At 43.1% G+C, this 72,089-nt stretch overlaps 1 protein-coding gene across 1 annotated transcript; it reads right to left on the bottom strand.

Moving 5' to 3' along the window:
* Positions 1 to 32,238: 32,238 nt before the first annotated feature.
* On the bottom strand, positions 32,239 to 69,984 carry AHDC1 (AT-hook DNA binding motif containing 1). The gene is made up of 5 exons (XM_053454471.1): positions 69,510 to 69,984; positions 41,476 to 41,608; positions 39,976 to 40,013; positions 34,935 to 39,781; positions 32,239 to 32,768 (listed from the first exon to the last, which is right to left on the bottom strand). Exons 1-4 carry the CDS (start codon positions 69,574 to 69,576, stop codon positions 34,986 to 34,988), a joined length of 5,034 nt encoding a protein of 1,677 aa, XP_053310446.1. The 5' UTR covers positions 69,577 to 69,984; the 3' UTR covers positions 32,239 to 32,768; positions 34,935 to 34,985.
* Between the last annotated feature and the right edge of the window lie 2,105 nt (positions 69,985 to 72,089).

Raw genomic sequence — 72,089 nt, 5'->3', positions numbered from 1 at the left:
TCCAGTGAGCGGTAGTTGTGTGGATAAAAATGCCTTGTTGATGTCAGAGGTCAGAGGAGAATGGGCAGACTGGTTCGAGATGACAGAACAGCGACGCTCAGATGGCAGGGTCAGTCTTTGACGTAAACAACATGAAAGCATGGATTCATACTGCCTTGTATCAATGGTTCAGGCTTTTGGTGATGGTGTAAGGGTGTGTGGAACATTTTCTTAGCAGACTTTGGTCCCCTTATTACCAATTGAAAATTGTTTAAACACAATAGCCTACCCGAGTATTGTTGCTGACCATGTCCATCCTTTTATGACCACATTGTACCCATCTTCTGAAGACTACTTTCAGCAGGATAATGCACCATGTCACAAAGCTTACCTTATCTCAAACTGGTCACTTAATGACCAATGACGTGCCTGACTGTAGCAGCGGCATCTACCCTTGATCGCTGTAGCGCGGTAGGCCAAAACCGTGGCTTAAAGTTCCAGCAAGTTCCAGGTGTTGCCCAGACAGCATAATGTTGCATACCTGTGGAGGGGAGGGAGGTGAAGCCTGCCTCCACCATCAACTATCCACTAATAATGTTCACACTCTCTGGCAACCAATCTAGTGAGGAGCTTATTCAGCACAGGGGAGGAGTAGATACATGCAGCACTATAACAACCCCTCAGACTGTGACCACCTTACTCCAGTGTTCTAGAACGTTGGTTCCTGTATGTCTTTGGATTTCAGATTCCTGTTCTTCTCTGCTCGCCTTGCTACCTCTATTGGATTCTCCGTTACTTGACCTTTGGCTTTCCTATTGGACTACCCCGCTTGTCTGTTTCCTGACCCTAGGTTGCACTAGCTTTTTTTCGGATCGCCACCGGCCCCTGACCTATTGGACTGTTCCTGACATTGTTTTGGACTATCCTCTGCTTTTACGCTCCAAACCCAATCCTGACAGCCCAGAACCCAGATTGCATTCACAGGACTTGCCCAGCACCCAGATTTCTCGCTATTTACCTCTACACTTTCTGTGTATCTACCCTCTTTTCTTAATCACTTATCTTGCTGAAGTCCTGCGGTGGGAGGGAGAGGCCTCTGTTTTACTGCTCCGTCACAGTGCGCACGTCTTCAGTGACCGTTTGGTGAGCCTCTCTCACCTTCGCTCCCTGCGGCCAGGGCTCTCTGCTCACCGTGCACCTGTCTCGGCTTGGCCATGCACACAAGAATTCAGCCACTCAGCTATTGTAAACACTAAAGTGTATATAATGACTGGAGTGTATTGCATGGGCAAATCTCTCCCTGTTATTTACTTTTGTAGTAGGAAATTTTGTGACACAACAATAAAAAAAATAACGCTTATAAGTAAAATATAGAAAGATAATCATCTTGAATTGACAGTGCCATTTAAGGTACAATTATGCATCGCACATAAAATTAGAGTTTCTACATTGCTTATGCTCAGGTTAGCATCCTTGTAAAAGGTGTGCAAGGGGATCAATCCACATGCAGAATTGCCTTAGCAATAGTATACCGTATTTGCTCGATTATAAGACGACCCCGATTATAAGACGACCCCCCAAAATCAAAATATTAATTTAGGAAAAAAACAAAAAGCCTGAATATAAGACGACCCTATAGGAAAAAAGTTTTACCAGTAAATATTAATTCATGTAAATTATTTTTTCATGTTTAATAAAAGCTATGATTGAGAAAAATATATTTTTTAAATTTCCTTTTATTTGCCAACCTGCCCCCCCCAGTTATGCCACTCTGCCCCCAGAAATGCTTTATACCCCCCCTATTTGCCACTCTGCCCCATGATATGCCTTATACCCCTATATGCCACTCTGGCATATAGGGGGTTAAAAGGCATATCATGGGGCTGAGTGGCATATAGGGGGTTAAAATGCATTTCTGGAGGTATATAGGCATATCATGGGGCTGAGTGGCATATAGGGGGTTAAAATGCATTTCTGGAGGTCCAGAAATGCATTTTAACCCCCTATATGCCACTCAGCCCCATGATATGCCTTTTAACCCAGCATGTACTGGCTGCCTTGGCTTGATAGGAGTGTGATTGCTGTTAGCAGTTTGATATATATATCAAACTGCTAACAGCAATCACACTCCTATCAAGCCAAGGCAGCCAGTACATGCTGGAACCTGGGGATGATAGTAGTGGGATTACAGCCTCCCTATGCCATGCTACAACCCCCACCCCCCTTACACATCCATGCTATCACACACAAACACATTTAAATACTCATTCATTCCATTAATCACACATACTTCACACATTAAACACACATTAATCACACATACTTACCCAAAAACCCTCCCCCACCCCCTTACCTGAACTGCAGATCTCTCACTCGAAGACTTCTGCAGGGGACCGGCTGTAGAGCAACTTCTCTGGCCCCGCCCCCAGAGGAGGGAGGGGGAGATAGAGCTCTGTGAGGACGCTGCAAGCTTCCTGTCCTCCTGCTTCTAACAGAAGAGACGCTGCTCGCGACCGGTAAGCAGCATGGCCCCAGCAGACATTTTTTGGGGGGTCTGAGAAGACGACCCCGATTATAAGACGAGGGGTATTTTTCAGAGCATTTGCTCTGGAAAAAACCTCGTCTTATAATCGAGCAAATACGGTACTTATATAATAATGTGCCATGCGGAACTTAGTTGTAAGCAGTGCATTCACACTAAGAGAAGTCAGGGAAAACAAGGCACAGACAGAGAAATGAAGAAATGAAGTCTCTATTATTCGTTAAGAAAAATTGTTGCGATAGTTCCACTTCGTTTGCCACCTAGGATAAACTTGAGAGTGTTGGGTCAACGAGAAGTCGTTATACTGCATTTTCCAGATTGACTTTATCCTTTCCATACCATATTTTTTTTTATTTAAGACTAAATAACCTGTATAAAAATAGTAACGTTTGTCCATAATTAAGTTATATTTAATTAAATTGTGAGGCTGGGATGTCATAGGAAGAGTCTGTGACTTCCAATTTCAAGCGAGTAGGGATTTTGCTACTATTAAAATGTGTCTGTAAAAATACAAAGGAGAGCAATTTTGGGTGATAGAGGTAAGGAAGGAACCGTTTTCTTTATTTATCAAGGCGAAGGTGTTTTCATAGTACTCTGAGAGAGATGGACAAAACCACCAACTGTGGATTATTTTGCTTTCAATTCTGCATCATAAGTTAGGTGTACCTGGATAGATCTGGGCTAGACATCTGGGAACTAGGTGCCAATGTGATTTGAGCAATGGGAACAGGAAGCAGTTAGTTGTTTTCCAAAGTCTGTTTAATAGGTGATCAAATTTTGAGGACAAGTCATAAAGCAATATAACATTGTAACACGGAGGCTGGTAGGCAGAGTTGTATTATCCTGTGTGCCGGAGAGGTCACGTTTACTAGCCTGTTTGGTTTAGACAACAGCAGATGACAGACTCGGAGATATTTATAGAAGCCTCTATTTTTATCTATTATTATTGTTCTATATAGCGCCATCAAATTCCGTAATGCTGTACACATAACAAGTAGTATGTAACATAACAAATTGACTTACAGACACAGCAGGTGAGGAGGGCCCTGCTCAAACAAGCCTACAATCTATAGGGATTTAGGGTGTATTACGCAATAGGTAAAAGGTAAAAGTGCCATTGTAAGGGATGGACCAGCCACACTAGTGTAAGTATTGCATTAGAGGGACTAGGAGAGGTGAGCTAAGGGAATATGGGGGTGTTCATGTGCAATATTATAAGCGTCCTTAAAGAAGTGGGTCTTGAGGTTTTGTTTGAAGGAATAAAGGGAGGGGGAGAGATGGATAGACCGGGGGAGGGCATTCCAGAGGATAGGGGCAGCCCTGGAGAAATCTTGTAAGTGGGCATGAGAGCTAAATATCAGAGGAGAGGATAGAGGGAGATCATTGGATGAGCGGAGAGATCGGTTAGGAGTGTATTTAGAGATGAGCGAGGAGATGTAGGGAGGGGAACCGCTGCGAAGGGCTTTAAAAGTAAGAGTGAGGATTTTGAAATGAATCCTGAAGAGCACAGGCAGCCAGTGAAGAGACTGACAGAGGGGAGAGACGTTAGTAAAGCAATGGGAGAGGAAGATGAGTCTGGCAGCAGCATTCATGGTGGATTGTAGAGGGGTGAGACGGTTAAGAGGGAGACCAGCTAAGACAGAGTTACAGTAATCAAGACGGGAGATAATCAGGGCATGGACAAGAGCCTTAGTGGCATGCTGTGTTAGGAAGGGACGGATGCGGGCAATGTTTTTAAGATGGAAACGACTGAATGTGGGGGGTGAACAAAAGGTCCGAGTCAAGGGTGACACGAAGACAGCGTGCATGAGTAGACGGGGAGATGGTGGTACCAAGATGATCGACTTCCTCAAATCTTCTAAATGTCTTAAGGTACCTTTTTTGACTAAGAAATCTATTGTGATGCCTGCGTCAGACAATTTTTGTAAATTATAGATGGAATTATAAGATACAAAGTGCGCAACGAAGCGGCAGGCGTAAGTTGTTGGAGCACTACAGTTTGTTTCCGTATGTTAATAGAAACACTTGTTCTTGACATCATCTTAGTAGTAAAAATAAAGATGCCCGTCGTGGCCATAGCAGGTCACAGGCTCTATGCATCAAGGAATATTTGATGTCTACCAATGCAACTGTTCCTGGTGAAGAGTGTAATAAAAAGGATTGGGACATGACAGCAGCTATTTGATAGTGATGTAACTTATTTTTGGTAGATTTAGCCATCTGTTTGCGATTCTGGTTGGTCTGCAGGTGTGAATAAAACTAAATATAAAATACTTTTCGATCTTCAATCAAAGGAATGCCACTTTTTGAGGACAGCAATTTAGGCCTCCAAAAATCCTAAAGGTAAAGCTTGAGTTTTTGATTAATTATTTAATTGTATGGTTAGATAGCTGGCTATATTCTTGTAAAGTGGCAATAAGAGGAGGGAGGGAATTTTGCAGATTAGTTAGAACTGTCAGTTCTAAAAACCCCACCTTTACCTCAATTGAAAATGCAAACTGGTATCCTCAAATCTGTGGATGACTTCTGATAATTATGGCTAGGGGTTCCAAAGCTAATACAAAGTGTTGGTAACAGGGGACAACCTTGCCTAGTGCCATTTGTTATTGCAAATAACTAAGATAGGTAGCCTGCATTGGAGACCTTGGCTAAAAGATGGGAGTATAGTGCCATAATGGCATTTATGTAAAATAATGGGAGAGTATATTTTTGTAAAATGGCCTCAAGAAATCCCTGGTGCAAGCAGTAGAACACTTTCTCAATGTTATGTGCTAATAAAAGGCATGGGGACTGAGCTGAGTGGGCATGACACATTTCTATGGACTATCTACCCTGAACAAAACCTATTTGGTCAAAGTGTATTAATGATGGGAGAATATCTTGTATTCTGGATCTAAGATTTTTATAAACTCTTTTTATTGAGAGAGGATGTATGAAATACACATTGTACATACGAAAGCCAAGGTTGATTCAACCAACATAGTGACAGTAACTGAGGGTAAGTAATTACCAATATTCACAATATTAGTGACTTTATTATTATTAAATTAAGTTTGATTTAAGGACGGGAGGGTCGCGAAAGGAGGCTGCCCATCGCTCGACATAGTACAATAAAGTTCGTATCGTAAAAACATAACTAGTACATAAGGATCCTAAGATTTTTGCATGTATTTTATATCTATGTTAAGCAGTGATATTGGGAGAGTTTGTTGGCAGTTCCTGAGGCTTTGAAATTGTGGAAATGTGAGCAGAAAAATTTTTTGGTTTTGCACTGCATGGAATAAAGAAGGAGGTGAGATTAGGCACCATGAGCTCAGAGAATTAAAAAAAAAACTATTTTGAGCAGCCATCTCGACCCAGGGCTTAATGGAAATGTGTAAGTCATTAATTGCCTTTTGGACTTCTAATTCTGAAAGTTTTGCTTTTAAGGATTCACTGTGTGAGTTTGAGATCTGAGTAAGTTTTATTTTACTTAGGAAAGTATTAATCTCCTCTGTTCTTGGTTGGTGGGAGGAATTATCCAATTTAAGGTTATATAGATTTAAATAATACTCTGCAAAGACATGTGTGGTGTTTTCACCAGACTGAGAATAGATATAGAAAATTGCTGATTTGGCTTCATATTTGCTTTCTTCTTTGGTTCCTTTTCCTTGCATGTAGGACATCCACTTTATTTCCTTTTGTTTAAAAGTTCTGCTTTCATTTTTTGGGAATCCTTTCTGTTTGTTGTTTGTCTTCTATCTCTAGTTTAATGAGCTTGATTTGTTTGCTACGCACTCTTATTATACATAGCTTGGTTTGCTTGTCTAGGAGTTGCAGTTGTCGAGCCTGAAGGGTCCTGGATTCTTCTCTTTATTTTTTCTGGTGCGATGCATGGGCTATAAAGTGACCCCTGACAACAGCTTTCTGCGCCTCCTAGAGAGTCTGCACCAAGGTTCTAGGTAAGCCATTCAACTTAATATAGTCTTTCAGCTTAGTTTTCCAGAAATCCTGTGTAGAGGTTAAAGTTAGAAGGTGATCATTCATTTTCCAGTTCCCTGTGTGTGGGAATTGAAGGAAGTGATGAATCCTCGAGTAGGAATTGTGCACCTACGAAAAAAGGTATAATCTCTTTTCAGTGGATTTGGTACATGCCAAATGTCATATAATCCAAATTCAGAGATAGTTTGCGCAAAGAGTTTGCTCTGGGTTAAAAATGACTAAGTATTTGCCTGTTGGTTGTGGTGAGGTGTCGAGAGATGGATTTGCTATGACATTAAAGTCTCCACAAATTATCAGAGAACCTTTCATGTGGCTTTCTGCATTGGATATGATTTTCCACAGTGTGGGAATTGGAGTTTGTAGCATAAATGTTGATTATGTTGTGATGTGTATTGTTAGGATAAATCAGAATTTTATTGTAATTTTCCAAATAATGCAGGGAAGGGGTACAGAAAGGAAAAAGGGGAGGGGGGGGAGGGAAAAAGAATCCATATAGGCAATACACAGTGCGCCAACGCGCTACAAAAAAAAAAAGGCAATAACAGAATACATGGACATATCACGCGCAAGAACACACGGAGTGCCCATACAGCAAAGGAACCACAGTCCGGAAACACAATGCGGAAGAACCATCCCGTGCTCCTAGCTGGACATAGCAAATACATGGGGATCATGAACATTTGCGGAGAACATACGAGAATGCGGAGTGAACAGCTCGACACGCAAACAGAATGTTTGGCAGAGCACTAATCATGGGATACCACAGAATCCCCCTACCAGAATTGGCCCCACGCCGGAGTGGAACCAGGAAAGCACTACTAATATAGAGCTCATACGAAAGGGAGTGTATGCAACATATGATACCAATGGAAAGTATCCCAGTATACGCCAGTCATCAAGCCAGGAATGGTAAGGCACTGAGAGGTGGGAAAGGCCATGCTGTGACATTTAAATGTAGTAGCGTAGGTGTAACGTCAGGATAAATTGGAAGCGCATAGCGAGCCCTACCAACAGGCAACGCAAGAGCTCTCGGAAGAGCCGGACCCCAAGGGGTCACATGCTAGAGGGAGGCGCAGAGCAGACCAGAAGGAAAAGGCAAGGAGGGAAAAGAAAAAGGGTAGAGAGGAACCGGAAGGGAGGGGCCAAAGGAGGGAGGGACAGGGCGCAGGCGGGGAGAGGAAACTGAGAGGACCAGAAAGGAAGAGTAGAAGAGGAAAAAAGAAAGGGGGGGAAAAAAAAAAAAAAAAAAAAACTACAACGCAAGGACAAAGAAAGACAGAAGAAGAAAGAGGAGAAAAGAAGACAGCAAAGACGTACAGTACATAAATCACTCCAACAAGGGATGAATAACAGGGTCACTCACGAAAGACAGCCAATAGAACCACGTGGCCTGATACCGTTCCATGCTCCCAGAAGCAATATAATGAAGTTCATCCAGGGCCCGGATCCGCTCCACCCTGAGCACCCACTCGGCGAACGTGGGGGGGGGCAGGACAGCCCCAGTGTAAAGGGATTAAAGCCTTAGCAGCCACCAACAAATGGCAAAGTACCGATTTCCGAAAGCACTTGACGGATTGGGGCATATGGAAAAGAAGGAAGCACTCCGGAGTAAGAGGGGGAACCGAGTCCGTGAAGCGTGGAATGGATAGCAGTCCAGAAAGGGACAATACTCGGACACTCCCACCAGATGTGGAGGAGGGAACCCGGGGTGGCGTTACACCGCCAACAACGGTTAGGAACATCGGGGCGGTAGGTAGAGAGTAGTGCAGGAGGACGATACCAGAGGGCCAGCAACTTATACGACATCTCCTGATCTCTGGCACTCCTGGAACAACGGTAATTGAGAATACATATCCTCTCCCACTGGGGCCGCGTGAAGGTGAGTCGCAGCTCTGACTCCCAGCGACCCATAAACGCCGGTGGCACGGGGTTAAAAGCGTCGAGGAGAAGGCCGTACAGACGGGAGACACCATGAGCCAATAAGGAGGGCGCCACACAGAGATCCTCAAACACAGTGAGGGCACGAGAAAGATTGTGTTGTCGGGGTAGAGAGCAACAGAAACTGCGAAGTTGCGCATACTTAAAAACATCGGAAAAAGAGGGAGGCGAAGAAGGGGAGAGCTGGCTCAGGGGCTTAAGGCCCGCAGGCGACCAATAAGAGCGGATACTGCCAGTCCGGTCAGAGGGAAGGGCAGGGAAAAGGAACTGCCCCTGGCCGGGTGGGAAATCGGGGTTGTCCCTGACAGCGGTCAGAGGGGAGGGGATAGTGGAAAGTCGGGTGTGCCGGAGCACGGAATGCCAGACGTCCAACGTGGCCCGTATAAATGGGTGAGGCGTGGCCAGAGACCGGGCCGCCGGAATCGACAACCAGGGCAGCACACCAGCAGGGGATCCCAAGAGGCCAGACTCAACAGCCACCCACTGCTTATGACTAGGGCCATGGGCCCACTCCACGATCCGGAGAAGGTGACATGCCCTGTAGTAAGAGCGAGGGCAAGGCAGCGCCAGGCCCCCCTGTGATTTGGGCAAAATCAAAGTGGAGAAACGGACACGGGGGGCCCGAGATCCCCAAACAAATCGCAAAAGAGTCTGTCGCAAGGACACAAAGAACGACGAGGGAAGAGAGATAGGGAGGGTCTGAAAAAGGTATAGTATACGAGGCATGATAGACATTTTAATAACATTGATGCGGCCCACCCAGGAAATCATCAGACATCTCCACCGTAGCAAATCTGCCTGCACCCCAGCAAGGAGAGGCAGGAAGTTATAGCGAAAAAGCTGGGAGAAGTCATGGGAGAGCCATGTTCCCAGGTACTTAATTCTATCAGCACTCCATCGGAAAGAGAAGCATGGCGAGATGGAGCGAACTTCAGAACAAGGCAAGGTAACGTTAAGAATTTCGGATTTGGAAGGGTTGATCTTAAAATTTGAAAGAGCACCGTAAAGCGATAGTTCGCGCATGATGATAGGGAGAGACAGCCGCGGTTGAGAGATGGTGAAGAGGAGGTCGTCTGCGTACGCTAAAACCTTATGGTGCGTGCCCCCCACGGATAGACCGCTGATGTCCGGGTCACCCCTGATAGATTGCAACAAGGGTTCCAAGGATAAAACAAATAAAAGGGGGGATAGCGGACAGCCCTGGCGCGTGCCGTTTCTAATACTGAAAGGGGCAGAGGAGATACCATTGACGCGGACACGCGCCGCTGGAGTGGAGTAAAGAGCGCGGATCCAAGTGAGCAGCCCGGGGCCAAAGCCCATGTGCGTTAGAGAGGCAAACAGAAAGGACCAATCAACTCTGTCAAAGGCCTTCTCTGCGTCGGTAGACAGCAAGACCGCTGGGACACGTGCATGTTTAGCAAAATGCATCAGAGAAAGAGCCCTAATAGTGCTGTCTCGCGCTTCCCGACCAGAAACGAAGCCGGTTTGATCAGGGTGGACCAGAGAGGGCAGGAAAGGTTTAATCCGATTGGCGAGAACCTTGGCAAACAACTTGAGATCAGAGTTGAGCAAAGAGATAGGGCGGTAGCTGCCACAGTGATCCGGATCCTTGCCCTCTGTGGGAATGAGGGTGATCGAGGCCAGCAACGTATGATCATGAATGCGGTCACCCGCGAGGATGGAATTGAAGGCGGCTACAAAATGGGGGCCGAGGAGATCCTTGAATGTGGAATAATACCGCAGCGGGAGTCCATCCGGGCCAGGGCATTTACCAGGGGGTGAGGACTTAAGGGCCAGCAAAAGTTCAGGGAGCGTGATCGGGGAATCAAGGGAGGCAGCCGCCTCTGCAGTGAGCTTGCGGCTGATAGTCCGCTCCAAGTAACGCCGGACCTCGTCCGACTCCACACGGGGCGCCGAAGGCGACCCCCCTCCGCGCACATTATACAGCTTCTCGTAATACGTCTTGAAACAGGCAGCGATGTCCGAGGGAAGCGAACGGAGCTGGCCGTCAGAGGATCGGATTCTCGAGAGATACACCGACTTGCGAGACGCCCTCAGAGCCCTAGCAAGGTATTTGCCCGGTTTATTCCCATGTTCATAAAACAGAGCTCTAGAGCGGGCAAAGGATCTTTGCATCCGCTCGTTAAGAATAGAGGCTAATTCACCCCGCAGAGCAAGCAAGCGCTGCAAGTCAGCTCCCAAACCAGAAGACTTATGAACCCGTTCCGCCTCCGCGATCTCACCATAGAGCTCATCAACCCTGGCCGCTGCCAAACGTTTACGACGAGAACAGACACTGACAAAGTGACCCCTGATCACGCACTTATGCGCCTCCCAGACCGTCAACAACAGGGTCTCAGGGATCGAGTTCTCCTCAAAATACCGACGGAGGACCTCCAGAGCCTCCGCACCGACAGCGGTATCAGAGAGAATCGCCTCATTGAGGCGCCAGGAACGCTCCAGGGGGCGGGCCAATGGGGAGAGCAAGGAAAGCAGGACTGGGGCGTGATCAGACCAAGTAGTGACCCCAATAGTGGAGCTACGCAAGAGAGAAGCATGGTGGCAGGGAAGAAAGAAATAGTCAATTCGAGAGTAAGAGTGATGAGACATAGAGTAGAAGGTGTAATCCCGGTCGGAAGGATGCAAGGCTCTCCAACAATCCAAAAGCCGGTGTTCTAAGAGGATAGCTGAAATCTTACGAAGAACGTAACGAGGAGTCCCGGACGTGCCAGAAGAATTATCCAGGGCGGGATGTAAAGACACATTGAAATCACCCCCAAGCACAAGGATCCCCTCCTGGAAGCCCTCCAACTCCCGAAAGACACGGCGCAGAACAACAGGCTGACCTCTGTTGGGAAGGTAGACATTGGCAAACGTATAAGTTTGCTGCAGAATCCTCCCCGTCACCAACAAGAATCTCCCCCCGGGATCTTCCCGAGTATCAAGCAAATGAAATGGAAGCCGATTAGAGAAAAGCATCGCCACACCCTTGGACTTAGCAGAAGGGTTATCGCTGAAAAACCCAGTGGGAAAGAATCGAGAAAGTAGCCTGGGGGCCTTGGACTTCAAGAAGTGTGTCTCCTGCACGAAAGCAACATCAATTCTCCCACGCTTGAGATCACGTAAAAGAGAGGAATGTTTTTCCGGAGTATTCAGACCACGTGCATTAATAGAGAGCAGATTCATACCAGCAGTCATTGCGGACATCACACGGAGACAGAGAGGGACACGAACAACAACTGCTACAACAACAACAACCAAGACAACAAAGGAAAGGAAGAGAGAGGAAAAAAAAAAAAAAAAAAAAAAGGGGGGGAAAGGAAAGAGGAGGGGAAACACAGAGCAAAGGAGGGAGAAGAGGGGCGGGAGAGGCAAGGAGGTGAAGGAAAAGGAAAGGGCAAGGAGAGGGGAAAGAAAGGAGAAAGACACCAACTACGCCCACCGGGAACACCGCACCCAGTAACTGAAGGGCGAGATCGTGTAGGGGGCAGGGGCCGACCAACGAGAGAGGAGAGGAAACCAGAGACAAAAGAGAAGAAAAAGGAAAGAGGAGAAAAGAGACGAGCCCAATAAGAGCCGCCGCTCGCAGACCCAAAAGAAAGCATAAGAACCGCGAAGAAAGGGGGGAGAATGGGAGGGGTGGAGAGCAATGGCCAGGCCATACAACCTGGATATTAAGTGACGGAAACAACCGCCTCATAGAGAGACCTTGAGGTATAGCACAGTGACAAGGAACACATGAACGAGAGTAACATTAGTAACAATAACAATAACCATCGCACGTCACCAAGTGCGAACCGAAGCGCCGAGACCCATGAACAATGTCGAGCACTCTCAGTAAAATACAAGAGGGAGCCACACATACAAAAAAAACAAACCCCAAACCCCCCCAACCCGCCCCCCACCCGCGACACAGAGTGTAATACATGCAGGACATGTCGGAGCCCATCAACACCAAGGTAAGAAAATTAACCGCCAAGTAGACGTGGCAAAATCATGGCATGCGTGTATATAAGCGCATTGCATGTGGGAAACAGGCCGCAATCTGCGTATATGGAGCTCGCACGGCACCAGGGCAACAATAACCATATCAGCCAAGTAAACACGTAGAGAGCATAGGTGAAGGCGGCGCAAAAAAAAAAACAAAAAAAAAAAACCCCAATAACCACAAACCCCCCCCCCCACGTGAGGAGATGTAAAGAGCCACCCAGTAGACTTAAGGAAAACATGGTGAGCGCAAACCCCTACCCGAGACAGAGAATGCAGCACATAAACAACCGCCAAGGAGTCGGGGCAAAACCATAGTAGGCCTATATAGAAGCGCAGTACATGTTGAGAACAGACAGCAATCCGTGTACATTGAGCGCACACGGCACGAGGTCGGCAATAGCAATATCAGCCAGTTAAATGCGTTGAGAGCATTGAAGTATAGAGGACTGAATGCGGCGCAAGAAAAAAAAAAAAAAAACCCCAATAACCACAAACCCCCCCCACGTGAGGAGATGTAAAGAGCCACCCAGTAGACTTAATGAAAACATGGTAAGCGCAAACATATACACAGAATATGTAAATAACGTAGTAAACCGTGCACAGGAGGCACGCATAACATCCGGGTAGCGAGGTTATCAGACGGCGCAAAAAAAAGCAAAAAAAAAAAAAAAAACCCCAATAACCACAAAATCCATCCAACCCTCCCCCCACCCACGTCAGAGACCGCAGCACCAACAGGAATCATTGCATAGGAGACGTGAGGAGATGCCACCCAGTAGACTTAATGAAAACATGGTAAGCGCAAACATATACACAGAATATGTAAATAACGCATTCAGCAGTAACAGTAGCATTGCATATGGAGCCCAGTAGAACAAAAATAATAAAAAGGAAAATTCCCGCCTAGGAGACGTGGCGAGATCATGACAGGCGCATACAGAAGTGCAGGACAAGTGGTACACAAAGTCCCGTGTAGACGGAGCCTGTATGACACTAGGAAGCGATAGTATCAAACAAATAAATGTGTAGAGAGCGGAGAGCATGTATTAGCGGAACACGGCGCAAAATAAATAAATAAATAATATATAAAAAAAACAAAAAAAAACGAGGCTAATGTCAACAAGAGAGTCCCAACAAGAGTCCAGTGAGCGTGGGGTGAATAACAGGTGAGGTGACGGCGATGGCAGCAACAGCGCAAGAACTCACAAACCGTTACTCTTCAATGTCGCCCCGACGGCGAGAGGCCAAGGCGAGCTGCGCATGGGAGGCCCGACGGCGAGGAGAATCCCTGCGGGCGAGATCCAGACGACCACGGCTCCGAGGCGGTAGAGCTGGGGTGCGAAGAGAGCCAAGAACCGCATCCGCAGACGACCAATCCAAGATGCGGAGGTCCGAGAGGCCCAGATGCTGCAAAACGCCACCGACATCCTGGTAGTGCCTGATGATAAGAGGCCGATTGTCGTGGCGGATGACTAGGGCAAAGGGGTGCCCCCAACGATATGGTATACTCAGCCTCTGCAGTTCAGCTGTCAGCGGCCGCAAGGCCCTCCTGGCCTGCAGAGTCAGGTCGGAGAGGTCCTGATAGAAGGACACCTGATGCCCGTCGAACAGCCAAGTGCCCACCTCACGGGCGCGAAGCATGATGGCCTCCTTCACCAAGAAGTCCGTAAGGTGGCAGATAATGTCTCTGGAGGGGGTCCCAGGGCCACCACGAGGGCGGAGGGCCCTATGGGCCCTATCCAAGGGCATCAGGGAGTCAGCCGAACGACCCAGGAGATCATTGAAGAGCCGCGTAAGGAGCACCGTCACATCCTCCGGGCCCTCGGACTCCGGAATCCCACGGACGCGTATGTTGTGTCGACGGCCCCTGTTGTCAAGATCTTCGATCCTGCGGCGGAGTTCTTGCAGGTAACGAGCGTGTTGAGTAGTCGTCTGTTGCGCCTGAGTATGTGCCTGTAGATGTTGTGTCGCGGAGGCCTCGAGGGTCTGCACACGTTTCTCCAACGTGGCCAGGTCAGAGCGTACAGCAGAGACCTCATCGCGAACCACCTGCTTGAGCTCCGCGATGAGCAGCGAAAAATCGGACTTCCACGGTGCCGAGGAGAAGAGACTCACCACCTCCGGAGGCTGGGATGCAGGCGGTAAGTGTAGCGCCGGGGCCGGCCCTTCAACCGATGAGGAGCTGGCCGGAGACGAGGCCTCGTGGTCCTCAGGGGCCTGGGAGGCCAGGTCCGCCGGGGTCCGGAAATATTCGCGGAGGGAAGGATTGGAGGAGCGCGAACGGTCCCCCGGTGTAGAGGGGTCAGCGGACGGTTTCTTGGAGCGACCCATGAAGGCGATGTGCGCGGATTAGCCAAAGAAAGATGCGAGCGGCGGCGGAGACAATGGCTCAAGCGTCCATCTTACTCGGCGGTCGGACACGCCCCTGATGTGTATTGTTAATGGTGAGTACTGTAATTATGTATCTACCTTTAGGGTCACATTTTACATAGTGGGCTGAAGTAGCTAAAGAGTTGTGTAGCCAGAGTAATACCATAACTTTCTTAGACTGAAATACAGAAGTGAAATGTTGTGAGTGTATGGAAGGGATCTTAAAAATTGCAAAGCAAGTCTCTTGAATACTTTGGAAACATCTTTAAACAGCATGCAGAGCTAGACATAGTTGAGGCCTTTTGCATTTAATGATAAACATTTTAGATCAATGAGTGTATTTGTGTTTTGCTTGTGATGGTTATAATGCTCCCACGACCTGGAGGATTCGGGTCTTGAACCGGAGGAGTATCGCTCACCCGAAATCTCCGGGTCAAACACGGAGAGTTCCCAGGTATGGTGATGGGGCGAGTCGAGTGTTAGTGGTGCCTGGGTGCAGTATTAAGTAAACATCCCCTGGTAACTAACATACACACAAACTTACTGTAGCACCCAATTATCCAAACATCATAGACTTACATACACACGCTTTGTCTCCTACCACCCTAACACAATACACTAGCAGTTTAAGGGAATCTAATGAGACTCTCTATAAAGAGTACCTACTGAATATCATTATCTAATGTTTTGTCCCAAACAAACCGATGATGCAAAGGTGCAAGTACTACAAGAGTCGTGAGCACTGGATTGTTACACAAACTGCCTTTGGGAGGAAATATGCAGGACTCAACGGTATTCCTCATTAATACTGGTTCTGCAGGGCGCTTTCTGTTACCAACATCTCATCTGTTGTCTTCTGAGTTTCTGAACTAAATAGCAGCATATATGTGCATAGATTTGGATGTATAGAGAAATGTGTGTTAGTATAGAGACAAAAATATTAAAGGTAATTCAGAATGAAACAATATAGAAAAAGAATGTAGTTGTTTTAACTGTCTGTGTTGCAGATTTGCCAGACACAGGGCTAATTCATGTTGCACTGTCTGTAATTAGTGAAATGTTGAGTCCCTTTGGGTGTTTTTGTTAACCCCAGGTACTCCAGCAAGCAATGTAATTATCCTAATATTGCCTCATCAAAATGCAGGTGACAGCATCTGACATTATCTCTGCACAGTGTATCATATGGGAAAGAGAGGGCTTTCTTTACCCATGACTATAAGCAAAATGGCATCCAGAAAAAACATCAATCTAATGTCTCACTAGAAAATCATTTGAGAGCTGTGATGTGACCAGAAACATTTTAAATTTGTAAAGTGGAAGTCCCATGAAAAAAAAAAATATTTGAGCATAAAATGCACGATTGTGTACAGTCATGTAGGTTATGATTGACAAAATCCTCATTTAGTTGTCTTAGGCTTCCATTAGTTGCAGACCTGAAGATGTACATTGTTGTCACTCGTGTGGTGTTTTGAGTTACCTGTCCTGCTTAAGGACAGAGCTGTTTTTTTATTTCCCTTCAAGGCCAAGGCATTTGTGCAGTGTGGCTGTTTAGCTGTTGTTTCTTCTCTCCCATTTAGTGTACCCACACAATATATATATATTCTTTCAGATTCTTTTGATCATATCATTTACTATTAAAAAAAACATGGTGAAAAATTGAAAAAAGCACTTTTTCTGACTTGAAAAATGTCCTGAGTTTAGAAATACTGTTTTTTTATGTTTTATGCACGTTATAGACCAATATGTACAAGATTTTTTTTCAGATCTCATCATACTGCACCTCTCTGCCATTTGGGACATCTTTAAAGCTGGTCAGTTCAATTTACTCCATCAAACTATATATGTTTGAAAACTAGACACACCCCAGGGTTTTTCAAATTCCAGTATTTTACCTATTTTACCTGTGCTAATTCTAATATTAGCCTTTGTCAAACCTTGTGGTAGTAAATGTTTTTTTTACTCACGTATTTTTAGTATGCATTTACCGCTCCTGGTATTAGTCACTGCCAAACAACACCCCATATGTGTTCAACATCTCCTGAGTACTGTGATACCACCCATGTATAATTTTGTTGGGTTGTTTGGGAACTAAAAGGCCATATTTGGCAGGTGCACATTTTTTATTTGGAATTTTTATATCTGGTCATCCTTCACCCATGTCCTATTTGGGACATACGTAATCCCGTCCAATTAAATATACCCAATAAACCCATATATTTTTACATGGGTTAGAAACAAAAGGTTGGGTGCTCTAATAACAGAGTAATTTGAGCATAATGTGTATTTATTGAGTGTACAAACATTTACAGTTCTTATACGTGTTGTGATACTGTATGCGATCATAGTTATGTACAAAAGGTCTTGTTTTAGAAATTCTTCAACTGTTTGTGAACAGTAAACTCCAAGACACATAAGTAGTAAAGTTAAGTAGTAAATAGGTAATTAATGGATGAGAATTTGATCATTAGCACTCAGAAGTGTATGCAGATCCAGTTTTTGTAAAATATGCAAGAGAAAACTCCAGGATACTCTTAATGATCCATTACCTTGTAGCCTTCAATTTTATGGCTGCAGAGAAATGTAAAGTTAAGGAGAATTTGCTAAGAACTTGCTGCAGGGTTCAGCACATATTAAAGTCAATAGGGAATAAACTTGACTGAACTTGAAAGGACTTTACCAGGACTTTAACTGACACATGAAATGTAAAATGAATTATCATTAAGAAATACTTTAGCATAACTTAATTCTTTTATGAAAAAAACACCTATATAACATGTACTCCTAAGATAATTACTATGTAAGGGACGATTTTTCCTTATGGGCATTGAGAACATTTGATTTCTTTTCATACCACCAAGGGTTGGGTTTAGCACCAGGGATCCCATGCAACAGTCTGTTGCTCCTGAATCAGGCTCTTGCCCCACTTTACTGCTTTACTGGGGGGGGGGGGCATCATCCTATTGCAACCCAAATCCCTGTGCCCCTCTCTCTTTATGTGTCTAGTTTCTAAGAGAGCTTAGATGGTGTGGTGCATAAGGGTGTATCACAGTGTTTTAAAGGCTTAAGTGCTAGTGATGTATAGATAAAAGAACAAAGCAAAGCAAAAAATGTTTATAAATTCAATTTTGTATACACACAGTAATTGTGTAAAAACATAACTCTTTCAAAAATAATGTGGGAAATGAGTGGGGTACAGAAGATTATGGGCTGCTTTTTGTACTGTCCCTTATCCAACCCTTACAGATGCTGCCAAACCAATAAACAACTTAACAAAAGGTGAGACATAATGTATTGGGACACAATAGTCATATAGACCATGTCAACACAATGTTAAGATGGGTGTTTCCATGGTATACACACCGAGGCGGCCTTAGGTGTTCAGGCGCCCTGTGTGGACTAGTTCTCTGACGCCCCCCCCTCGACAAAAAAGAAAGGGAATAAATCTAGTTTTAATTAGAGATTATTCATGTGCAAACAAGCACAATAATATATAACTGGAAACACTGGTAAAAATAGTGTACCTTAAATACATTAAATATAGGGAAAAAAGACAGCTAACAGTGCAATCTTTGTAACAAAAACATTTTCCCATTAACCCCTTAACGACAATCCCCGTACATGTACGGGGTTGCCGTGCAACGGGTTAACGACAATGCCCGTACATGTACGGGCTGCCGTTAAATAGCTGCATCGCCGCGATCGCGGCGTTTTCGCCGCGATCGGCGGCTTTGCAGCATCCACGGAAGCCTCACAAGTGAGGCTGACCGTGGATCCGGGGAGGGCAGCCCTCGGCAGCCCTCCCCGGAAGAAAAATGGCCGCCGCCGCACCGATCATCAAAGGCGCCCGGCTAAAACAGCTTAGGAAGCGATCTGAATCGCTTCCTAAGCATAAATGGTGTTACTGACATGCCTCGATATCGAGGCATGTAGCAACACAACCCCCCGACCCCCGATCGCCTTGTGATTGCTCCGAAGAGCAACCACAAGTGCCATCCTGTAAATGACGTTGCCGTCATTCACAGGATGGCATTAACAATAGAAAAGAGTTCATAGAGGGTCTATCCAGACCCTCTTGTGAACTCTCGAGCTCCTCCTGCAGGTTGAATGCAGGTACTGCATCCAACCATGCAAGGTCAATGGAGCCCAGCTCACTAATGAGTGATTAGTAAAAAAAAAATTAAAAAAATGTTTAAAAAAAATAAAAATAATATGGTAACATATAAAAATCCCCACTGTCACCAAAAAAAAATAAAAAAATTAATAAGCAAGTCCTAAAATTCTTTATCTTTACAAAAATTCCAGCATGGAAAGAGTTAAAATATTGGCATTACAAATGCCCATAGGGTGTCTCGTATTAAAAAATGCATGAGTGGATGGGATAAATTGAATTGGCCGGGTTCAAAGGTGTCCCAAATATGGGACATGGGGGCAGTAGGATCAGATGTCTAAATGGCCAAAAAATACACACCTCACAAAGGCGGCCTTTTACCTCCCAAATAACCCAACAAACCCATGCATGTGGGGTATCACTGCGCTCAGGAGATGTTACTGAACACATATTGGGGTGTTGTTTGACACGGACATATACCAGGAGCGGTAAATTTATACCTGAAGTACAACGTGTGTGAAAAAAATACAAAAAAATGTACTACCATAAAGTTTCACAAAGGCTGGTGGTAAAATTAGTGCATGGAAAGGGTTAAATTACCAGCATGTGAAATACCTTGGGGTGTCTAGTTTTTAAAAATATATGACTTGATGGGGTAAATTGCATTGGCCGGCTTCAAAGATACCCGAAATGGCACATGGGGGGAAGAATTACCAGATTTGGAAAAAAAGGTTTTGAAATAGCAAAACGCTACCTGTACTTATTGCCCCATAACGTGCAGAAAAAAGCAAAAAAACATAAAAACATTGGGTATTTCTAAACTCAGGACAAATAGTAGAATCTATTTAGCAGGTTTTTTCATTCGTTTTTGCAGATGAGTAAAAGTTTTTTGTTTAAAAAGTGAGAAAAAGTAATTTTTTAACAAAAAATCCCCATATTTTATCATTTTTTTTTATAGTAAATTAGATGATATGATAAAATTAATGGTATCTAAAGAAAGCCCTGTTTGTCCTGAAAAAAACAATATATAATATGTGTGGGAGCACGAAATGAGAAAGAAGAAAATCACAGCTAAACAGCAACACCGAAAAATGTTAAAATAGCCATTGTCCCACAATATACTACGAGTAATAACCCCTATTGTCCTTAAGGGGTTAAATATTGAAATAATTGGACCCTAGGCAATTATTTTCATTTGCATCCCCTCCACGCACCCTAGCATGCAATCACTCCCTCTGCTCCCACACCAAAAAAAATATATTTCCACACTGACTGCAGATTAGGGGAAGACTGTGAGAGTCAGTGCAGTCTTCCCTCCTGAGTCTACTGTGACTTTGAAAGGTCCTCTCTCCCGTACTCTTCCCCAGACTCCTTTTGTCCCTTCATTCACTAAGCCACACCTCTCTTTCCTTCCTCCCTCTAGTTCAGGTATAGATCAAATAAACACATGTAAACAACACTTGCGTGTAAAGCATTGCAGGTATAGTTCAACAGATTAACACACAAACCTAGCTTTGCAGGTATAGATCAATTGGGGATCACATGCCAACTCAGCACTGAAGGTATAGATCAAATAAACAACACATGGAAACAGCACTGTAGATCAACTAAATAAGATCTAGATATAGAGCAACAGAATAACACACAAATCCGGCTTTGCAGGTATGGATCAACTGGAAATCACATTTAAACTCAGCATTAAAGGTATAGATAAAAAAACGAAATTACAGGCATATATCACAGGTTGCACGCCCCAAAGCCAGCCCTGGTGTCCACATAGAACTTGACCAGCACCCAGATTACATACACAAATTACAGCCCAGCCTGAGGCATCTTTGTCCCCAAACACCCTGCCTGTGCCATCTTTGTCCCATAAACACCCTGTCTGTGCCATCTTGGTCCCCAAAGCTCAAACACCCTGCTTGTGCCATCTTTGCCTTCAAATCACTTAAATATCTATCATACACACAAAACACTTTACAGTCACTCCTTCAATCTGTTGTTTACACAATTCCTTCATACAATTATTCATTCTCTCACTCATTCACACAAATCATTTACACATATTCATTAATGCATTCTCACAATTCATCCACACATTAATTTATACTCACTCATTCATGCAATTCATCCACACATTCATTATCTTCCTCATTCATACAGACATTAATTCATTTATTATCTCAAGCTTTCACACAATTCATGTACACATTAATTAATTTATTATCTCCCAAAATTCATCCACCTACCAATTCATTCATCCCCACACATTCACACAATTCATCCACACATTAATTCTCTTACTCATTCTCACTCTCTTTCAAGATTCTTACAACCTCCCTTTCTCACAATCTCCTCCCCCTTCTCACTATCTACCCACCTTCTTACTATCAAACCCCTCTCCCCCTTCTTACTATCTACCCATCTCCCCTTCTTACTATCTACTCCCCTTCTCACTATCTACCCCCTTCTTACTATCAACCCCCTATCCCCCTTCTTACTATCTACCCCCCTCCCCTTTTAGTTTACTTACCCTGGGGAAGTCCTGTGGTGGGAACGCAAGGCCTGTCTCTCTGTCCTGCCGCGGCGCGTGCAGCTTCACTGCTGAGCGTTGGAATATGACGTCATATTCTGGCGCTCATCATGAAGCGCCGCACCGCGACAGAGGCCTCAAGCTCCCACCACCGCAGTCAGGGCAGCGGTAGGGAGCTGAGAGACAAAGCAGAGCCGAGCGGTTGCTAAAAACTTTTTCATGTGCAACCACTCGGTGCCCCTTTCTCTCCTCCTCTCGGCGTTAGTGATGGGATGGCCACACTGCGCCCCTGCTGCCAAGGCGCCCTGTGCGGCCGCACAGGTCACACACCCCTAGGCCGGCCCTGTATACACATAAGCACGGATGGGCAAAGTATCCATAGAAGTACACCAGTGTCTGTGGCAAGGTTTGTGAAGGTCCATAGTACAACATTAAATTGTCCACCATGAGTAATATTGGTGCCTAACCCTGCAGATAATGTAACTAACAAGGAGGCGGAGGCCTGTCCAGCTGTTAGAGCAAACCTCCCAACTAACAATTCTTCATGCTTAGTGAATCCCTTGATGCCAAGCTCTAGGTTATGATGTCATTTTACTGCACTCTTCAAGAGTACTCTTGGAGAAGTCTGTGCTGGAAGATGCACAGACTTCCACACCTATCGTGCTGTGCAGCATTTGTTACACCCTTTGCTGCTGATGGTCCTAAAATAAGCCAGTACCAAGGCAAGTTACACCATTTACCCTTCAATAAAGATGGCCCTATATACATACAGTGGCAAGAAAAATTAAACTAATCCTTTGGAATTACCTGGTTTTCTGCATTACTTGTTCATAAAATATGATCTGATCTACATTTAAGTCACAAGTATAGACAAACACAATGTGTTTAACCTAATAACACAAAACCAATGCTAATCATTTAGGTCTTTATTGAACACACTCATCTAACATTCACAGAGCTGGTAGAAAAAGTAAGTGTACCCTTGGATTTAGTAACTGGTCGGACCCTCTGGCAGCATTAACCGCAAAAAATAACATCTGGTAGCTACAGATCAGACCTGCACAACATTCAAGCTGCTTAAGCTCAGCCATATTTTTAGGATGTATGGTGTGAACGGCTTTCTTGAAGTCATTCCGCTGTATCTCTAATGCGTTCTGGGCTCTGACTTGGCCACTCGAAAAGCTGGGTTTTCTTGTTTTTCAAGTCATTCTGTAGTCTTCAATACTTAAGGTCCTGCTGTATCACCCAACTTCTATCGAATGTCAGCTGGCGGACAGCCTTACTGTGACATTATCCTATATGAAACCTTGATAAACTTGGGGATTCATTGTCCCTCTGATGATAGCATGCTGTCGAGGCCCCAAAGCAGCCCCAAATCACGATGCTCCCTCCACCATACTTTACTGTTGGGATGTTTTTATGTTGCTATGCGGGGCCCTTTTTGCCATAAGTAGTACTCTACTGAACAAATATACCTTAGTCTCATCAGTCCACAAAACATATTCCCAGTAGCGTTGCTTAGTGTCAAGATGCTCGTTGGCAAAGTTCATGTGCACAGGTGTTTTTTGGAGAGCAGCAGCTTCCGCCATGGTGTCCTGCCACGGACCCCATGCCCGTTCAATGTTTTGCGTACGGTAGACTCATCAACAGAGATGTTAACCAGTTCCATTATTTCCTTCAAGCCTTCAGCTGTCACTCTATGGTTCTTTTTTACCTCATTAAGAATTCTGCCTTGTGCCCAGTCATCTTGCAGAGCCCCCACTTCTTGGGAGAGTATTCACAGCACAAAATTGTCTCAATTTATAAATAATTTGTCTAACTGTGAACTAATGAATATATACATTTTTTGAGATTTATTTGTAACCCTTTCCAGCCTTATGCAACTCAACAACTCTTAATTGTAGGAGATTTCTTTTTTTGTGAGGAATGGCTCACATCAGCAAATGCTTCTTGAGAATACCAAATGGCAAGTTGAGAGGCGGAATCACAAAGGGCCAGCACTGATGGTTAGTAAATTCCTGCTGCCTTTTGAGGTTTGCTGTTTCTGTTTATAATTTGTTTACATATATATACCTACTGTTGTACGGATATAGCTATTTGGCCTTTTTATACTTAGCTAGGGATAGACTAGGCGGCATAGTCACTACTTCTATCCAGAAATGGTTAAGATGAAGCTTTATCTTTTTTTACTGGAAAACCTCATTAAAAATAGATAGTTTGGATCAATTATGAGCAGACTAGAGACCCCTGCTAGAGCAAGTATGGATCTCCCTGCTTCCATGCACTACACCACCAATAGCATGGGTACAGATGCGTACAAACTTTTCTTATCACACTGTTCAGGATGTAACTGCAGGAGATAGGCAACCTGAAGACCAAATGTGAGAGTGAATCTACGATTCAGTGATTTTTGTTTTAAGCTCTTTCACTTAAAACAAAATCTGAAGTATAAATCTTAAGGTATCTGATGTTTCTGTGTCATTTGAGAAAATGTTATAGAACTATAGCTTCACTGTAGATAAAAATGTGATATCTTTCTATGTGACAACATATCACAAATTCTTTTACTAAAAAAAAAAATAGCCCTACTAAAAAATAGGTATTTCATCACTTCAACAGTACCCATATAGGGGACAATGATTAAGTAATTTTGTGCTCATTAGGAGAAGTCCTTTCATTTGTGGAAACTGGGAGCTAAACTAATGGCACTTTACAACAATTCACAATTTTGAGTTTGTATATTCCAATAAAATATCATACACAGCACAATTTAACACACTAATTCAAAAACAGAGAGAATTAGTAAGGGATCTGTATGTTTGGAATAAAAAAAATCTTCAGTCCTGGCTGTTGAGAAGTCACCGGAAGCTCCACCAGGTCGCTGGGAGGTTATGTCCACAAGTGTGATGTTCGATGATGTATCTTTATCTATCAGAACCTGCGTTATACAGTGTATCTAAGGTTGCTTATACATGGTTGGAGCCTACTAACCAATGGCTTTAGCTAAAAACCAATGGCTTTAAGCTATATGACATTATATAATAAAGCAGCCTATAACAAGGAGACTTGTAGTGGACAATTTAATGGTGTTCTGTGGACCCTCACAAACCTTACAAACAGAAACTTTGTCTATCCGTGCTCAGCTAGAAAATTTGTCTGCAAACCTTACTTTTAACATGAGTAAGGCTTGCACATGTGTATTAAATAATGCCACATTAAGAAATGAAATGCTAAAAGTGCCTCCCCTACACAGTGGTAGCAGATTGACACTGGCACTTAAATTATGGCTCCAGAATGAATTATCTACCCTTATGGGATATATAAAACCTATCAATCAAAACATGTTATAATGTGGATGGGAATGGAAGTACTAACACCCACTAGTATCTGGAGTGCCCCCCCCCCCAAAATGTTATATATCATGATAGCAATAAATTATCATCATAGGAACTTCCTATTGTGCCTTACATGTACTCCAGCCCTGACTGTACATATTTATTAGTAAATGTACATGTCTCTTTGATGTTGGTATCCATTAATATGTTTATAGTATGGCGTAATCATGGGACTATATGTAGTGGTTTTGATACAATCAACCTGGTTACTGTCCAGTTTTCATCTATGGATTTTGCTTATTAAGCTTTGATCGAGGCTGTAGTATTCAAGAATATGACCTGTATATTGAATTTGTCAAATGCACCCTTCCTTAGAAGTTATGTCAGATCTGGTTGTGTACAAATACCAAATCACCTCCTTTATATGCATTTGTACAATTTAGAACCTTAATACGTAGAGCCGGATTTCATATTATGGCATGCTATATGTAGTCTGGTCCCCTTTGGGGAAATGAAAGGCAGCCTAGTGTACATGTCAAGCCTTTGAAGTAGGAGCAGTGCTGCTGTTGCCAGTTCCAGCTGACCTCCTTACAGTCACCTCAGAGCAAACATCCCCCACATTACTATCCCTGTTCTCCATATGCTCACTATTTTTTTTAGCCAATCTTCACCCTCCCATGCGAACCTTTGCCATTAATAACTCCTGTGCTTTTTCTTTATTTATTCCAACACCCTATCTTTTCTGAACCCTATTATACCCTTGAACATTTATCCCCTTCATTCATTAATTTGTTTACCCAGAACCTCTGTGAACGAAGGGTGGTGATAAAGAGGGCTGTTCAGGGGGAGGGAGATAGAAGGTGATGGTGAGATTAAAAAAAACACCGTAAGAGATGGACAGCATGAAACAGACAAAAGCAGTGAAGGCCTCTCTCTTTCTTCTCTCGTTTCCATGGTAACATGTCACCCTCACACCTTCTGTCCCTGACATGTCACATAGCTCCTGGCTCTGTCCCCAGCCTCTGACTGACAGGAGGGAAAGAGCTTTATGCGCACACACAAACACATCCAGTCTCTTGCATGTGCCCCCTTACACAACTCTACACTTTATAAACATATTATGGGCTTGTCTCATACCTATATTATAAATATATATATTAATATATATACATAAATACACCTACTACATATACCTTTCCCTGTACAATGCACATTCTTTTAAAACCCTTATATTGACTGAAGTCATGCTGTCAGATGCTTCTTGTTTTAGATTAGCATTATGTATATAATGACTTCAACAGACAACATATAGATATTGTAATAAATAAAACTATGTGTGGACTTGGGCAGAGGTGACACATATACCCCCTACAACATAGTATGATTTTACTATCTAAAAAGTATTTTTTTACTGTCTAAAAGTATAGAACTTCGAATATTAGCCCAGTGCCAGCAATTGACATTTGCAAATATTTCTGCATAGAGTAAAAACTTCCATTGGAGCAATAAATTTACATTGCATATACCATATGTGGAAACAAACATCATTAGTTATGAACCGACATTTTACAATTACTTCTATATGGGGGGGGAAACAAACTCTCCCATTGTTTACAATGCAGACGTGTCACATATATCCCATAATCCCATAATATAATATATTACACCAGTGTATGATTTTACTGTGGAAATTTAAAGATATAGAGCCCTAAATACCAGCCCATTGGTTAGAAACCAACATTTTTAATACTTCCATAAGGAAACTAAGAATTAATTTTACTAATTGCAAAGATCCTCCAATGCTCCCTTATGAGTTAGCGTTATCTAAAGCGCAAAGCGCGTTATGTATTTTATTTCTACCGATTATGATGCGTTTGTACTGGCACTTTTCTGCAAATTAAACATTTATTACTGTTACTGGGGCCGAAGCCTTTTTTTAATTTTATTTATTTTTAGTACCTTGTGCAGAAATATTGTAAAATGTGTAATTGAAGAAATCTTTAATTTCCACAGTAAAACTTTACTATATTGTCAGATATTATAGAGAGAAGTGCATGTGACACATCTGCAATGTAACAATATTTGTCCAATCGTAATTTTTTTTATATCCTATATTGAAAAATGTCAGTTTTTAACCAATGGGGTGATATTTGGCGCTCTGTCTTTAAATCTCCACACTAAAGTCAGACCATATTGTAACATGTTATGGAGGGGGATGTGTGAGGTATATGCAATATATACTGGTCCAATTGTTTTTTTTCCACCCTATACATAAATATTGGAAAATGTGGCCGACATTTAGAGGTCCTATATCTACATTTCCACAGTAAAATCATATAGTATTGTAAAATATCTTAAAGGATGCTTTTGACACTGTGGACCACCCTCTTCTCCTTCAAATGCTTCATGATCTTGGCCTCCATGATACTGCTCTCTCATGGCTCACTTCCTACATCTCTGATCGTACCTTCAGCGTCTGTCTCCAGTAACACTCCCCCCTCCCCTCCCCTCCCCTCCCCTCCCCTCCCCTCCCCTCCCTCAGTTGGGGTACCCCAAGGCTCAGTTTTAGGACCCCTTCTGTTCTTCTCTCTACACTTCCACCCTTGGCAAACTGATCTCATCAATACCACCTGTACGCTGACGACACCCAGATCTATCTATCTTCCCCTGATCTCTCTCCCTCTGTCTTAGATAGTGTAATTAACTGCCTTGCATCTGTCTCTACCTGGATGTCTGCACGTTTCTTGAAACTTAACCTCTCCAAAACTGAACTCCTAATCTTCCCTCCCTCCAATGCAAAGATTCCCCCATCTATCTCCCTCAATGTTAATTGTGCTATGATCTCCCCGTCTACTCATGCACGCTGTCTTGGTGTCACCCTTGACTCCGACCTTTCGTTCACACCCCATATTCAGTCTGTCTCTAATAACTGTCGCCTCCCTCTTAAAAACATTGCCTGTATCCGTCCCTTCCTAACACAGGTTACCACTAAGGCTCTTGTCGATGCCCTGATTATCTCCCGACTACTGTAACACTGTCTTGGCCGGTCCCCCTCTTAACCGTCTCACCCCTCTACAATCCACCATGAATGCTGCTGCCAGACTTATCTTGAACTCACGTGGCTCAGCTGTTCCCCTCCCTACATCTCCTCACTCATCTCTAAATACACTCCTAACCGGTCTCTCCGCTCATCCAATGATCTCCTCCCATCCTCTCCTCTGATTTCTAGCTCTCATGCCCACTTACAAGATTTCTCCAGGGCTGCCCCTATCCTCTGGAATACCCTCCCCCGGTCTATCCATCTCTCCCCCTCCCTTTATTCCTTCAAAAAAAAACTCAAGACCCACTTCTTTAAGGATGCTTACAACATAGCACACTAACACCCTCCCATATTCCTTTAGCTCACCTTTCCTAATCCCTCTCCTGCAATACTTTTACTAATGTGGCTGGTCTATCCATAACAATGGCACTTTTACCTATTGTATAATACACCCTAAATCCCTCTAGACTCTAAGCTCGTTTGAGCAGGGCCCTCCTCACCTGTTGTCTCTGTTAGTCAATTTATGTTACATACTACTTGTTATGTCCTGTCTACCCATTGTACAGCACTATAGAATTTGATGGTGCTATATAAAACAATAATAATAATAATAATAATAATCTGCATTGTAAACATATTGGTCCAATGGGAGATTTTGTTTTTACCCCATTTATTGAAAATTGGCAGTTTGTAACTAACGAGCCGACATTGGAAGCTTATATCGCAAAATATTGTTATTATTTGCAATGTAAGTATATTGGTCCAATGGTAGTTTTACTCTATGCAAAAGTATTGACAAATGGCGATTGCTGACTGGGACGATATTCAAACCTCTATATCAGTAAGTCTTTTATAGTAAAATCATACCATATTGTAGGGGTATATACGCGAGACACCTCTGCCGAAGTCCAATCAGTTTTATTCATTACTACTAATGCGAAATCTGAAAGAAAAACTCTGATAACTGACTTATATTGATGCATTTTGTTATCTGGTGAATATCACAAGGTACAATGCAAAAATCAGTTAAGGGAAGAAGATCAACTTAGTATGGACAATTATTTCATTTAGTGTATTATGTGGAGAGCTTATGACTTGTAGGGGCTTATTTACTAAACAGTGTACTGGACCACGGATATTTGCTACGGTTAGCAAGTCTAACAATTGAATATCATGGCCAACTGCTGCAGCCAATAACGTATTCATATAAACACCTTGAATTAGCCTAGTGTCTCCTGGGGCAAACGTCATAAGGATTTCTATGGATGGCAGACTTTGTGGCACTTGAATTTTGCTTAATTACCAATGTACAGCACCCTGTAGTTTGTCTACAAAGATGCCACCAAGATGGATCTCTGCACCACAATCTTTAAGAACTACGCGAAGCACAATCCTCTTTGATTATGATTTCGCCATCCACTTTAGCTACTGTTCATAGGTTCGTAATTTGCTTTTAACATTACTTTAGGTACTGTTTTAGCGATGAAATTGAGGTAGAGCCCTGCGCGGGACTGCTTTTTTAATCCCGCTCCCGGAATGTGTGTTCCACTCCAGCCACATTTGTGGTCAATCCCCACACGATCCCGCCACAAATCACGCCCACCTCACTTGAAGTGCATATTTCCCGGGCAGTCCCGCAACGCTGCCCTCGAGTTGCTCCCTCACAGCGTCTCTTGACTTGCTCCGCCCAGGAACACAGCGGCATCACGGGAAGTGACGTCACATCACATGCCTCCGCTTTGTTCCTGGGCGGAGCAAGAGAAGAGACACAGTAAGGGAGCAGCACAAAGGCAGCCTTGTGGGTCTGTGCGGGATTACCGGGACCCGCAGGTACAGTGTCTGACCGTCCGCAACACCAGCAAGACCGTCCGCAAGTTTTTTGGCGGGTCCCGCAGGACTCGCCTCCCAATGCAGTCCTCTAAATTGAGGCCAACCTCTTTTCACTGCGTGTCTATAGGATCTTGGACAAACACCTTAAAATGTATCACGCATTTACAGTCAATCACCTCACGGTTTATTTTCAAAAACCTTGTGTACTTTTTTTTTTTTAATATGACCTACAGAACCCTTACATCTGCAGCCTCCTTACAGCTCTACCCTCTCATCCAAATACACTTCTAACCTCCCTCTTCGTTCCTCTCAAAACCTGCGTCTCTTCTATGAGTATTCAAGATTTCAACCGTGCCGTACCCCTGCTCTGGAATTGCCTACCTTTTTGCGTCAGACTCTCTCCTTTGTACGCAAGCATCAAAACCTCTCTGAAAACCCACTTTTTTCTCTTTGTGGTTTTAAGTTGTAACAGCACTATGGAATCTGCTGGTGTTATATAAATAAATGTAATGTAATCTATTTACAATCACTCATCAAGCAGAACACGTGGTCACCTTGCACAAGCCTCATAGCAAACAGCTCTCTTCCTCACACACAGCTGTGTCAGTGCACAATGTACAGGGTCAGACATCTGGGCTGTTGCCGAGCAACCGAGCGCCCCCCACTTGCCACTTACCTGGCATTGAGACACCACCCTGCAGGCAAATCTGGAAGAGCAGCAGTGACCTCCACCCCCAACTAATCTACTGCAAGGCCAGCAAGGGGAATTAACCTGCAGCCTGCCAGAGAAAAGCTTGCGGAGTGTGACAGCACAACTCTTCCCCAGCCAGAAAGAGCCTCACCATGCGAGACAAAATAAAGCCTTCCCTGGCAGACCTGCCTCATGTAGCCAAGCGAAGACAGAGAATCCTTGCATTGTAGAAACGTAACCCTTCCCTGGCCAAAAGACACTGTGTCTTCTATATCCATCTCCGTTTCAGATTTCTGCAGTGTGAACATCTCTCGGTAAGAGCCTTGCTGAGTGCCGCTGTGTATTACGCTGCTTGCCAAAGAACCAAGCAGGTTGTGCAAATTTAACTCTTTGTAAGAAGCCTGCAGGTTGTGTATCTCAATCCCCTCCTACAGCACATCCCTCTTTTAATGGAAGATTTAGGTGGCTTGATAAAGTTCATTAATGAGAAAACTTGGCGGTGTCTTGTCTGTGATGTGCCTTTTTTGGCAGCTCAGAACTTTTGCCAGGAAGAATTTTAGCACAGTGTTCTATAGCCAAATCACATCAATGTGTGCAGAAAAAGCAGAACATGTTTGTAAACCAAGTTTTGTACACAAAATGCATTTTTCTATTTCTAAAGTCTCACTAGATTGCATAATTAATTAATACATTTGGAAAATCCATGCCCCCCTCCTAGCCACAATGCTAGTCCCATCCCTAAAAAGTGCTAGTCTTTGGCCACTAAAAATGTTGGGCGGTATGACACATGCACAGATAGACAGATATCAGTAATATGTAACTAGTGTGAAAGTGTGCTTGGTTCTATGAATATATTTTTAAAACACTGCAGGAAAGCAATGAAGAACCAGAGTATGCGCAGGGGAAAGGGGGAGAGCTGTGAAGGCCCCGGAGGGATTGTGGGAGGACAGTCTGTTCTTAGCAAGGAGGGTCATAGAGCAGCAGGAGATTGTCACACTGCTGGCACAGTGAGAGGAGAGAGGGAACTGACGAATGGGACATCAAGAGCCTGGCGTGAACTAGTAGAGAGGGAGGGAGAGCAAAGGACAGCAATTTTAACCAAGGACAGAGAGAGGGGGAATGGGAAGGGAGAAATTAAAAAAGGAGAAAATATTAGACAGAGGAGCAGTAATACATGATAGAAATTGGGATGCAAGTAGAAAGGGACAAGATAAAGATAACGAGCTGAACAAATTAAAAAGGGAAGGTGTTATTTAGTGTTGATGTTAACAGACGGGGCAAATATTTATGGGGAAAGTGAGTAGTTATATGATGGAATAGTGCAAGAATGAGGTGTTACCTGGAAATTGGAGGAAAGGAAAAGATTGGGAAGCACTCTGTACGGATGAGACAGGGCAGAGTGACAGAATAGAGAAAATGGGGAGTGTGGGAGGAGGGAGTGGGTGAGGATGTAAAGGTGGAATAAAGATGATAAATGATAAAACGAAGTTGAGCAGAATGTGTTGGGGAAAGATAAGGAGATGTGAAGGTGAGAGATTAAGAGAGGGTATGTGAGCTAGAAATGAAGAAAGATCACAGACGTTAGTAAACAGGGAGCTGGTTCATACACATCACGGGTAGAGGATAGTAGAGAAACTATGCTGGAGCAAAGAGTGTTAAAAATAAAATGAACTTGGAAACATAATTTAAGCTGTGGAATACATAAAATGGAAACCTACTCTCACAGTAAGCCTAAAGTGACTGCCACATGCCCTCTAACACTGTCCAAAAGCTATAAAGATCCCAAAATGGGTCATTTCATGCCTAGAACTCCCAAGAACATGTGCATGTAACAAATCATATTCATGAATAAATGGCAAGCTTTACACACATTCAGATACATTAAAACACACAAGGCCATCTTGGACAATACACAATTTATGAGAAATCCTTGTTATTTACAATAAATAGTTTTAACCGCCGATGGGTGGTGGTGGTAGGTTACATACGCAAGTTCAGTGCAGCCGGTTGATGGGGGAGGGGAGGGAGGTTAGAGTTAATGGTGCAGGATTATGGGTTTGTGAGGGGGGGCTGGGGGTTATTTTACCCTTTCCTTCTAAGAGATGCCAATGCATGGTATGCAACTAGCTATGAGGCGTAAACACGACTCTCTCCCCCACCCCTCCCCCAAACATTCCCCACCTCCACATTTTCGTTTTTTAAACATTAAAAAAAAATCTTATGTACAATTTTTGCTGGTTTTGTGAAGAAAAGGAACAAAAAAAAAAACAAAGAAAAAAAAAAAACTTTCTGAAAGGGCAAATTTAGGAAAAGAGGGGGTCCCAGAGCTCAGGAAGGAAGAGGGAGCGCACACATGATTTAGGTGTTTCAGGCTCAGAGGGGGGATCCCACTGCATTTCTTCTGTCTTCCGAGTAGGGAGGAGGGTCTGAGCTGTAGATTTAATGAAGAAGAAAAAAAAAAGTACATTTTTAATTCTAGAAATTGCAATTCAGAATAACAGAGAAAACTGAGCACAATGCCACAACAGTAAGGCGGGTGGTTATATGAGAAAGGCTGTTTGTTGGTTTATTAGACAGTGACGACATGCTGAAGGTTAGTAAATGGAGAGCAAATAGCTAGTATACTCTGCTGTTGGCTCTGGTGGCAATTTGGCAAGGAGGAGGAAGGAGACTATTAAGATGGGATAAGACAAGGAGAAGAGAAGGAACAATAGTGGTAGAAAAACAAACTAAGAAAGGCACAATGTTTGTTGTACTTATCAGTAATGACAAAAGGGGTTTATTCATTAGAACCTTAACACATTTACTGAAACAGCTTACAATTGTTTTAGAAAAAGTATAAGACATTTGGTTTAAAATTAAGGGCCAACCGTATATAAGGAAAGCAATCACACATGGCAAAATGTGGAAGAACCAGCCTATTTATGATCCACTTCCCCGCCACCAACTTTTACAAAGACAGCTTTAACCAATAAGGGACAATAAAGTAAGAAGAGAAATAAGTTAATAAGGAAGTTATATACATGTATACACACACAATTTAGTGTACTGCGAACAGCAATGTATACACTTTAACTTGCAAACAATCACACCATCGGCCAAGCACGTCCTGGTTTCTGCAAGTTTAGCCCCCACGGCTTTTAATGCTAGCGCACATAACCTGAAGCACAGCCTGTGGGAAAGGATGTGCTCAAGCTTCTCGCAAACTAAAAGGGAGACATCACAGCTTTGTTTTCAAAAGAGTAACTGGGAGATATTTAGTTAAAAGTTTTATTTTACCACATGGAATAAAAGAACTGTGCCTCAAAGCTATCTAATCAATTTCCTGTCCTGGTGTTCTCCCCCTTTGCCTAACCTTTACAAAGGCAGCCAGGGCCATCCAACAAGGAAACAGTAAGAGAGACAACATAATGCGGAATAATAATTCAGATCATGAGATCCTATGGTATACACATAATGTGGGTTTTTAATATTACTCATTTTAATTCCTAAACACCCTTACATGTTCTTAGCTAGAGTATAAAACTTAGAGTTAATCTGTCACCTTTCCTACATTGTATTAACATCTTGCAGAGAAGTAGTGTGTTGCTATGGGCATGATGCTCATCAAAAAAGTATCTTGGGTGGGTGCTGCCCTTGGCCCAACCCGAGGCAGTGCCCCTCTAACCCGCCAAGTGCCTCTATATGATATATCCAGGCACATTACATGTTTTACCCGAACTAAAGAGGCTGTGTCGAGTAGGCACAGTGGTTCTTTGTGCATTTGGGCCACTTACATTGGAGATCTCTGATCTACCCAAGCAGCCCAAGAAGTGGCCCTCATCTATTATGTGACAGAAGGGATGCCACCCCCTGAAATTTCTGTACTAGGCCTAGTTGGTTAGAGATCAGTGAAGCAAACTGGATTTGTGTCATTGATCATTGCAGAAACCCCTCACCCACTGTATGTGTATGAAATGCAATTTTCTTTGGCAGAATGGGCACTCATTTCCTGTAGCAAATATTTTTTTTAAATACAAAAATAATTTACAAAGTTGATGAGCAGCTGAACTGAAAGTACCGTATATTATGTCCATACTGGGAAAATGTTCTTCTATAATTATTGGAAAATAACTTGCTATGTGGTATTAAAATAAAGCTTAATACAACACTTAAAAGGTTTTTATAACATTGAGAGCTCAGCTTTCAACCTTTTGATCTGTATGGTGGCCACTTTCAACCTGTTAAACTCCCAACCACTATTCCACACAATGGTGTCGCTGTGCTAGAAAGGCTGACCTTCTGTTAAACAGAACTGGAAATTTCTTCAGGTCATGGGTGTTCATTTATGTAAAAAAAATGCAGTAGGGTGTTTGGATATTTAATACCCCGGTATACAGGCTATTCCATGGTACCTCCTTTTTGGACTATAGATTAAAGTGGGTTATCACCCAACATTCGACTGCTTTTTACATCAAATCCAAAGTGAACAGTTTACCCTAACAAACAATAGGCTGGCTCCCTACGACCACTGCAGCTCACGGGAGAGGAACAGATGGAGATAAAAGTTGAATGTAACACACACACACACACACAGTGTATTGGTGATGCTTCTCACCTTGCCCCATGGCCTCCACTGCTCCTGACGACTCCAGGCTTGCCACCACCACTAAAGGGAGGTGACTGTAAAGTTGTCCTCGGGGATATTCTCAGGTCCCAGGAACCCACCTTTCAGATTGGGTGGGGACAAAACAGGGGGACCCTGTGGGGGGAAGGCAGGATAGCGATAGGTTTCCTGGAGCTGCACCATAGAGTCTCTCTGCACTGGGGAGTGGGTAATATCGCTGAGCAGTGGGCAAGGGTATGGGGTTCTATGGTGTCCCCTTACCATGTCCAGCGTCTCTTTGTCCCTTTTAGGGCTGGGGATGTGGGGGCTCAGGCAGGATGCCCCCTCCCCCCTCCTGCCCATAAAGTCTGAGAGTAAGCCCCCTTTGCCATCATAAGGGGGGCTTCTAGGTGGGTACCAGTAACTAGCATTCTTGCAACTGGGAGGCTCATAACGGTGGTGAGTTGAGGGTTGCGGAGGCAGCTGCTCCCGGCAAGAGGGCAAATGAGGAGGCAGACTGTGCTTCAAGGGATCACAGGATGAGTGAGGAGGGGGTACTAGCTTCCTTCCCTCCCCTGGCCTTAGCTCAAGAGTAGGGGAGCAGTTTGGGGAGAAGGGAGAGTCCTGTAAGGGATGGTCGTAACCCAAGCCTGGTGGTGGTGGAGCATGGGGGCCACCAGTGGTGGTGTTGCCAGCTGTAGTTATGTGGGAAAAGTGTTTGACAGGCTCTAAGTCTGTGGAAGGAGGGCCCAGCCCAGGGGAGTCACTCTGAAACCCAAATGTGCCATCAGAAGGGGTGGATGGGTTCATGGAATAAGGTCCAGAGAAATCACAAGGTGGCTCCCTCTCCCCCACGCCAAACGCCCGCGAGTGGGAGGGCAGAGGTGACATGCTACTATCCCCACTATAACAGTCCAGTCCCAGGTCTGAGGTCTCCTGGAAAAGAGAGCTTATAGAGGATGAAGGAGGTGGAACAGGTGGTTTTGGAGCAAACTTGGCCTTGCCTGAGCCTCTCTCTTTCTTGCTAGCTGCACAGCCTCCCCCTCTGCCACCCCTCGGCCCCCTAGGGCCACCTCCTCGTTTGGTGGGAAAGCCTGTTGGTGGTGCAGCTGCAGAGGAGGAGGAAGAGGAGGGAGATGATGAAGAGAATCCCAAATGATGATGTTGGTGGGAAGGTTCAAACATATCGGCTTTCTTCCTTCGCCCTCTGCCTGGTTTTGCTGCCTGGTGGAAGAGCACACTTTGATTCCAACTGTACCCTGGGGCAGATGATGTCTCATTCCAATCCATCATGAGCTTCTCTAGGCTGGAAAGGCTTGACTGGCCCTCACTGGATGAGGCTTCGCTATTGGCTCTTCGATATCCAGCCCCAGGTTGTGTATACTGTGTGCTGTCTGATGAGGACTCTGACAAGTTGTCTGTGTTCTGCTTGGCTTTCTGTGGGGTATAGTTGCTGATATCCAGAATAACGTTGGGCTCTGCCATGTGGCAGTCAAACCCTGGGCCATATAGCTGACCAAAGCTGTCAGGTCCCCAGTCTGCCTGGCCATAGCCCTGTCGGAAGCCCCACGGCCCTGTTGCTGTAGAGCCTGTAAAGGTACGGTTATTTTCCCCAGGGAAAAGTGGCCCAGAAACTTTAGGTAGCATGTATCCAGCAGGTGAAGACGTAGCTGAGCGGCTCTCACTTCTTATTGGTGGGAAATTAGGCATTTCAGATGTGTTGAAGAAGGTGTTTTTGGAAAGAGTGATACCTGACCCCACTGTTGGCTGCTGCTGTTGGCTAAATCCTGTGCTGCTGTGGGCACTTCCTGGTGATGAAGGGAGGCTATTGCCCCCACCACTGTAAGAGAAGCTGCAGTCCTTGTTGCTTATACAGTCTGGGGGTCCTGGATACTGTTTGTTTGGGGCAAACACTCCATGACTGGACAAACTCTGCCCACTAGGTCCAGGAAAGCCTCCATATTGACCAAAACCTCCCGCATGTTGTGAAGTTGGAGAGCGTGATAGCAGCTTCTGGAAGGCATCTGATCCACGACATTCTGGTTGGGTTAGTGATGAATAATTTGCAGTTCCTCGACTTGGTTGAAATTGTTGCCTGGCCTGTGCTGAACTTTGGTATGGTGAATCTTGAGTGCTGGCTTTAGCTCCTCGGGAACTGGAAAAGGACTGGAGTGCCCTGGGGTTTGGGGAAGCAGATGATCCAGAAAAAGTAGATGCTGATTTTCGGGCTTCTTGCCTCTGGGCAGAAATGGAGAAATCTACAAGATCGGACGAGTCATCGGAGTCCAAGAGGGAGCGGAAGTATCCTGTGAAGAGACCATGTCGATCCTGCCCTCCTCCTTCAGCCTGTGAAACAGACCCAGCTCCTGTGTAGTAACCTGGGCGATTTGGTGAACCACTGTGCAGTGCTGAAAAACCTCTGTGATCAGGTCCTTGGTAGTTGCAGTGCCGACCACCTGACTGATTGTGGGAGAGTTGAGAGAGCCACTGTCCTCCTTTGCCCTCATTTCCCCAATCAGATATACTCTGATAACCAAAGCCACTCTCTCCTTCCATATCACCAAGCAAAGCCCCATTTTTTCGTGACCTCCTTTTACGTTTAGGTTTAGCATTCGGGTCTGGCTCCATTCGTGGCTGTCTCCGTTTGCGTGGCTTCAATGGGTCAACAGGCCTTGGCTTTGACTTCTTTTTTCCAATGCCCTCAAAGAATTCACTAAAGGAACAGCGAGACAGTTCTGCATTGTGACTGTTACAACCTCCTCTACGTCCTGGACCACCACCACGGCCACCTCGTCTGCGATAACCTTGTACTTTATGTAGATATTGAGAAATATTGTTTGTTTCAGGGGCCTGATGCACAGATTCTGGCAGGGTTGGGGTCCAGCAGCGAGGTGGTGAAGTGCGACCTGTCCCTTGACTTTGCCTATTCAGGAATGCAAGTTTTGCCAGCACATCACTGTACTCTGATTTGCTATCATTAGTCTCTGCCACATAGGAAGGCTGAGGGGATGGCAGCTTCTGCTTCCTCCGTCTCCTCTTCTTCACTAACTCTCCATCTGTCAATGAGGGCAATGGCTGGGGAGTTGGAGAGGGTGGTGCAGTTGGCTCGTTGGGTGGTAACTGTGGCAGCAATGGAGGGGTATCCCGTGCTAGCACTAGATTTTTGGGGGGGCGTCCTCTTCTCCTCTTGAGTATAATTGGTAGTTCGCCAGGTGGGAAAACCATAACAACATTACGTCCATTATTCTTCATTTTCAGGAGGGATGTGGGACCCGGGCCAGAGCCCCCAATTAACTCTCCCCCTTCTACACTCACAGTACTACTGAAAGATGACACTTTGTAGCTGGTCTTGTTTCTTCTTCCCATAGGCATTGGGATCTTGGCAATCTTCACCACCATCTTGCGGACACCTCGTCGCTTTGGCTTCTGTGGGGGACCCTCTTCTGCAGGTTGTATTGCAAGGGGTTTCTGGTTTAGTGTAGTATTAGTAAGTGTGTTGTGCTCATGTGGTCTGTAGGCCCTTGGTTCATCTGGTGTTCGATGGTAGGGGGGCATCACAAATGCACGGGACAGACTACTTTCTGATGCTCGTGGCCTGCCAGGCCTCCTTCTTCTGCCTCTACCAGGCCTATCCCCTCGGCGACCTCTAGCTCCAAATCTATGACCCCCACGATGAGAAAATGGCATTCGTCTTAGAGTCTCTGATGTGGGAGAAAAGAGTGGAAGCATCCACGGCATTTCTGTCTCCAATTGTGATTCCACCACAGGTCCACTCTCTGTTGATTTCTGCCCTTTTGTGACTCCCCTATCATCTGGTCTACTCTCATCATCCGATGTTTCCTCTTTGCTATCCACCATCCTGTCCCCTGTCCTCTCTTCCTGTTTAATGGTCATACCCTGATCCTGATATATCCTAGCCTCTTCCTGCTTTGCTTCCCATTTTACTTTTGCCCCCAACTTTTGCTTATTCTCGTGCTCTTTTAATTTTTGTTCTTCTTCCTGCTCACCCTCTGACAACTCATCTTCCTGTTTACATTCCTCCTGCTCTTCACCTGATGACTCCCCTTCCTGTTTATTCCCTTCCTGTTCCTCCCCCGATGACTCCTCTCCATTCTTACTTTCCTCACCAGATTCTCCTTCCTGCCCTCTTCCCTCCTGCTCTTCCCCTGACTCCTCTTCCTGTTTACTTCCTTCCTGCTCCTCCTCTGACTCCTCCTCTTTACTTTCATCTGGCTCCTCCCCAGATTCTTCTTCCTGTTCATCCCTTTTCCCCTCCCCTGACACCTCATCCGGATTAAGTCCATTCTCTTCCTGTCTCCTGCCCGTTACCCCCTCCTTCTCTCTTTCACACTCTGTGGGCCGTGGGTCCATCCAGGCAAGTGCCGCTAGTTCTCTAAGGACATCAGAATTGGCAGATTCCATTGAGTTGGAAGAAAGAGAGTTGGCTTCCTTCTCCATTGGTTCTGTGGCCTTTTCCTCAGGGCTTCGTAGGCCACAGGCAAGGCTTTGGGAAGAGAAAAAACTATACTGCAATCCTGGCTCTGCATCCTCTGGCTCTGAAGCAGAACTTGTAACATGTGAGCAGTCCAAACGCACACCACTGGATCTTAGATTGTTGGACAGCTGGCTAAGGTCCTTCATGATATCCATCAATCGCACAACAGGCTGAAGATTGACACGTCCGTTGCCACATTTGCTCTGTAGTAGTGCAATGATTCCATCAACACCCAATCTTGGTGGCCCTCCTGTTTGTCTGCAAAAAGAATTGCTGGACCGGCCCCAGGACTCGTGTCGGGGAGAAAGTGGATCCTCCTCTTGAGGTGAACAAAGATGAGACTCCTGATGGACAAGGGAGGAATCTGAAAAATAGATAAAGAGGCGGAACAAATTATACAGATCCACCAAGGATTAACTTAACATACTAGGTGGTGTAATTAATGTTTTGTCTAAGTGGAATATTACCTCTGCAAAACACACACATATATATTTTTTTTTCATACACACTAAATATAATGAAACATGTACTTTATGTATAGTTATATAAAATACTTACTTTCTTGCTTTGAAATTCTCCCACTGTATTTGGTGTCCCTGTAAGTAAACAAGGATCAAGGTGAGACCATGACTTACATCCTAGCCCCACAAAGCTCAATCATCTGCATACAAACTCAGTCTATATTAGTTATAGTTAATATCAACTGATTTACTCAGACGCAGCCATATTTCATTTGTGTCTTGATATAGAATTTCACATAATTACATGGGAGCATGTTTTCTCTCGCAAGGCTGACCACTTAATAGAGTGGTAAGTGTTAATTTGAATGCTATAATCTTCCAAATGCAACAAAATGGCAAATTTCATAAATTTCAGCACAGTTTTAAAATCAGAGTATTCAACAGGACTGAGCCAAATTAAGTAGAAACACAGTTTCCAAATGTTCATTCAGTTGCCATGTAAACTCAGGTGGGACAGAAGAGTAGGATAATCATAAAAGACTAGTGCAGCTTGCTTAATGGGGAGTCCCACGAACAATGTAATTTTTATATGTTGCAGAGGCCTAAGCGCACACACACAGAATATGTTATTTTGGCAAAAGAAAGGTAAGTGAAGACTAAAGTAACCAGTAATAACAGAAATTGAATCCTAACATGCTTACAGTGGCTACAGACTGTCCGTCACTGCCTGTAGTTTTATCTATACAAGTTTTTCTATGCTGCTCCATTTGTATTTATGTATGTAATGCTTTGTCCATCAATTTCTTTTTCCCTCCCTGTGAATGGTGTTATGTGATGATAAATGATTATCTTCATATTGTTGGGGTTAGACATTCACAGATTATACAGTTTATGGTGTAACAGATCCTTAAAGTGGACCTGTTACTTTTCTCAAAACAATTTAGTTTGATGCACAAAACAAACCCATGTAGCCATATCTAATGGGTATGTCATGAGGAAATTAAGTCTAATAAGGGTTGAAAAATCATGCTGATCTTGAGAATCATTCTGCCCTATTGTTAATCTTATTGCCAATTATTGCTGATTGGATCCAGGTAGTCTTTACAAAACGCACAAGCTACAGTAATTTTTAATTACTGGATTTATTAACGCCAAGATATGGCAGTAATGGTTCCCTTTTCACCAAAATCCCAAACCGACAGTTTCCATTAGCTGCACTTTATGTCATCAACATGCAGTAAATGGGCCTTCTATCTAAAAGAATATTAATGTTTCCCCAAACTCCCGGATCAGATTATAATAAACCCCAACAATAATGTTCCATATACAAATATATTGTAAATGTTTCCAACAGAACCAATTCCTAGATGTGAGTCCTATATTTGGAACCTTAAACAAAGAATCAATTTGTGGTGCAATGAAGATGATGTCTTAAGATTAAAGGCTACAAGGGAAAGAGGGTGCTTTGCATAGAGAGGATGAATAGCACCCTCTTGTGGAAGTAGCACAATGTGCAGTGGTTAAATATTGATAAAAGGGAATACAGGACTTAATGACACACAGACATACGTGTCACAGACAGACATTTGACTTTCACCTTGCCCGTGGGTGTCTGCAGACCAGGGTCACTCTGCGGCCCCGCTCGGTATCCTTTGAGTGTGTCTGTCGCCTCTCACTGGGTGAGTCTCCATTTTCCAGGCTTGGGGGAACAAGGCCTGCAGTACTGACATCTGTAAAAGGGGTAAGAGAGATTGTTTCATGAATACAAGAGATGCAACCATGTTGCATTCATAGGTTCCCCTCCTGTGATGTGTGAATAACACTGTTACCATGTATCCAAGTAGATTTTGTGCATTCAGCTGTGTGTCACTGTATGTATGAGCAGCCAGACAGTTGTCCAGATCTCCCTCCCACCTGTCTCAATAGCTCCCTTCTGACCCTGCTTCTCCCATTCCTAGTCCTCTTTACCACTCTCCCTTTTTCTTTCCCATCTCTCCCCTTCTGTCCCTCTTTCCCTCCCCCTCTTTCCTGCTTCTCTCCCCTGCTGTCTCTCTGCTCCTGCTTCTCTCCTCCTCTCTCACTTTCCTGTTATCTGTATCTCAGTATCCTGCAGAGTGGTGTATATATAATATGCCTCTTTCTCTCCTTCACGCACTGACACAAGCCCTCACCTCAGGGCTGTAAGCTCTCCCCCTCCTCTCTCAAACTTAATCCCATGATCTCCTCACGCCTCTCCTCAAGGCTTCACGCATTCTCTCTCTCTCTGCATCCATAGCTCTCCCCTCTAACTCACCTCAGTTCATAAGACCCATATGCCTCTCCAACTCGCTCGTCATTCACTCAAGTCCTTTTATTTCTCTAGCCTTGTTTACTCCTCTCCTCCCTCAGCATTCTTACCCTTCAGCTCTTCTTTCTGCTCACCCCCTACCCAGTGGCTCTCAACACTGCCAGACCTTTCTCTGTTCTGCCAGCATGCCTGTGCCCAGGGAAATGTGTGCATGTGGCTTTGCCCAGGAAAGTGTGTGTGTGTGTGTGTGTGTGTGTGTGTACTCCTGTTCCTGGATAATAGTATTTATATATATCCTGAGTATTTATGTATAAAGGCCTCACTACCATTTAATGTATACCTGAGACATGTACATGTCTGTCAAGAGTTTACTGCCTGGGAACATTTACTCGCCTTTTTCAGTGTATACATATAAGCATGTCATTTTTGTGCTCATGCAAGCACCTCTATAGAGGAGTCTAACTATAGACAGGCACCTACCTACAGAGCCAAACTGATTGCTACTACTGCAGCTCTAAGAAAGAAAAAAAAATCCCCAATGTCCCTAATTCTTAATACATCCCAGCCCACATGGAGCCCAAACACAAAAATGACCTTAAAGAGGTGTGCCTTCAAGGAGGGCATGCGTACAGCATGTTCAAATCTGAATGATTTGGAGAGAAGTACACACAAAAATCAGAAGGCTTCAAGGAGGTATGCAATAAATTAATGTGTGAACCAACATGCTAGAAGACAACCCCCTCCTCCTCTCGTTCCCATATGATTCCCATCAGATGTTTCTGGTGCACAGCAGGTCACTGGATACAGGTTTCTAAAAGATTAAGCAGACCACACAAAAGGGAGGACAGAAAAGGGATAGATGCTTAAGGACTCTGTTAGTGTGTTACAAAAACTATACAACCGTGATGAAGCAGGGGGATCAATGTACTGGAGGGACAAAATAGTAGCAATACTAAAAGCACGGAGTGGGTTGGGAGAAAAAGAAATAATGTATCTATCGAAAGACTCATAGGGTGTCAGTAAAAAAAAAATAATAGACTGCTGGAATAGGCACAACAGGCATAGGTTAGAGATGATTGTGACAGAGCTCACGAAGATGCTTGGTAGACATGCAGGGAGACGCAAATGTGTAGCTCTGCCATGGGGAAGCAATATGGGGAAATCAGACAACATGGTGTTTAAATGATTTATTACAGAAAGAGAAATTCTCAAGAGATACACCAATATAAATAGGACTTTTTTTTTTTTACTTGTCTATACTGGTGATGGTCAGATTTCACATAAAGCTGTACAGATCACATCAGGAAGTGTGCTTGTGTAACAGCTGAGTGTGAGTGTGTGTGTGTGTGTGTGTGTGTGTGTGTGTGTGTGCGTGCGCGCATTTGAGGAGGGGGTGAAGGTAGAGGGCAGACAGATGGCGCAGTGATGAGAGGAGGGAGCAGGAATTGGATTCCAGGCACAGGACTAATTATAGCTGCCCTCCTCCCAGAATGCTTTGAGGCAGAAAGCACTCAGCCAGGGAACCACATCCTGGCAGAGCAATTGCTTCCCAGCTAGAGAGCAAGCCCTACAGAGCTTGGCAGTGTAATCTTTTCATGGTCTGAGGGATATTTTTTTTTTTTAACTGAATGTGGTACTGTAACTCTTTCTCTGCTAGTGTCCGTTTAAAGCTAGCTCACCTCCATTAGCACGCCTTTTCTTATAAACCCGACTAATCCTTTCTTGGAGACACACAGCACAGATGCTCCGTTAAACCGGCCTGTTGCACTCTGTATATTAATACACATTTGATATACCGTTGCTAGAGTACAACTCCTATCATTCTGCATCAGCCAGAACGAACAATGGAGGTTATTACGAACCATTTATAATCTAAACAAAATGTTTTCTTCTAGAAACTAAAAATAAAATAAATGTGATAACGAAGAGTATTCGGAGAGAGGAAAAACAACACACTTCCCAGTTTGCATATAAACGAGGACTGGGAGATCCCTAGGTCTAGGTAATCAAGATTAGGGTCTCAAGTATGTAACAGGAGATGCATGTGGCCCATGCTAGGACAGTGTATCCACATTTGACTATTACAGGTCTTTGTCGTTAGTGGATTCAGATGACAAAGAAGGAACATTACTTGCAAGCAGCCTTTTTTTCTACTGTAGTTTTTCAAAGAATGTTTACTAGATTTCACTAAGCTTTACATAAAATACAAACGCTAAACAAGAAACACATTTGCGTCCAAAAAGTTCAGTAGTAATTTTTGAAAGACAAATGTATTCCCTGCTATTCCGCATAGTATAGTATATAGTGGGACCACGACACGGCTGCCATTTACTGCTCTGTGTGTGTGTGTGTGTGTGTGTGTGTGTGTGTGTGTGTGTGTGTGAGTGTGTGTGTGAGTGTGTGTGTGTGTGTGAGTGTGTGAATACCAAGCTCTTGCTGCAGCAGAAGCAGCTGAGACGACCCTTCATAAAGTAAAGGAGCTGAAATACAACTCCCTTTAGTGAATGAACTGCAGGGTGACTTTACATGGGACACTCCGTAGTGCTTCTAAGCTCACTTTCCATGAACCACGAGTCAAGCAAGTTAGATCCCAAAAGGCATGACAAGGCACCTCTGGGCTCAATCCTGAACGTACATGCACAGCACACGGTTCCAAGCAGTTGCCAGGTATATATCAACAGGAAACAAGATGATTGGCATTTAAAGGCAGCCGTATGAAGACTGAGAATTTGTGTGTAATTCATAAACCTCAAATTTGCAAAACACTAATGGGCAAGTAACAGACTACAAGGACATTATTCAGCCTCACCATATTCCACAGTCTGACGTTGTTCTAAAAGAATGGGCCACTAATGGTGTACGCATGCATGCTTCTCCTCCCCTCATTAAATACATCATATACATACTCATTATTTTTATGTATGTGCCAAAGATTAACATTAAGGACATGCCAAGTAACTGGCCACTAGACGCGATTTTGACCAGCCTAACAGAAGCACAATTTTTTTTTGTCAACTAGCTTTTAGGTACCCAAGTGTTAGGGTGAAATGTATGTATCAGTGATCTGTGTTTATGGAAAAGTGTATGTTCTTTGTGAGTGGTTATCACAACTCTGTGTAGATGTTCCTGATGGATGGGCACTAAAAGACATAGCCTCCCAATGGGTGCGAAAGGAATATTATTCGGAATTGGTATAGAAATGTGATACTGATGTACGTATCAGGCACCAATGAAACTCATGTTATTCATGTATACTTGGGGAAAGAGATAGATGCAAGATACCCATCAGCAGTGTAATCTTACGTTCTAAACGAGCAGGTAATGGGTAAATAGTATTGGGTGTCTGTGTAAGGATATGGTGCCATAAATGTTATGGTGTAACCAGAGTATGTATCACGAAGAAAGGGAAGGACCCATCATGTATAATCAGCGTCCCTATGACCATTATATGCTCCTTGATGACACTTCTGAAATGATATAAGAAGCACCCAGAACAGTATATTCCTCCCACCAGATGTCTCTCTTCCCTTTTCCCACTAGAAAGGCAAGTACACCAACTCCTTCCTTCCCTCCCTTTCTCCTGTCTGTCCTGTCTCCTCTGTCTCTCTCATCCTTTATTTATCTGCTTCCTCCTGCGTGCACAGATTAGCTGCTCCCCGCTGGATCCTGGATCTGTCAGACAGGCAGATAAAATACACAGCTACAGAGAGGGGGGTGCACAGATACTCAGCATCACTATACAGCACTGTGTGTTCATTCTCTGTGAAGATAACGTTTGTCACCCTCATCTTTCACAGGAACACGGCTGTATGGGGCATTACACTAGGTAGGGCCGGGGGAGAAGAAGCATGTTGCCTGGATACAGGCTGTGGAAGTGGGTCATGCAGCAGTGGGGACACAGTGACATCTGAACAGGGAGTGCTCACAATTAACCCCCACACTGGCAGGGAGTAAAGTTACGGAGAAGGTACAGACTGCGTGTAAATTCATGCAAAGCTATCCACCTGTGTTTATAGAAACATTTATTCCACGTTTCATATTAAATGCAGTTTCAATAGGTGGTCGTAAGAGCAGGGCCCTCTTCTCCTTCTGTACCTGTATGCCCTATGTTTGCTTACGTTATTGGTAATCTTACTACTATTGTGTATTTCCTTATACCTTCATTGTAATAGCCACAGAATCTGTACAGGGAAACCACAGGACAAAGTGTGTGCCTGTGTGTATTTATTTCTAACACATATACCAGCCTCCACAAGTTAAAGCAAGGTTTTATTTCTGATGTAAATGCCACCAAAAGGATTTTTTATAAATGAAAACATGCCGTGAATGTGACAGGTCCCCTATTACAGCAACAGCCTAATGTCCCTTACACCCCTACTATAGAAGAATTAAAATACTTTGTGAGTACTAGTTTAATATGCATTTTTCCAAAATGAGGGGAAAAATAAAACATAACACTTAAACACAGTATTTGAAACCATTTTTCTCTTCCTCCAAGCTGCAAAGTGTGTTGATACAGAATGCTGCTTAAGCTGTCAATCAGTGGCAATACGGTAGTTGCAGTGAAATCAATGGGAGTATTCCGGTCGTGGATTGATAATCAGTGGGAGGAAACTGCTCCCACTGAATAAAATGTGAAGACTTTACAGGGCTGGATCAGACTGGAGGCAAGGACATCAGGATCAGTGAGATGCATTTGGCCGAATGCAACTACAGAACAGCATTTATCTTTGGGAAGGACGGGGTTCTACAGACCACATGGAAACTTCTAGGGGCCATGCACCTATCACCTATCCGTTAGAGAAATGTTTTGTTAACTTTTGTGTATATCAGTGGATATACACACACAGACAGACATCGATCAAACTAAGCAAAAACTCATTTCAGAAACTAAACTACACATTGTGGAGGGTTGACAATGCCAGTAGATTACATACTTGGTGTTTAACAGTAACAAAAATGTAACATAGCAACCAGTTATATCTGCACATACAAAACATGCAAAGGTAATTCCATACCTATCTGGGAACCCTCCGGGTGAAACACCACTTCACCGGTTCTCCAGGTCAAGACCCGAATCCTCTTGGTTGTGGGAGCAGGGGTATTGGCACAGCCCATTGCCCGCCTATTTTCCCTTTAAATGGGGGTGTTTCCCGCCAACGTCATCAGGACCACCCACTGATGTCAGTGGGCAGTCCTGGCCGTGCCCCGCAAGGGAAGGCTCCAGGTAGCTGAAGTGTCACTTAACAGATGTGCTGAAGAAGTGCTCAAAAAGGCTTCAAGAAGCATACTTAAAATGGGCTGTAATGGTTTACTGTAGTAGTATGCTATATAAAGGTGTGTGGGTGTGTAATATTATATTATTATTATTATATTACACACAGCAATAGTTATTTCACTTTATATATAAGCCTTAAAATTTATGCAGCACCTCATACAGTACATACAAACATAGGGTACGAACACACCTACATCGACCCTAGAGGATCCTGCAAGCAAGCTTACATTCTAGAAGTAGGGCAGATTGCCTGTATACAAACCTATCATTTCATTGGGTGAAAAGGATCAATGGGCGGAGACTTGTGGTCAGAAGCCCCATATACTAACGGACAATCACGCAGTGAAACAAAGAACAAGAAAAAAGAAAAAAAAAAGGTTTTTTTGCAGCTGACTTGAGCGACTAAAGTTAAGCTTGCGGTCTACTCTACAGCAGACAGCTTTGTTATACACAAATGGGGCATATATAGCAGAAGTCTCATAGATACATGCATATATACTTCCATCATGCACCACTGACCCAGTCTGATTTTTGCAGACTGTGGGTGGAGAAACCTGTCAAACTTTTAGAGCACTAAGCACACAGCATGTGCAGCAGGTCAACAAATATCTACAGCCTGTGAAGTAAATGTGTACATTTACATCACACATATACATTATATATATATATATATATATATATATATATACACACACACATTATATATATATAATATATATATATATAATATATATATATATATATATATATATATATATATATATATACACACACACACATTATATATATATAATATATATATATATAATATATATATATATATATATATATATATACACACACACACACATTATATATATATAATATATATATATATATATATATATATATATATATATATATATATATATATATATATATATATATATATATATATATATTATATATATATATATATAATATCTCTTTCCTTTTATTTTTTTTGTTTGTTTTGGAAGCATGTATATTTTTTTTTTTTTTTAAACTGATGTGCCATAAAGCCAATTTTGTAATAAACTATGAAAACTAAGCACTTTTTTGTGCATGCTGTGCTGTCATTCTGGCATTGCACACTGGGGTAATACATAGCTCACAGAAAGCCTGCCAAATTAAAAAACAGCCATTGTTTCTTTCCCCATACCAATAACATATACTCCCCTATATGAGAAGATATCCACCAAGGCTCCCATGCTTACCCTTCTCTCTAGATGACCCAAAGGTTTATCAATATCGTACACTAAATCTGTCATCTATACAAGTCCAGAAAATGAATTAAAAAGGAAAGACTGAACTACTTATATGGATTTAAGATTTGTTGCCTTGTAACATTTCACTTCCAGTAAAATTATTCCAGTCACTTACAGCCCCGAACGAGTTATGTTTGCAGGAAGCAGTTATCTAAAGCCATCTCTGGCTGGAAGGTGACAAGGTCACACTATCCCCAGAGCGGACAGTGACATCATCTTAAAGGGGAAGGCATACTTTGTTCTACAAAAGCATTGGGCTACCCCGGGTTCTGCTGACATTCCATGGTTTTATTGCCCAAAAGTTCAGAGGATGCAACAAAACGTCAGAAAACTACAAATTGTCGAGAATTGAAAAGTTAATATTTGAACTGCAGCGAATGGTCGCTAGGAGTCTGGCTTGAGATAGCTCTGCTACCAAGAACAAAGCCATGGATACTGCCATCTAAAAGCTGACATTTATGAAGAATTTCCCGAAACTACCAACGTAGCCATCTAATTGTAAGCCACAAAACAAACACCCCCATCTGCTTACTGCAACATCACTTCACCAGATTAGGCCAGATAGCCCTGTGGCAGCACTTATTCATAAGGGGAGGATACTGTTCACCTAAGAGAGAATAGGAAGGAAATGGGTTCCGACTGATTTTGAGGGGAAGGTTCGAAGAACCCTATAAAACATGAGCTCAAGGAACACACAAAATAGTCTGTTTAAAGTTGTGTGGTTCATTCTGCAAATGCATGGGTTGGGGTTTCACAGAATCCCTCCGAAATGCATTTGCCCCTTTCCCTACCCCTTGTTAAACGCCATTCAGGGGATACATTTGCCCTGAAAGCATCTCTTACGCTTCGGTTGAGATATTTTACTGCCACTGATTGACAGCTTAAGCAGCCAATCAATGACAAGAAATTTCAGGTCATAGAGCAAGAAAGACGTTGCAGCACGACTGCAAATTATGTGTCAGGTAAGTGGAGAAATGCATATTAAAGTACTTACAGAAGTATGGGTGTCAGTGGGATTACTCAGATGACGTGAAAGATCAAAGTAGTATGCAACGTAGGATCCCTGAGGCCCAATTTCATCCTTGAGATGTAGAGGAGCACTGGTATTACTTGGAAATTTGGAAAACTGGCTTCCATATTTAAGAAACTCCAAGATGGTGGAATGTGTTCTGAATTAAGTCAGTTGCCAATCTACAATGACAGGAAGTTCCCTCAGCGAAAGCTCAATGAAACATTGGAAGATTGGGAGCATTTTTTCTGAAAAGGGAGCAGTAAAAACAAACAAAAGTTTCCTCTAATCATATTCTTTAGGTGACAGTCTTAATACAACTGCTGACCGTTTCATACAATAAAGTTAATTTTTGGAAGCATCTTAATTCCTGCTGGGATTGGATAAAGCTTACTTTGGGTGCAGGGAAGATTTTTTAAGTATTACTTGAGCAGTCATGCAAAAATACTCCTGCTATAACTGTGGAACCAATAAATTCAGAATGGCTCATTGTTAGTACTACTCCTGAAATATTTTTCAAACACACTGGCATGAGCAGTAGGATCTAAAAATCTATCTCCTGTAGTCTTAAGATCTGAGCTAACAGTGGGGAAACACAAAACTTGTGAATATTAGGGAAGAATGTCTCGTTAAAACCACCGTCTGGTAGAAATACAATTCTAGAAAGTACCTCTTTTTCAGAAAATACAGTTTCAGAACACACAGCCTCTCCAGCTAGCGAGGGAATGACTGCAACAGCAGAATGTGAAAAAGCTATATCCTGCTAAGCAACCAATAGCCTAACTGAGCTGTTGTCTTGGTTACCACACTAATTAAACACTGGATGTCCAGATCATGCTGGCCACTCAGATGGACCACAGACGAAGAAGCCTGAAAGTTGCCATGAAAATCAGAAGGAATTCTGGTACAATAACGATACCAGCAGCTGTATAGCGTATTCCCCGAGTTGTATTAATGTAACCACAGCTAAAACAGTTACTTTTATCTGAAGCTACCAACTCTGCACCACCAAAGACTGTCATTTGTAAAAATGAATCCCCTTTTTTTATAGTCACGGTTGTCTTAAAAGGCACGGTGTGTTTTCTTCTGCTTTTCATTAGGGACTGTTTACAATGACAGATCCCTAGCTCCACAGAGGCACTTTATTCTCAGACGAGGTGAAAACCCAGCCCTATATGTTTAAAAACTGCCATCCCGAGTGTAAGAATTAAAAATGCATGATTGATATACATAGCCGTGTTTCTTTGTGCTTCTTCAGAGACTGAAGGGAGGGGGGGTTCTCTTCCAAAAACATCTAACCAATAAGCTCATTTTCTCTTTGTTGAAAACTCTTGGTAAGTATTTTTTCCCCACAGTGGCTAAAATGAAAGATGTGGCAAGAATCACACTAATGTCCCAGTGATGTCAGCAAATGCTCAAGATTGTAAGCTTGCGAGCAGGGCTCTCTGCACCTAATGTATCGTTTATCTTAGTCTGTCAATTCCCGTCTTGTCATACCCCTTGAATATATGTATTGTATTAAGAGCTGTGTAAATTGTTGGCGCTATATAAATAAAAGATAATAATAAAAAGCTGCACTCATTGTTGAATCAATGGTTGCAGACAGTAGTAGAGCACTCTAAATCCTTGGATGGGTGAGGAGTATTTCTGATACAAGGTCCCCAAACTGTCTAAACAAGAAGGTAATAAGGTACTTCTGGACTTTTCTGGACCCCCTTCTCTAATTTGCAGAGTTCCCTGCATATCCATAGAGACTTGGGTGTAACTGGTGTACAAATAAAAGGGGACTGTGTTAAAGGCAGGACCACCATATACCTTTGGTGCTATCATTTCCCACGTTAATTACAAAACGCAAGCCTAAAAATAAGTTCTAAAAATGAATGGAAATATTGAATTGAAAATAAAGACTAGCAAATGATCGAAGAAAAGAATCTTGGTTGAACTGCACCATACACATGTATACACATAGCCAACAGCAACTGCCAACCCCCTGCAGAATACATGCTTCCACTTGCAGATGATTTGGACAGAATCAAGAGGATGGTCACTGAATAGGTGCGGTAAAAGCCAACTGGCTGGGGCTTGGAAATGAACATACCATGACATCTTCTGAAGTTATTTTGGCAGGAATACACAGATCCTTCTCATATAGGTGACCAAGCCTTGACAAGTTCCTTTAAATGGCGGTTTCTTCTTGGCACGCCATTTTTTCTGCCTGTACAACCCACATGAGAAACAAAATCGAGACAAGAGTTGGGGTGCAGGCACTATCCTCGTGTGTTCATTTTCACAGAAACCAGCTCAGCATTCACAAGTAATGAATCAGAGGTTTCCTGAAAAAGAAAAGGCCAGTTGGGGCCACTGACCCCATATAAGCAATATTGTGCCTATCTGGATTCAACTATGACCTTTGGTTACATGTCAACGAGTTTGCGGTGCATAAGCGGAGACAGGATGAAAAAACTCCATATAGTATATGCCATAAAGTTCAGCCATATTCCAGCCTGGGAAGTTGAGCTCTAAATGAGCAATTGAATGTTTAAATTTGGAGTCCAGGTAGCTTATTATCTCTACTGGCTGCACCACACCATTTTCCCTTTAGGTTAGGAGGCATGTAAAAGGGACATAATTAAGATAAAAGGTAGGTGGTTGTTAATAGAAAGGGGTCCCAGGCAGCCCAGAGTTATAAGGGAAACTTTGAGCCAGGGTAAGTATTGGAAAAATTTATTTTTTGAAAAGGAAAGCAGATGGTGCTAGAAAAGTGTAGTCAGAAATGATGTATCAAAAAAGGTAAGGGAAAGACATTCTCTATGCGAGACAAAACGTGAGAATAAGAAAGGTGTAGGAGTAAAGATACTTTGTAGAAAAGGGGTGCGTGGCAAGTGGATAAAGCAGGCAGGGGCAGGAGAGAATAACCCCACATATATTAGAGAAGGTCAGAACACACTCATCACCATGACAACCAGTAAATACGCAGTCTGCACAAAAGCAAAGTGCTCTATCACAAAGCAGTGCAAGGACAGTGGCAGTTTCAGCTTCCTCCAGCTATCACGAGGGACAGCATCTCTGTGAAGTAATGTATTCGGCTTGTTTCCACCTTCATGTATTTATATGGAACAGCAGCTATATCTATCAAACAGTGGCAATGCAAGCCTCCTCACATCCCCACACAGGCATGGAACCTATACACAAGGTGATCCTTTCTTCCTAAATGGGTTTCAAATGCTTTTCGGTCATTTGCCTTCTTTTATGCAGCTTTTCAAAGTGGAGTTTAAATTCCCACCATGTCACACACACACCTAAACCAAACCAACCACAAAGTTATGAAATGAATCGCCCAATACCAACATCTCCCCTCAGAATGCCACTTTCAAAATGAACTTCCCCATGTTTAACCCACTGGGAAAGTAATACAGGCAGGAACTAAGTATTGGAGTGCTACCAATGTGTTATGCATGTGGCTGGTGATACCATGCTTTACAGCAATGAAAAGAAAGCTTAAAAGCTTGCTATCTGGCATGTAAACTGCATTGAAGGGTTAACTTGTCACCTTGAATGAAGAGGAGAAAACGTAGCTTTCTTAGGACACATCCTGCCATAAACGTTCTTTGGAAACCTGGCGGATCCCATCATAAAACCAGTGGAACATGGAGAGCACCCATGCAGGGCATCTTCAGGATGTCCTGTCAAAGGTGCCATAAAATCTTAGGGGTGACCAGAAACTTGGGTCACAGGGGTGACACAGCTAGAATTTGAGAAACATGGTTAAGATTCCACAAAAGAATCACAAAATAAAGATTTAAGATTTGTGCGGACAGTGTGACCTTAAGTCCTGTTTAACCCCCTCCTTCCATGCCTCCTAAGAAATAACAATGGATGACCTGACAGGTAGCTAGTGGGTGTTACAATGTACACTGTATGTTTGTAGTTACATGGGGACATGACCACCCCAGAGTTATTAATGTAGCAGGTACCAACTCATTAGGAGTGCCGTAAAGTGCCTGGGCTACACACTCCCCTGCCACGTGACATCAAATGGGCATCTCCTAAAGACAAAGAAAGAAGATCCCTATGAGAACGGGAACATGCGAATAAAAAACGTAAAACTATTTTTTTGGACTAAGGACTTCATTTGTGTTTTCTGTGTTTTATCCCCGTTCATTTTACAATGCCTTGTATGTATTTATTAAAATTAAAGGGAACTTGGTGTTTGCACCAAATACAGTTTTTGGGTTGTGGGGTGAATTTTGGGGTTAAGGTGTAGTGGCTTTTTTTCTCCCATAACCCTTTTGCAACAACATTCCTCCTTAAAGACACAGTGAGACGGCAGGCAGTCGGTGGTCGCTCCTTTGGTTGAGGTGCCAATGAGACTATCTTTCTGCTTAAGCTTTTCGCCCCTGCCTAATTTTAATGTACCGCAAATTTATCCGATTCTAAGCTTTTAGTAAAACTTGACCGATGAAGCTCTCCGCATTAAGCAGAGACACTGAGTACAGTGTGGTCTCTTTGCTCCCCCACACGCTGGCTACTATAGTAACGCAACAAGGCTGCCAGGTCAGGCTGCATGCACTTCTGCATCACACTTTCCCCTCCATGGAAGGAATAGTTGGGAGGTGGAAGGAGGATGTCATGGGGAGTTAGCACAACTTGCAGTCTCCACTGAAAGCACATACTCATTAGGCTGATACGGTGAAGGAACCATGGATTGGATTTCTGTCAAACACTGGAAATTCTATATGTTTGAAAAGCCCACTCCTATATAACCCCAAGGAATTTTCCTTAACTTTATTTTCATACACGATACATACAGATAAGTGTATTGAAAAATGTCAAAAGATGTCCCAAAGGCCTATTAGGGAATCCCTACTGAGCTAAGCTAAGGGAACATCTATACTCTGATGTGTGCCTACTTGTGATTGTCTGTGCTTTAAGTATTGTTGGCAGCTATGAGATTATATATATATATATATATATATATATATATATAAATAAATCTGACACTTTTTGATCTTATGAACTAAGTTACTGTCAATGGCCAAAATCATGATGAAAACAAAAACACACTTCATTCTCTGCCTACCCATAAAGCAACCAGACACTACCAAGGTCTGATCTTGCTACACAACGAAAGATCCATAATAAAAACATGCAGTATTATCTCGTTGAGCTGCCAAAAAACAACATCTCCCTGTATAACCCAGCATTCTGCTGACTTTCCACACTATAGAGATTTCTTCTGATTTTTAATGCAACTCCTCCTTGCACCGCTCACATTAATTTTATAGTGTGTATTATTAGGGTCACACCTGACCCTGTACAACAACTGTGGACAACACACTCAGTACCAGAATATCATACACCAGAGAAGTATTTTCCTCCCTCTGAACACGGTGCTGAAGGTTATTCTAATGGATGTTGGATCTGAAACAGATCCAGGGACATCTGTTCCACCCTGTAATTATGGAAAGCCAAGAGGGAGAGAGGCAGAGGAAAGAGGGAGAGAGAGATTAGGAGGCAGGAAGATAAGGCCAAGGAGAGAGGGAGGAGAGAGAAGCAATATAGCTTCACAACACACCTCTCAAAGCTGTACTGGCAAGAAATAAACTGCAACATCGTAGCAACAGAATTCACAAATCACTACCCCATAACAGGACCTTACAGAGAACTAGAGATAAAGTGACAGACCTTGATACCTATACCACATCGATTATGACAATCACTAGTCTAAGCTTAACACGCATCCTGTCTTAAAATTGTTGCTGTATCAACATGGAAAATTTCAAGACCGTTACATAAAACTGCAATTTTAGGATCTCTAACATCTGCATGAACAAAGAGTGAAACACGCTTATCTATGTCGTACTGTCATGAAGTAGCAATGTGAAGGCATCTGCCCCGAGGCTCCCCATGCACACAGGGCTCTCTGAATCAACGAGAATCCCCCCTAGCTCACAATACTTTAAGTAACTCACATTCAAAGAACTCCACATGCCTATACACAAATAAACACGTACTTACTCCTTATACATAGATATTTATGTAACCTATGCAAAAGTTCTATGTCAAATTAGACATGAGGTTTGACAAGTTCTGGACATGTAACAAACCTGTAAACAAGCCTAAGCAATATCACACCCTGCTTGTTCTGCCCGAGCACCACATGGCCATCACTCCACCCCTATCTAATCCGGCCTGGAGCAGACGAGGGCAGAGCTGGGATTCCAGGTTCATGGCCCTGGGGAGAGGGGGACAGCAGAGACACACACATGTGAAGCAATGCCCAAGCTAAGAGAGAATAAACAGGGCATGGTAAGATATTGAACAGCAGTTCGAAAGAGAGGCAAGGGAAAAAGATAAAAATAACACTGAAAGAAAGAAACTTGATGGAAAGAAAGAGGTGGGTGAGAAAAAAAAGTGAGAAGAAAACTGGGGTAGGGGTGCACTGCAAGACAGAATGAGACAGGAGAGAATAAACAGAGCGTGGAGAAAGATGTTTGGTAAGGGGGGCGAGTATGGGAGAGGAAGAGCAGAAGGAGAGAAGGCAGATCCGCCAAGACATTATCACCTCTTTCCAACATCTGAGACAGACCAGGAATAACCACACAGGCTCACAGGGAGGGGGAGAAATAGAAAAGGTTACACTGCCACAGCCTACAGGGTTCCCTGGCAAGGAATTAGTTACACAGCTACACTCTACAGAACCTTCTGTCTGGAAAGAAAAGGGTTACACTGTCACACTGCTGTTCTCCCTATGGGGATTTAAATTCCACACCATATGCCCTTAGTGATCTTGGTGTGTGAGGGAGGAGGAGGAAGAGGAGGGGGGAGAGGGGTAAGGAGCTTTAAAGCCAAATAAACATGCTGAGGTGATAAGACTTACCAAGGCTAGAGGAGGAAGCAGTTTAGTAGCCATGCCAGGTCAGTGACCAGTCTGAACCGGATTAAAACAAAAGACAGGCTATTTTAAGAACCCCTCACCCCCTGCTGAAAAGAAAAAATACAGGGATCAGCAGAGGATGGAGGTGGGAGGAGAGCTGTATGAATTCCACACCTTAAACCCATTAAAATACATCATTGTTTGGTCAGTGGAACTGACCCTTTAACCATGAAACAAGCCCATATGCGCCATTACACACATACTGACATTATTACTTCTTCTCACATTGTCCTAACCTATTGATAAAGAATACCTGCAAAGTTGCTGTATCTTTAAAAGGGTTTTGAGGGGGCCACTTGTGCTCCCGATGCAAGGAGCTGAAGTAGCATTAAAATATCAAGGAAATATCCAAAACAGAACCACTGGGGGCATATTTTCACAGCTAAATTCACGATGGCTAGTCAGGTGTCTGGTTAAAAAAAAAAAAAATATATGTTTAGCCAAAATTATTTCAAAGGCATTGTTTACCTGCACACCTTTGTAGACCCAATTTTATTTTAGGTATTTGAGATAGGATCCTATGGAATATAGTTCCTGCTCTCTGATATCTATTATACATTTTCTTGCAAGGACAAGAGCTGACTTGGCCTTTTATACTGCATAGTGATACTGGGGAACTGAAATATTCAACTCATCTGCAAGTCCCTGGGTTAGTTAATGGGACAATCTAATGTGTTTGCCAGCCCTACTATAGAAGAATACATAAGTACTACTGGTGTGAACAGGTGTCCACAGATGAGGAGCCAACATCAAAAAGATTATTCTTCCCTTCATCCAATTTCATGCTCTTCTTTATTTCAGCCTGTTCACTCCTTAAGCGGATTTTCCCCTCATCAATTCTTTCTTTCAGACCACCAAGTTTCTTTAAGACCCCTCCTTAAGACTGCTCAAATTACTTACTGACATCCTGAACCCTTACTATAAGATGGATGTATATCTATGAAAACTAAAGCACTTACATGACAGAATTTCCAGCTAACCTGCAAATTCTTCTTTCTACCTCCATGAAACGACATTTTTTGCGGCTGATTGGTTGTCAATCAGTGGCAGGAAAGTAATTGCATTAAAATCAATGGAGAAACTTTACTCATGTGCACTGGGGTCTATACCAGACACAGCACCCGCCGGAGGCAGCACTGGAATTGACTGGAGGAGAGTCACATGCATTTAAAGAGGAGGGGGTAGCGTGAACCCCCCCAGGCTAATTTAGATTATTAGACTGACTCTCAGTACTGGACACTATGCATTGGGGGGGGGGCTACAACATTTTATTATATAACTACAAGTATCACATTAAGGCCAAAAGAAAAATAGTTTCTCATTAGACTTCTCCTCTTCTGGCAAGCACTGGTTCATAAAGTAGAAGGCATAACGCACCTGAGCATTTTGATGGCACACAGGGGTGTCTAGTTCTAAAGTAACGCTTGTCCATGCTAGTAAAGGGTTAAGTGACAGTAGAAGGGGGTCCGAATTCCTTCCCAGCTGCAGGCATGGCTGCTCCTCCCCCTCCTCCTATCTGCACACACCTGGCAGGACACTGCTCCCTGTTTCACAAGGCTGCTCTCATCTCACAGGAGCAGCATTGTGTGGACCTGACATGGGAAGAAGGAGGGGGAATGCCCATGAACACTGGGGACAATATATAAAGGATTGTCAGTCAGGGGGTAAAGGCTGCCCACGGACATCGCTTCATTTTCTATTACTACAAAAATACATAGAAACACTAACATGGTTTTTGCTCTGCAAACACAGACAAAATGGGCTTAGTAATCAACCTGTGCAAAGGTATCCCCTCAAATAGTAGGGACTTAAGGGCAGGAGACAGAGGCTTGGGATGATACAAAGATCTTCTTCTTCCTGTCCTTCCTAGTACTGTTTACAGGGCACGCATTTCAAATAAATACTTCCTCCCAGTAAAGGCTTCACCCATGAGCGCAAAAGCCACATGGTAACCATCTGCTTAAACCAGCAAGGGAGAATGAGAAGGCAAAATCTCTGTTCAGGCAATGCAGCAAAACACATTTAAACTACAATGATGTGAGCGAATAAAGATGAATCCTGTGATGTTTTACGTTAAATAAGATCTTAAAAAAGCGCGTATCATTTAGACCCAATTCCTTGGTAAATTTCACGTAAACCCTTCAGTGGAGGAGCCAACACACGGTGAAACCGGATGTACAAGGAGGAAACCCAAGAGAAAAAAAAGGAAAGGTAGAGCTTTAATCAAGGGAAAAGAGGCAAACAAGAGACGAAAAATGCCGGAAAAATGGGGCTGCGGACACAAAGACCTTGGGAAGAAGACAACTGGGAAGAGAGAAAAAGCAAAAGATGTACAGCATAGGAATAAGTAAAAGGGCAAGGGGAAGGCAGATGAGGAATCTAGAAAGTGAGACTGAAAAAAACATCAGAGAGCAAGCACGGCACTGAGAAGAGCTGAGTGTAGGGAAAGCCGAATGAGAAAAGTGCAGAGGGAGCACAATGAGAGAAAAGAGCAAGAAAAGCAGAATGAGAAAGAGGGAAAGACAGCTGGGGGGAGAGAGCAGAACAAAATACAGGAAGGGATAAAACTACACAAATCAAAAAATGCAGAGCTGAAATGAAAAGCATAAGAGAAGAGCGAACCAGGGAAGTTAGAAGGAAAAAAACAGGCTAGACAAGGCCAAAGCCGGAAAAGCACATTCAGTGAGAAGAGAAACAGGTAAGGAAATAGGTAGTGAGCGGTGCAAAGTAAACGCAGGAAAATCAGGCAACGAAGGCAGGCGCTGCATGTGCAAGGCCACACGGCAAGCAAGCCAGGGATAAGACAAAAAAGCTTTAGTAAAATGAAGTGCACGGCAGAAATTGGGAGTGGGGTAGAAAAAATAGACTGCTAGGCAGAAAGGGGATGTAGACGACTGGGATACTTATGGAGGGACTGCAATAGTGAATGAGGGGCCGGTGATTGTCAAGCAGGAAAAGGGGGGGTGAAATACAAAGGGAAATCGATACATTAAAGCAGGGAGGGAGGGAGAGAGATGGAGAAAGAGGAGCTTGAGAAGCAGCAGTTAGCAGCAGGCAGGGGACCTGGCAGTGCCAGCCCTCAGCATGTAACACAGAGCACAGATGGGGGGAGAGAGAGAGAGGAATAGCATGTTGTTCAATCTCTTTTCAGCGTCCAAATCCTACTTCCCCCTCCTCTCCATACTCTCTCGCTCCCTCTCTCCCGGGCTGCAGGGCTGGAATTTTCCACTGGTTTTTTGCACATCCCTCAGCCTCCAGGAATGCGGCTGGCTACTTCTCCCTCCATGCACAACCAGGGGAGAGGAGGCCAGGACACCAGCAGCTATAGGGGGGGTGGGGGACTAAGGAAGAGGAGGTGGTAGGACACAGCTGGCCAGCCCCCTAAAAGGGAGGCTCTGCCTGCTCAACACATGTGCCTTCTTCAGCCAGTCCCCACTGACAGTCTCCTAGACCGACATACACTATAACACCCATTATGCAGTCAACTGTGAGACATATCCTCTGTCATTCAGTCATCTGTGCAATTAGACAAGTGCTAATGACACTCTGTAAGAGCATAAAATTATCAAGGAACATTTAAAAACATCAGCCTGCATCCTGGAAGAAAATAAGACAAACGTGATAAAATCTAAACATTTAAGTACATAAAGGGGTTCATCAAATGCGTTTTTAAGAAACGGGAAATGCTGGGAAAAAAGGTAAGTGTCAGATGTTAAGATGAGAGGGTGGTGGATAAGCTGAGCCGTCTTCCAGCAGAAATAGCAGAGCTTCACACAATGCACTGTATACACGTTTTAAGATCTTACAGAAAGAAAGATGGGCTTTTAGCTGCCATCTATTCCTTTCTGCCCCCCAATATTTTAGGAGAGAGTCTGTGCAAATGGTACAACAATCTGAACCGCCTCTAATAGGCACTTGGTAAACAGGCGCCATGTAATATTATCTATACTCAATATTTAAAATATTTGTTTTAATGAATCGTGAATTGTAGGTAGCACTTTTTACGTCATTAACCCCTTCTGATATAACCCAATTAGAATAGGGAAAGCACGGCGCTGTTGATTCGTCAAGCACTGGGATCCATCATTGGTGTGGAAGAATAATCACATCAAAGATGTTTTTGATGCATCTAAGCATGTATTTAGGACTATAAAGATTTATAGCAATAACACTAAATAGTACAAAAACAAAACTTAAAAAAATAGAACAGGATAATAAGTATCTAAGAAATCAGTCATTTATTTCAATAGCAGCTCAGACTAATGTCAATATGAGTTTAGACTGACAGCTTAGGGTTGCTTACAAAATCACTTTAATACTCATTCTTCCAACAACAAAAAAACAAAGAAAAAAAAAAAAAAAGAAAAAAAACACACTTACGTGAGGCAGAAACTGCAGCTCTTTAGTCCGCCATGGTCTAATGATTTTTGCCATTGATTGGACTGTTGAAGTAGCCAATCCGTGACAACTTTCTATGAAGCTGGTCTCTTGTGTGCTCACCCTCTAAATCTTCGAGCAAAACCTCTTTTCCACCCCAAAGTAACAACCCAAGCTGATAAACAGGTTACATTTGGTAGTATGGCAGCTTGTAAAAGTTGATTACAGGTGAGTGAAGTTTTAATATATTACACAGTGTTATTATATATTGCAAGTATATTAAATACTATATCAGATATATAGACCATGTGTCCGTATCACAAAAAAACTTAATTTAACTGTCAGGCTGTGCGTATTGTCAACTAACCTCCCAGGGTCCAAATGGTTTCTCCAGGGCTTGTAGCTCTCAGTGACGCATACACTGCCCATTGTTTATGTTGCGATCCAATACATAACAGTTCTTTGCAAATAATTGTTTTAACCCCATCTGTTTTCGTTCAGCTGTCACAATAGACTTTACTCCCTTAACGAAATAGCTTACATGGCACCTGCATATCGTTTTCAACAATTATATGATTTACTGGTTCAGTAAATGGCGCCTTCAAAAAAAGTATTTAAATTCCTTTTGCTCCGAAGGCTTTCTATAGTGTACGTTCTGGTGTTTCCATGGTTACCCAATGCTTTAGAGAACAATCCTATGGCCCTCCTCTGACTAGGCGAGACTTCCTGTGTGCGGGGCTGCAATTTTCCATTTATCAACATCTCTACCCTGGTCCCGAACATTAACACTTTAAACATTTCCACACTCTTATACTGTGATGTACATCAAAGAGCACACACAATAGAACCGCTCAGTATATATAAAGGGCATCAATTCTAAAAGCTTTAACTCTCCTTTGACTACAGCAACAAAAAGAAGCTCACACGGGCATCATTTTAATAAGAAATCCATGTGGCCAGCAAGAAGTGCCTATGTGGGCAGATATGCCTGTACATGTCAATACGAAGCAGATTCGCACTGGACCACGATACATGCTCTAGGCACTGAAGCCTGTTAGACAGGATTGGCTACCGATAGCAATAGAAAGGGACTAGCTAATGATGGTCGTTTTCTGTACCTGAGAAGTTTTTTTTTTTTTTTTTAAAAAGGTCATTGTAAGTAACGAAATATCTTAAAACGTGCCAGAATTTGCTGGAGAATGCCCATCAGAAATCAGCCAAAAACTGCAAGAAATGCTCCCAAGCTCTACAATATACGAAGGCAGTGAATATAAGCTGTGTAAAACGTACAGTAACCATCAAAAAACTAAAATAGAAAGGGACGTTCCAGCCATCATCTGCACTTCAACGCATATGTCAGCTGTGTGGTAGTGTCCCCCTTGTAAATGCATGGATTCTGCAGAATGCCACTTTCTAAGCCCCCAGGTATATGCTGCGCAGGAGATGTATGTGTTCAGCAGCTCGTGACACGTGAAATACTTCCCGCCATTCAGCTGCAGCGCTAGCTCGGTGAGCGCCAAGGGGGGTTTGTAATCAGACCCTGTGCGCATGCGTGGAAAATGCTTCCATTGATTTCAAGCAGCCATTCAGTAGAGCAAAACAGCGGACCACTGAGGCGCAAGGGGGCTCGCTGCAGCTTCTTCTTAAGGAAAGTTTTTTTTTTTGTTTTTTTGGTAGGCTTAATGAATGTATGTGAAAGTATGCATCCATTCTTCAGGGGCTCCTTGGGACACTAGATTGTCCCTTTATAGTTGTACGTGCACATAGCGGAGAATCAATTTAAGGAATTACCTTTAAACCAAATGGGGAAACAAAAACAAAAAAAAAATTCGGAATTTCAAGGAACGACTGGATACAGTGAGATGAGATACTACCAAGCACAACTAACCAACAAATTTGTCTAGACTACTGAAACTGATCCATATTTCAATTCTTGCCTCTAAGATATTTTTGTAATTCATGTTCTAGTCTATTTATACACACATACATATGTAATATATATATATATAAAATATTGTATTTATAATCACATGAGGGATATTTAGAGATGCCATAGAAACCAGAGCCCTGTACTAAACACTACAGATAGCAAGTATATTATTTTTAGAGACACACACACAGAGAAAACAGCTCCTTCCTACTGGATAGGTGTGCAATGAGATATTTTATATACACACACACACACTACATGTCCACATTGTTTAGCAATCCGAGGAAAATGATCCATATTAAAGCTCAATTTCCGTTATGTCTTACGAGAATGGTTCCGGAAAATTGCTGTGGACCTCAACCCATTAGTCACCCTATGTCCCAGACACTCAGTCCCTATTAGTTTTCTGGTGTCATCTGCCTGCTACATCACCCCAGAGCACCCCGTCTCCCTCACGCTTCCCAAAACTGTGATATTCATGAACACACAGCCCCTCTCCATCCATCCTCCCCCTCTCCTCTGGGATGCGGCCTACTCTCCTATGCCTGCTGTCTGTCAGGTCCTTGCCACATATTTTCCTCTGACCCCCAACCGCTCCTTGCTGCAGCAGAGTGGGAGGGGGTGGGGGAGCGCCAGCACAGGCTCCAGGGCACAAGGGGAGGGGGGGGGAGAAATCCGACAGGGCTCCAACATCGATCTGATAACCGAGCTTAAGCTGGCACCTCACCATTCTTGTGCAGATAACACACACACACAGATTATAATGGTAAGGAAAGAAACGCATGTGGATCTAATCTCTTCAACGGAAGGTAACTTTTTTTTTCTTTAAACACAGGATATGCAGAAGAATATGCAGTCTTCAGGCTGTAAAGATTTCTCAACATCTAAATAATCAAATTATAGTTCATTTAAAATGTTTCATTTTAGTCTATAAACATTGTTGCTTTCGTATAATTTATTGTACAAAATGTCAATATAAAATAGAATAGTAGTACGAGTGCAATAGTTTTGTGAATTACTTAATAGGTTTAAGGGCATCTCATAAAGTAGCCCGTGTAGTGCCAAACAGCTGAATGATATTGCGATCTGGTTCAGCAAAGATGTTTTTAAAGAAATGTAGTGACTAAAATAAATGGATAATAGAAAACATTGAATTGAAAAATGATGTATAGAAGATTTAATTGATGAAAAAAGCTTTTGTGCATTGTCAAACACAAGCGCAAGCACGCATCCACATATTAAACATTACGGAGGGCAGCATCAGAAAAAAATGCATAGGAGTTTAAGACGACGAAAACCTAATAGAAAAGTGCAAAACAAATCTATTGAGAGAAATTCTTTTTAAATGATATAGTAAGTGCAATAGCTATACATGCATATGAACCATTGACGCCGTTCCCCACAGAACATTAATCATGCTCTATAGCATGTTAAACAAATAATTCTTAGCAGATCTGTCATTTCATTCTTTCCTCTTGATGTTTAATCACATAAAAACACAGGAACTTTTAAGAAGCCTTTTTCAGTTTCTACGGCAACCACCTATCAGGGCCCATCATATGATGACAAAGTGTACCTTGCCACACTATGGATTTGGGAACAATTATCTGTAGTATTAGGTACAGAAAAGGAAAATTCAGAAGAGAAGGTGGCAATAGATCATGTGTGTATATATATATATATGTATTATATATACACACTTTCAAAAGTCTTTTTGAAGACTCAGCTGCAGTTGGTGGCTCCTATATGTAGGGAACAGATTACGTTTGGTTTTCATTACCATATTTCTACCAGTGGCCTTTTTTCCCCCCCACCTAAGGCTGCACACATACACAATTTGTGAGCTTGGAGTTTTAGTTCTACAAAAGTGGTACAGCTAACTGCTGGCTGCTCCAGACAGGATGACATTTGTGATATTTTTCACACAAATCAAATTGTGTCCGTGACCATCATTTTATTGCATGCTTGCTGAATCTTCCCCTCAACAACTCATGAAGTAATGATTCAGTGGAAATTTCTAGAAGCCATGAATGTTATTTTGGGAGCGTCTGCTTCCCGACACTTGGGGTTTCTCCGTTCCAGGCATGCTAAATAAGCAAAAAAACCACAAAAAATGTGCCCTGGGGTTAAGTACTAGTGTTCTAATGAGGCATTTTTGGTTACATGAAAGTAATTACTGGCCCTGTAGTAAAACAAAAAGCATGAGGTAAGTAGAGACACTAAGCCACAAACAACTCAGTAACACGTTAACACAGCCGTGCGCTACAATTGACAGGCTGATTCACTTAGATACAGGAATGCATGTGTCACTAAAGTGAGTTTTTACAATGATTTATATCTGCAAGGTATAGCAGTGCTGGTTATCTCCTAGAAGGCCTACATGTGTACTTTGATGTTCACATTGGTAGAAGTCATTAATACAGCAACAGGCAAAGTGTCCAGATACCACCACCACATCATTTGCGTACACTTCCATGGCTCTGCACATGTACCTAATAGAATCGGAGAAACTGCTGGCCTGCTGATCTTTCAAAACCTAAGCACCGACAGTGGCTGCCAACACACCATGAACCATGAATTTGCTTACAACTATTTTTACTCATGCTGAATTATGCTCAACTTTTCCACCAACATAAAGTATAGAGAAATTTGGATTTACTGGTTGATCCTTACTCCATGTCTCTAACACATTAATTCAACTTGACCTCAGAATCAACCATAAACGTGTGTTTCACTTTTTGCTGTGAGAAAAGCTCATACAATAACGTAACTAAATGTTTAAGAACATTTACCTTGACAGAATATATAGATGTTGCTATAGAAACATCATCCAGTATGTGTGTGTAAACATCAAGAACTCAGACATTGCGTCTAAATATAAAATACATTCAACTATATACATTCTAGATAATCATCTTGATTGCCTACCGTATGACTAGTGAAATGTAAACTTCCCACTCAAGCCTACAAGTCGTGGGGCCTCTAGGAGTAGCCTTAACACTATGCAAGACCACAACGGATGAAATTTGGTGCACACAAAATGTGTTTCATATCCTTTAACATCACTAAACTTTTGATTTGTACAGCAGGATGTTGCTTTAAGAATCCTTCATCACACAGCCCCCAACCAATGGAAATGATGACGTGCAGTTTGTTCTCCAATTGGTTGTTCGCAATTGACAGCTATTTCTAAAACAGTCCAGTCCCACCCACAACAGTTCCTGTAACCTCCTCTCCCACTTGGCCACATACATAAACATTATAAAACCACGTTAAAGACCAATTATGTATGCAAGTCTAAAGATATTCTAACGGTGGGCAAAATGTTTGATATCTTCTTTAAAAACAAGGCACACAAAATGTATTATTAATAGCCGATTTAACATCTTAAATGTGTCACTGTCAAAGCCACAAGCCAGATACTTTTCATACATGAAGCAGTTAGTGGGAAGGTTTCCTACAGGGTGGAAAGTCCCAGACATGGAGATAAATATACAAACGCCGCCAAGCATTCTTTTTCTTACTGCACCACTTCATATGCAGGCAGTATGAAATTCAAGAAGGGACAGCAACTCAAAGCAGAGAAAATGGCCAAGCCAGAGTCACGGCTGAGCAGCTCAGGGGAGATATATGGAAGGTGAAAGCATTAGCAGTGCCAAAAAGCCAGAGGAAGAGGCACAGACTGAAGAAAAAAAAATCTAAGAAATGGCTGGAGGAAGAATGGGTGGGGACAGTTGGACAGGAGCAAGACAACCTAAAAGATACAGTCATATGGAAAAATAAGAAAAAGTAAGCATTAGTAAGCTAGGCAAGGGGTAGTTAACTTGCAGAAGAATGTGGAATCGGAGAAGGGGGGTGAGAAAGGCATGCTCCATAGACCAGTCAGTCATAGGTCCAGAGGCAGGAGATATGGTCAGGCAGCATTCCAGAAGACAACAGGCAGATGCATACATGCACATCTAGGTGCTCAAGCACAGTAGGGGTAGATAAAAGAAGAGACCATGCATTCCAAACTGCAATGCACAAACTGTTAAAAGTCTGCATATTTTGAAAGATATCCCAGGCTTTTGCATACATTTCATCCACGCCTCTCTAAAAATAACTTCAAAATGTAAAGATTTCCTTAAAGCATGTACATCTTTGGTCTTTTATTTACGATTTAAATGTCTTTGGAGCAATAACATTTTCTCTTGACAACACAAACAAAAATAATAATAAATCCCATACAAGTTTGACGCAAAAGCGTTCTCCAGAATTGTCCCAACCCCACTACTTTCAGACGTAATTTCACATTGTTTCCTTAATAGAACTACCAAAGGGTCTATCTGTCCACAAACACACTGGTCTGAGATCCCCCCTACACCAAGTCCTTGAGCAACTGACTATTCATCGCACAGTTGAGCAATGTTTCCTAGTGGTAACTTGAGCTGGGTTAAATTGTTAATTTAGTGCTCACAAACAATGAAAAACCTTCACTCGCTGTGGTTGCTTAAGATTAAATCGAGGAACCCTGCTATACATGCATACATGCATACATACATACATACAAAAACAGTACCTGTTGGCTCTAAACCTCTACACTAATGGCTATGGCACAAATAATGAAAGGAAGGATTGCAAGATATAAGAACACTTCCACAACATGTCTTAACAACCATTATTTTTGGAAGACGCAAATAATTTAAAAAAAATATATTGGTTATAGCAGGAATTTAAAAAGGCAGTATATGTAAGGCCCTTTTCGGTGCAACCCGCAAAAAATCTTATATTTGCAAAAAATACAGTACCAGCATTTAACATGTAATTTTTACATACATAAATACAGAAAGTGGGTACTAGCATATCTTATAGAATAGTTTACAGACATACCCTGAAAACAAAACACATTATGTGTAAATGCGTTACATTATACACATATTTTTATATATATGTGAATTGGTTATGTAACTGCAAAACCATTACATACACTACATATATCCACTTACTTCCAACCTGCCCTGATCTCCTGTGTGTGCCACCACGGACTGCTCCAGACAGTGTGTATGTAAATATGTATATATGTGTGTGATATTCTCCCAGCCACCTCCCCTTTGTACTGATTGGCTGCAAGAACCCAGAGTGTCATTGTTTTTGCCTGTGACATATAAAAACACACACATTTAAATGTTTTAGATCTGTTTGCATTCTGCCGAGTGAGAAAAAAAGAAACTACTAAACCTGAAGCGTATCTAGAGAATCTTACATGGGGAATATGAGATTTTTCTCCCCCGTTACCGGAGCAATGCTAATATTTTCCATAGTCGTACACACGTAGGCGTATTAACACAAAAAAAGGGGGCCAGTGTCACAGTAAACTCAGAGGGGCCCCACACTACAGCTCCTCCCTTTAAGCCTCCTGCACCCAACTGATTGGGAAACAGAGGAAGTTAGAAGGACACAGACAATGAATGTCACCTGAGCTGGGACATATGTCCTCTGACCCCCCCTCCCACCTCCATCAGGGTATAATGGCATCTTTTAATTAGAGAAGAAGGGGGAGGGAAAGACACACGACTGGGTTGATTTCTAATTTACACAACGAAAACAATACGGAAAAAAGAAACATAAGGATCTCTTTGGGCAAGAGGGAATTTTAACTAAAGGGAAAGAGGCAACTTTAAGACCGCAATCAGCCATTAGTAAGCAAAGATGCAGATAATAGAGGATTCAAGGGAAGACACAGAAGGTTAAAGGTCTACATGGAGAGATGCAATAACAGAGGTAGCAATGTACAAAGACTACATGACAGTGATCTGCATGGATGGGAAGTCACTGTGATATATGTTCAAAGGCCTATATAAAAGGGTATAGAACAAAACTAGAAGCAGCAGAGGAAGACAGTGAAACAGTGATGGTGTGAGAAGCAGATACAGAGAGAGGAAAGAGGTATTAACCACATGCAGACCAGATTGGTCGATACCTTCCTGAGACAGTCACCTGGGGTTCGGAGAAATAAAGAGATGGGGAGAGGGAGGGGGACAAGAGACACACTGGAATTAAACAGAGACAGGTATAGTATGGGGAATCACAGGGGGGCTCATAGGAAATAAGGCACTGCCGCCGTGCATTAAGACATCTTCTCGTAACCACTGAATGAGACAGTCTCCCGGGTATACAGATATACGGAGCGCAGGAGACCGACTCAAATTGGTCCTCCCGGGAAAAAGAAAATAATCCCGTGTATATATTTACAGTAATTGTGTAAATCTAAGTGGCAAAAAAAACCCCACTGAATATAAGGGGCTACGTTTTGCAAGTCAGTAAAGCCATGGGGGCTCTCCTAAATATGCTCGCGTAGCCCATTTCTTCTTATTATTCCTATTAATACTCACACACCGACACCCCTTCTCGTCAATGATGTCCTGTGTGTGTCTATGTTTACACACGCAGGCTCCATGCCAGGATGCACACACCGACCCCGGTAACCCCCCGCCCGCCCGCACTGACCGCTCCCCCCTCTGCTCTCTCCATTGAGCTAAAGCACTGACCGCTCCCCGCCGGCTCCTGCTGCTCTCGGCCACTCATGGCTGCTCCGGCTCCACTCACGGTCAGCATGGTCACATCATCCCGGGGCCGGGGGTCCGCGGGGCCTCGGTAACTGGCTATTCCCTCGGGGGAGGTTAATGCCGGAAATTTGCCTCTAGTCCCGGTACAGCCTTGTCTGGCTCACAGAGGCACGGCTTTAGGTATCCGCGCCTGTTCAGGGGCCAGGTTCTCTCGGTGTGGCTGTCACTGTATCCGGCTTTCTCTCTCCAGGTGGCTCTCTCTTGCTGTGCTCCCTCTGTGCTGCTTGGCTGCACCTCCCCTGCTGTCGGTTTCCTCCTCGCCGCTTCTCCCGGTGTATGCAAAATTTCAACCCCCGTTGTGTTGTCTAAACGGTCTCGGTCTTTCTCCGGTATTTCCTTCGGTCTCACCACCAATCTCTCTCCACCTCCGTGTCTCTGCGCCGAGTGTCTCTGAGCCGCCTCCGCCCGCCGCTAGCACCGCCTCCTGCCCCCCCTCTAAGGTTCTCGCTGCATGCCGGGACATGGAGTCCTCCCCGCTGGGCCTCTCTCAAGTGAGTGAAGTGCATCCCGGGAACTGTAGTCCATGTCCAAGGCTCTATTTGCGGCACATGCTTCCATATGTCAGATCACACGCCATAATCATTGCGCATGCGTGGTTGGCCTGGGATGCCAGGCATGCTGGGAGTTGTAGTTTCTTTGGCCTCTTTACGAAGCAGATAATACAGCTGATGGCGTGATAATGTCGTGTATTAAAAAGAGAACATGGTAAATAAACCAAAAAAGTACTTTTTGCGATTATCTTTCAACCCTATAGTACATGAGCTTTAATATAGTGACACGGCGCAAGGCATGATGGCTCCTGTAGTTCCTCGGTGCACAAAGGCATTATGGTACACGTAGTTCCTTCGGTTTATCACCAAGGCATTTTGGAAGTTGTAGTTCTTTTTTTAAAGTATAAAAATATATGCTGGAACTTTGGTGGTTGTGAAACTGTAGGGAGACAGGTGTTATATCAAGACGTGACTTATAGGGAACAACAAAATTAAGGAAAGCTGTACATAAAGCTAGGAATATATTATGTCAAGAATGGCTGTGTTAATATTTGCAGTTATAATAATTACTGTTGGATTCCTCCCAGTAATAATTATAATACATTTATCTTTTATTTATATAGTGCCAACAATTTACACAGTACATACATTTTAAGGGTATGACAGAACTAAGATACAGGTAGATATGAAAATCAATGTACGGCTTTCTTATGCTATGGAATGAAGACAATGGGAGTTATTTAGCCCTTCACGTGGCTATGTGTTTAATTATATGCAATTAATTGAGGTGGGGGATGATGTGTCATTTCATCTATACATTGTGCCTGCCAATCGGCTAGGAAATGTATATGAGAAAGATTACACCCCCCCCCCCCCATTTTCCCTATACCGGCATTAAAATGGAGTAGTAATAAAAACTACAATCCTTTCCACTATATCACAGAATGCTGTATGTTGTGAGTACATCATTCTGGCTTCAAACAGCACTCAGGTAGGCATTCTAAGAATCCACAGAAAAAGGCACCAGCGAAGTTCACTGGCACTATACTAATAAAACCAACTGTTATGCAAATAATACTTTAATTTTTTATCCAAATTAGTGGAAGGATTCATCAGAATTCTACTCAAGGGAATGAAAATCTCTCATAGGTTCCCAGAACTATTTCTGGATAAACTGGCAATGCTGAACTAATCTTTCAGAAAATTATAAAAATATAAAGATGGGAGAAGATGCATCTCATAAAGAATGCTTATGTCATGCAGTGGTATAGAACTATTGGCATTTATTGTGCCATCTGGGATGCCAATCCTACTTCCATACTTAGGAACTTTCTGACTGCGGCTACCCAGAGCTCTCCTTATAGGATGTAGGTTAGAAGTCCTGCTGACGTCGCGGTCAGTAAAGCTAATGTTGCAGGTGGTGCTCCTGACGTCGGGGGGACACAGACTTTTGAATAAGGACGTTGACAGTGAGCACAGATGGGAATGTTCCTGGCTCAGGATACACGGAGCCCCCCTTGAGGGATGCAGGTAGGAGGTCCCACTGACATTGGTCGCAGGACACATGCTGTTTTTAATGAGGAAGTGGACGGGGAGTGGGGTGACCTCTAGGTTCCCTTAGAGTCTCCAAGCGAAACCCAGAGAGTTCCCAGATATGGTGGGGAGTGGGGCGTGCTGCAATGACGCTCCTATGGCTCTGACTTTCCCCTTAGTGACCCGGAGAAACAGCTCTTCACCTGGAGTTTCTAGGTATGACTACAGTACTTCTCGATTGAAAGGATGCAGCTTGGGTTCTAATTATTTACAGTATTGGTTTGTCTATGTCTTTCAAATTTAGATGAGTGCTATGCTCTATTTCCAGAATTCACAGGCATTTTAACAATAGTTTATAATTGCTAAGGTATGTCTCTGTACTACTTTTGTCATACTCATACCCAGCTATCAACATGGAACAACAACAAATTGGGTTGGTTTAATCAGCCGCTGTAACTGGATTTACAGTCCTGTGAAC

This window comes from Spea bombifrons, chromosome 2 (assembly GCF_027358695.1).
Source record: "Spea bombifrons isolate aSpeBom1 chromosome 2, aSpeBom1.2.pri, whole genome shotgun sequence".
In the NCBI taxonomy this organism is placed as follows: Eukaryota; Metazoa; Chordata; class Amphibia; order Anura; family Pelobatidae; genus Spea; species Spea bombifrons.
This window is presented reverse-complemented; position numbering and strand designations above follow the sequence as displayed.

What these genes read in the sequence shown, in the direction of transcription:
- AHDC1 (XM_053454471.1), bottom strand. Translation starts at nt 69,576, where the DNA reads ATGCTGACCGTGAGTGGAGCCGGAGCAGCCATGAGTGGCCGAGAGCAG. An exon ending in TGCAGACACCCACGGGCAAG is followed by an intron (nt 40,014 to 41,475) that starts GTGAAAGTCAAA and finishes GTTTACTTACAG; the next exon opens with GGACACCAAATACAGTGGGA. An exon ending in GAGAATTTCAAAGCAAGAAA is followed by an intron (nt 39,782 to 39,975) that starts GTAAGTATTTTA and finishes TCTATTTTTCAG; the next exon opens with ATTCCTCCCTTGTCCATCAG.